The sequence below is a fragment of the Triticum aestivum genome, chromosome 1B (genome assembly GCF_018294505.1).
Source record: "Triticum aestivum cultivar Chinese Spring chromosome 1B, IWGSC CS RefSeq v2.1, whole genome shotgun sequence".
In the NCBI taxonomy this organism is placed as follows: domain Eukaryota; kingdom Viridiplantae; phylum Streptophyta; class Magnoliopsida; order Poales; family Poaceae; genus Triticum; species Triticum aestivum.
Genome location: NC_057795.1, coordinates 189696485 through 189768573, shown reverse-complemented (window position 1 = coordinate 189768573; position 72089 = coordinate 189696485). Strand labels below are relative to the sequence as shown.

General features: G+C 46.3%; 1 protein-coding gene across 1 annotated transcript; it reads right to left on the bottom strand.

Moving 5' to 3' along the window:
• Positions 1–48224: 48224 nt before the first annotated feature.
• Positions 48225–59134, bottom strand: LOC123089307 (ent-copalyl diphosphate synthase 1, chloroplastic). Its single transcript, XM_044511021.1, has 14 exons — positions 58729–59134; positions 57880–57960; positions 52167–52565; positions 51911–52094; positions 51604–51818; positions 51377–51497; positions 51165–51277; positions 50805–51031; positions 50435–50550; positions 50236–50334; positions 49907–50149; positions 49436–49562; positions 49096–49341; positions 48225–48738 (listed from the first exon to the last, which is right to left on the bottom strand). The coding sequence occupies exons 1-14, from the start codon at positions 58799–58801 to the stop codon at positions 48514–48516; spliced, it is 2469 nt and encodes an 822-aa protein (XP_044366956.1). The 5' UTR covers positions 58802–59134; the 3' UTR covers positions 48225–48513.
• Between the last annotated feature and the right edge of the window lie 12955 nt (positions 59135–72089).

Sequence of the window (72089 nt, the reverse complement as noted above, 5' to 3'; positions counted from 1 at the left end):
TCTACAATTGTATTAACCGGAAACTTGATACATGTGTAAATACATAGACAAAACAACGTGTCCCTAGTATGCCTCTACTAGACTAGCTCGTTGATCAAAGATGGTTAAGTTTCCTAGCCATAGACATGAGTTGTCATTTGATAACGGGATCACATCGTTAGTGGAATGATGTGATGGACAAGACCCATCCGTTAGCTTAGCATAATGATCGTTCAGTTTTATTGCTACTGCTTTCTTCGTGTCAAATATATATTCCTCCGACTATGAGATTATGCAACTCCCGGACACCTAAGGAATGCCTTGTGTACTATCAAACATCACAACGTAACTGGGTGATTATAAAGTTGCTCTACAAATATCTCCGAAGGTGTTTATTGGGTTGGCATAGATCGAGATTAGGATTTGTCACTCTGAGTATCGGAGAGGTATCTCTGGGCCCTCTCGGTCATGCACATCATATGAAGCCTTGCAAGCAATGTGACTAATGAGTTAGTTGCGGGATGATGCACTACAAAATGAGTAAAGAGACTTGCCGGTAACGAGATTGAACTAGGTATGAAGATACCGATGATCAAATCTCGGGCAAGTAATATACCGATGACAAAGGGAATAACTATGTTGACATTGCGGTTCGACCAATAAAGATCTTCGTAGAATATGTGGGAACCAATATGAGCATCCAGGTTCTGCTATTGGTTATTGACCGGAGAGGTGTCTCGGTCATGTCTACATAGTTCTTGAACCCGTAGGGTCGGCACGCTTAACGTTCGACGATGATTGATATTATATGGGTTATGTGTTTTGGTGACCATGGGTTGTTCAGAGTCCCGGATGAGATCATGGACATGACAAGGAGTCTCGAAATGGTCGATAGGTAATGATTGATATATTGAAAGGTTACATCCGGACACCGGAATGGTTTCGGGAAGTTTCAGATGTTTTTTGGAGTACCGGGAGGTTACCGGAACCCCCCGGGGAAGTAATTGAAGGAAATATGCCCTAGGGGAAATAATAAAGTTATTATTTATTTCCTTAATTCATGATAAATGTTTATTATTCATGCTAGAATTGTATTAACCAGAAACTTAGTACATGTGTGAATACATAGACAAAACATATAGTCCCTAGTATGCCTCTACTTGACTAGCTCGTTAATCAAATATGGTTATGTTTCCTAACCATAGACATGTGTTGTCATTTGATGAATGGGATCACATCATTAGGAGAATGATGTGACGGACATGACCCATCTGTTAGCTTAGCATTATGATCGTGACAGTTTCATTGCTACTGCTTTCTTCATGACTTATACAAGTTCCTCAGACTATGATATTATGGAACTCCCGAATACTGAAGGAACGTACACTTTGTGTGCTACCAAACGTCACAACGTAAATGGGTGATTATAAAGATGCTCTACAGGTGTCTCCGAAGGTGTTTGTTGGGTTGGCATAGATCGAGATTAAGATTTGTCTCTCCGTGTTTCGGAGAGGTATCTCTGGGCCCTCTCGGTAATACTCATCACTATAAGCCTTGCAAGCATGGTAACTAATGAGTTAGTTGCGGGATGAAGTATTACAGAACGAGTAAAGTGAATTGTCAGTAACGATATGGAACTAGGTATGATGATGTCGACCATCGAATCTCGGGCAAGTAACATACCGATGACAAAGGGAACAACGTATGTTGTTATGCGGTTTGACCAATAAAGATCTTCATAGAATATGTAGGAACCAATATGAGCATCTAGGTTCTGCTATTGGTTGTTAACCAAAGACATGTCTCGGTCATGTCTACATAGTTGTCGAACCCGTAGGGTCCGCACGCTTAACGTTCGATGACGATTGGTATTATGAGTTTATGTGATATGATGTACCGAAGGTTGTTCGAAGTCCTGGATGTGATCAAGGACATGACAAGGAGTCTCGAAATGGTCGAGACATGAAGATTGATATATTGTAAGGTTATGTTTGGACACCGGAATGGTTTCGGATGAGTTCCGGCATTTACTGGAGTACCGGGAGGTTACCGGAACCCCCTGGGGGCTTAATGGGCTGATACGTCTCCGTCGTATCTATAACTTTTGATTGTTCCATGCCAATATTATTCAACTTTCATATACTTTTGGCAACTTTTTATACTAATTTTTGGGACTAACATGTTGATCCAGTGCCCAGTGCCAGTTCCTGTCTGTTGCATATTTTATGTTTCGCGGAAACCCCATATCAAACGGAGTCCAAACGGGATAAAAACGGACGGAGAATTATTTTGGAATATTCGAGATTTTTGGGAGGAAGAATCAACGCGAGACGATGCCCGAGGTGGCCACGAGATAGGGGCCCACGCCCACTTAAAGTGGGCGCGCCCCCCTCCCTCGTGGGCCACCCATAAGGCGATTGATGCCCTTCTTTGGCTGCAAGAAAGCTAATTTTTGGAAAATGATCTGGGCGAAGGTTTCTATCCAATCGGAGTTACCGATCTCCAGATATAAAGGAAACGGTGCCAGGGCAGAATTCCAGAACGCAGAAACTGAGAGATAGATCCAATCTCGGAGGGGCTCTCGCCCCTCCCACGCCATGGGAACCAAGGACCAGAGGGGAAACCCTTCTCCCATCTAGGGAGAAGGTCAGGGAAGAAGAAGAAGAAGGGGGGCTCTCCCCCCCTTGCTTCCGGTGGCGCCAGAACACCGCCGGGGGCCATCATCATCACCGCGATCTTCACCAACACCTCCATCATCTTCACCAACATCTCCATCACCTTCCCGCATCTATATTCAGCGGTCCACTCTCCCGCAACCCGCTGTACCCTCTACTTGAACATGGTGCTTTATGCTTCATATTATTTTCCGATGATGTGTTGCCATCCTATGATGTCTGAGTAGATCTTCGTTGTCCTATCGGTGATTGATGAATTGCTATGATTGGTTTGAGTTGCATGTTTTATTATTGGTGCTGTCCTATGGTGCTCTCTGTGTCACGCAAGTGTGAGGGATCCCCGCTGTAGGGTTTGCAATATGTTCATGATTTGCTTATGGTGGGTGGCGTGAGTGACAGAAGCACAGACCCGAGTAAGTAGGTTGTTTGCGTATGGGATAAAGGGGACTTGATACTTTAATGCTATGGTTGGGTTTTACCTTAATGATCTTTAGTAGTTGCGGATGCTTGCTAGAGTTCCAATCATAAGTGCATATGATCCAAGAAGAGAAAGTATGTTAGCTTATGCCTCTCCCTCAAATAGAATTGCAATAGTGATTACCGGTCTAGTAACGTAGTCAATTGCTTAGGGACAATTCCACAACTCCTACCACCACTTTTGCACACTCGCTATATTTACTTTATCGCATCTTTACCTAAACAGCCCCTAGTTTATATTTACGTGTTCTTTATTATCTTCCAAACCTATCCTATCACACCTACAAAGTACTTCTAGTTTCATACTTGTTATAGGTAAAGCGAACACAAAGCGTGCGAAGAGTCATATCAGTGGCAGATAGGACTTGAGAGGGTATTTGTTCTACCTTTAGCTCCTCGTTGGGTTCGACACTCTTACTTATCGAAAGAGGCTAAAATTATCCCCTACACTTGTGGGTTATCATGGGCCTACATGGGCTTTAGTGGAAGAGAGAGGAGGCAGCCAAGAGGAGGGGCGCCCCCCAAGCCCAATCCAAATTGGGAAGGGGGCCGACCCCTCTTTCATTCTTCTCCTCTTCCTCTTCCTTCCCCCTCCTAGTTGGACTAGGAAAGGGGGGAAACCTACTCCTAGTAGGAGTAGGAATCTCCCCTTGGGGCGTGCCATAGGAGGCCAGCCGGCCCCCTCCTCCACTCCTTTATAGACGGAGGAGGGGAGCACCCCATAGACACACAAGTTGATAAAGTTGATCTTTTAGCGGTGTGCGGTGCCCCCCTCCATAGATTTCCACCTCGGTCATATCGTCGTAGTGCTTAGGCGAAGCCCTGCGCCAGTAACTTCATCATCACCATCACCACGCCGTCATGCTGATGAAACTCTCCCTCGACCTCAGCTGGATCTAGAGTTCGTGGGACGTCACCGAGCTAAACGTGTGTAGACCGCGGAGGTGCCGTACCTTCGGTGCTAGGATCGGTCGGATCGTGAAGACGTACGATTACACCAACCGCGTTGTCATAACACTTCCGCTTTTGGTCTACGAGGGTATGTAGACAACACTCTCCCCTCTCGTTGCTATGCATCACCTAGATAGATCTTGCATGATCGTAGGATTTTTTTTGAAATTACTGCGTTCCCCAACAGTAATGGGCCAACATGGGCCATAGGGGAGAGAGAGGGGAGCCCACAAGGGGTGGTGCACGCCCCCCATGGGTTGTCCGTATTAGACAAGGGGAAGGGGGCGCGGCCCCCCTTTCCATTCCCCCTCTCCCTCTCCTTCCCTCTTTCCACCTCCATGAGAAGGAAAGGGGGGAGGGAGGAATCCTACTAGGAGTGGAGTCCTAGTAGGACTCCCCCCGTTGGCGCGCACCCTTGGTGGCCGGACTCCTCCTCTCCTCCTTTACATATGGGGGTGAGGGGCACCCCAAAGGCACACCAATTGTTTAGTCATGTGCGGTGCCCCCCTCCACCGTTTACTCCTCTGGTCATATCGTTGTAGTGCTTAGGCGAAGCCCTGCTCAGATCAGTTCACCAACACCGTCATCATGTCGTCATGCTGACGGAACTCATCGACTCCATCGACACTCTGCTGGATGAAGAGTTCGAGGTACGTCATCGAGCTGAACGTGTGGAGAACTCAGAGGTGCATACGTTCGGTACTTGATCAGTTGATTCGATAAGACGTTCGATTACATCAATCGCGTTAAGTTAACGCTTCCTCTTTCGGTCTACGAGCCTACGTGGACACACTCTCCCCTCTCATTGCTATGCATCTCCTAGATAGATCTTGCGTGAGCGTAGGATTTTTTTTTAAATTGCATGCTACATTTCCCAACACCAACAAGTTCTATAGCTGCAAGATGGAGGAGAACAGTTCTGTTAGTGAGCACATGCTTAGAATGTCTGGGTACCATAATCACTTGACTCAGCTGGGAGTTAATCTTCCAGATGATTGTGTCATTGTCAGAGTTCTTCAATCACTGCCACCAAGCTACAAAGGCTTCGTGATGAACTACAATATGCAAGGGATGGAAAAGACTATTCCCGAGCTCTTCGCAATGCTAAAGGCTGCGAAGGCAGAAATCAAGAAGGAGCATCAAGTGTTGATGGTTAACAAGACCACTAGTTGATGCCAAATATTGAATCTTGATCGTGGTGATACACATATTCATAATATTGATGCCAAAAGATGCAAAGTTGATAATGATAGTGCAACTTATTTGTGGCACTGCCGTTTGGGTCATATCGGTGTAAAGCGCATGAAGAAACTCCATAAATATGGACTTTTGGAATCACTTGATTATGAATCATTTGATACTTGCGAACCGTGCCTTATGGGCAAGATGACTAAAACTCTGTTCTCCGGAACAATGGAACGAGCTAATGAATTATTGGAAATAATACATATCGATATATGCGGTCCGATGAGTGTTGATGCTCATTGCGGGTATCATGTAACGCCCCGGATTCGATGCGCCAGATGTCTGTCAGTTATTCGCCGTAGTTGCCATGCCATTTTCTTGCGTGTTGCATTTTCTCATGTCATCATGTGTATCTCATTTTGCATACATGTTCGTCTCATGCATCCGAGCATTTTCCTCGTTGTCCGTTTTGCAATCCGGCACTCCTATGTCCTCCGGCATCCCCTTTTGTCTCCTATTGTGAGCGGGTGTTAAACTTTCTCGAAATGGCCCGAGGTTTTCCAAGCGTCCTTGGTATAGCACCGGTAGACCGTCTGTCAAGTTTCGTGCCATTTGGAGGTCGTTTGATACTCCAACGGTTAACCGGGTAACCGTAAAAGGCCTCTTTTGCGTGCATCCCAACACCCCTTCAAAGTGGCCCAATAACCCATCCAAATCCCCTCCATGCTCTCCGCCGTTTGATCACGATCGCGTGGCCGAAAACCGTGCCTCATTTGGACTCTCCTAGCTCCCAGAATCTATAAATAGGCATTCCCCTCCGAAATTTCGGGTCCAAACCCTAGCTCCTTCCTCCCTCCGTGCCGCCGGACATGTCCGCCCGGCGGCCGGACACGTCCACCGCTGCTCCACGCCGCCCCGGCCAATCGTGGAGCTCCACATCGCCTCCGCCGCCATCTCCTCCAACCCACGGCCGCCACATCATCGCCCCGGCCACCCGCGCCGCGCCAGGCCCTGCGGGCCCAGATCCGGCCCGCCAGGCCCGGCCGCCGCCGCCGTGCGCCCACAGGCGCCCCGCCGCCGCGCCTCTGCCCCGGCCCCGCCACTGGCGAGCGCCGCCGCTGCCTCGCCCTCGCCGCCGACCCTCCGCGCCTCCGCCCGCCGCTCTCCGCCGCCCCGGCCATCATCGTCCCGGCCGCCTCCCCGTTGCCGCCCGGCCGCCGCCATCGCCCTCACCCCCGCGAGAGGAGCCGCGCCGCCCCATGCCTCCTCCTTCGGCTGCCGCCGCCCCTCGCCGTCCGGAGCCGAGCCCCGCTGCCCGCGGTCCGGCCCCGCCCCGGCGCCCCTCCGTCGCCTCACCCGTCGCTGGCGTCGTCTCCGGCGCCCCCTCGCCGCCTCCGTCGCGCCCCGCCCCCTACACCTCCGGTCGCCTTCCACGTCAACTTCGGCGAGCCCGCCTCGCCTCGAAGTCCGTGCAGATCTGGCAGGTTGACCCCCGAAATTTCCCTAAGTCCCTGTTTCAGCAACATTTTCATGCCCTGTTCAACGCATCATAACGTGCTGCATACTGCTTCGTTTTGTGCATGCTATATATCAAACTGTTTGTTGTGAGATGCTCTTCATTTTGTTCCATTGTGACATGTTTGTTTGAGGTCATCTTGATGCCCTAATCATCATTGCAAGAGTGCTATACGATGTTAACTGCTGTCTGTTAACAGAACTTGATGATTTGTCATTTTTGTTGCATTTGATGTGTGCATCCTATGAGTATGAGCTCTACATGTGTTTTGAACTACATCATTCCATATTTACAGTGGTGCTATCCATGTATTTTTGTGAGTCTTGTACTGAGTGCATCGAGCTCGTGAAGTAGGGTACTTGTTGTTGCTGTTTTGCTGGACTGTATCTGCTATATCATGTTGCTATGTAAACCTGCTGCTACAAGTCATTCTATGCATAATATGGAGATGTTCACTAAGCATGTTTTGTTATACATGTCATGCTCTATCTATTGATGCCCATGGTTGCATTTGTAGCCCTCTTTAACTTGTTGTATCCTGCTCTCAAATTGCTAAATAATGTTGATGTCAGCCTGTTAACATTAAGTTCAGTTTTGCCATGAGGTTTGCTAGTGATCCATGCACGCTATGAACTTGCTCTTGCCATGTTTAGCTTCATAAACATGTATTCTTACTTTTGGTTGCCTTGTCATGCCATATTTTGCTCTGTGGTGAGTGGTTCAAGCTCACCAACATGCCTACTTATTGTTGTTCCTGCCATGTATGAATCTGTCATATCAATTGCTATGTTTACATGGGTGCCATTATATTTTATGTGCCCTTTTGGCTCATGGTCAGTAAGGGACTTTTGTTATATGCAATTAGTAGATTCAAGCCAGGCCTTTGTTTGCCATGTTAAGTTCCTGTAGCATGTTGTTTGATAGCTCTAAACATTGCAACCTGATGTTATTTCTGCCAAGTCTGTAAACTGTTATTATTTGCAATCTTGCCATGTCCTTTTGAGCATGATCTAGTGATTTCTGGAGATAGCTCAGTGTTCATGATTTGTCATGCTTTACCTGTACTTCATGTTCATGCCTTTTGTTCTTATGTTGAGGTGCTGTAGCATGCTGTTTTGATGCTTGCTAGATGTCTAGTTGCTGTTTTGGACAGCTTGTCCTTTAAACTTGTATGGTGTGTATGTGTTGAACCGTTGCTCCGTTTTGAGTGTGCTTTATATGAAACTTGCTTGATTTTGCATGTAGTTTAATATTATCATGTTGCATCCTTGTTTTGAGGTGTTTGCTTGATGTTTGTATGCATTTTGCATCAATGCCATGTTTAACTTGTTTTGCTCATATCTTCTAGGTCGTAGCTCCGAATTAAATGAACTTTATATGTAACTTGACTAGAATCTCGTGTAGATCATCTTGGTGCATCTTAAATTGCTGTTTAACAACTCCAACTTAATGTTTGTTCAGATCTGGACCAATTTCTAAATTTGCATACGAGGACTTACCGGAATTGTTATATGTTGTTTCTGGCCTCATTTAAACTTGCTTTGATGTGTTGCTCTTGTATGCATCATCTCTTGCCATGAGTAGCTTCATGTAGCCTTGTCGTGCATCATACTTGGTTGAGCATCATGCCTTGCTCATGTGTGATGTTTTACTATGTTGTGTGCTTCTTCTCGATAGTTTCCGTTTTGTTGCGTTCGTGAGGATTCGTTCGTCTACGCTTGGTTCGGCTTCATCCGTTCGTCTTCTTCATGGACTCGTTCTTCTTACTAGCGGGATTTCAGGCAAGATGACCGCTACCCTGGATCTCACTACTATCATTGCTATGCTAGTTGCTTCGTTCTATCGCTTTGCTGCGCTACCTATCTTTTGCTCTTCAAGCCTCCCAATTTGCCATGTCAGCCTCTAACCTTTTTCACCCTTCCTAGCAAACCGTTGCTTGGCTATGTTACCGCTTTTGCTCAGCCCCTCTTATAGCATTGTTAGTTGCAGGAAGTTGACGATTGCTCCATGGTGGACAGGATTATGGTTGGGATATCACAATATCTCTTATTTTAATTAATGCATCTATATACTTGGTAAAGGGTGGAAGGCTCGGCCTTATGCCTGGTGTTTTGTTCCACTCTTGTCGCCCTAGTTTCCGTCATACTGGTGTTATGTTCCCAGATTTTGCATTCCTTACGCGGTTGGGTGATTTATGGGACCCCCTTGACAGTTCACTTTGAATAAAACTCCTCCAGCAAGGCCCAACCTTGGTTTTACCATTTGCCTCACCTAGCCCTTTTTCCCTTGGGTTTCCGGAGCCCGAGGGTCATCTTTATTTACCCCCCCCCCCGGGCCAGTTCTCGTCGTGAGTGTTGGTCCAACCTGTCAGCCGCCGGTGGCCACCAGGGGCAACTCTGGGATGGCCTATCGGAAGTTTGGACAATCCGGTGTGCCCTGAGAACGAGATATGTGCAGCTCCTATCGGGATTTGTCGGCACATCGGGCGGCTTTGCTGGTCTTGTTTTACCATTGTCGAAATGTCTTGTAAACCGGGATTCCAAGACTGATCGAGTCTTCCTGGGAGAAGGAATATCCTTCGTTGATCGCAAGAGCTTATCATCGGCTAAGTTGGGACACCCCTGCAGGGTATAAACTTTCGAGAGCCGTGCCCGCGGTTATGTGGTAGATGGGAATTTGTTAATGTCCGGTTGTAGATAACTTGACACCAGATCCGAATTAAAACGCATGAACCGCGTGTGTAGCCGTGATGGTCTCTTTTCGGCGGAGTCCGGGAAGTGAACACGGTTTTGGGTTATGTTTGACGTAAGTAGGAGTTCAGGATCACTTCTTGATCATTGCTAGCTTCACGACCGTTCCTTTGCTTCTCTTCTCGCTCTCATTTGCGTTATGTTAGCCACCATATTATGCTTAGCTGCTGCTGCAACCTCACCACTTTACCCCTTCCTTACCCATTAAGCTTTGCTAGTCTTGATACCCATGGTAATGGGATTGCTGAGTCCTCGTGGCTCACAGATTACTACAACAATAGTTGCAGGTACAGGTTTTGCGCTGATCATGACATGAGAGCGATGATTTGCTTGTTTTGGAGTTCTTCTTCTGCTTCTTCTTCGATCAGGGGATAGGTTCCAGGTCGGCAGCCTGGGCTAGCAGGGTGGATGTCGTTTGAGCTCCTGTTTGTGTTTCATCCGTAGTCGGATGTTGAGCTTATGTATGATGTGATGTTGTATTCGTGTGGCATTGTATGCTCTTGTATGTATCCCCATCTATTATGTAATGTTGATGTAATGATATCCACCTTGCAAAAGCGTCTTCAAGATGCGCTTCTATCCTTGGTGGGACCTTCGAGTTCCTTTAGGATAGGGTCGCATCTTGGGCGTGACATATCATTATTTTCTAACCTTCACAGATGATTTGAGCAGATATGGGTATATTACTTAATGAAACACAAGTCTGAAACATTTGAAAAGTTCAAAAAAATTCAGAGTGAAGTGGAGAATCATCATAACAAGAAAATAAAGTTTCTACAATCTGATCGTGGAGGAGAATATTTGAGTTACGAGTTTGGCCTTCATTTAAAACAATGTGGAATAGTTTCACAGCTCACGCCACCTGGAACACCACAACGTAATGGTGTGTTCGAACGTCGTAACCACACTTTATTAGATATGGTGCAATCTATGATGGCTCTTACCGATTTACCACTATCGTTTTGGGGTTATGCATTAGAGACAACTGCATTCACTTTAAACAGGGCACCATCAAAATCCGTTGAGACGACACTGTATGAACTGTGGTTTGGCAACAAACCTGAGGTGTCATTTCTTAAAGTTTGGGGATGCGATGCTTGTATCAGAAGGCTTCAGCCTGATAAGCTTGAACCCAAATCGGGGAAGTGCGTCTTCATAGGATACCCTAAGGAAACAATTGGGTACACCTTCTACCACAAGTCCGAAGGCAAAATATTTGTTGCTAAGAACGGAACCTTTCTAGGGAAGGAGTTTCTCTCGAAAGAAGTGAGTGGGAGGAAAGTAGAACTTGATGATGTAATTGTACCTACTCTCAATTTGGAAAGTAACTCATCCGAGAAATCAGTTCCCGTGATACCTACACCAACTGGAGAGGAAGCTAATGATAAAGATCATGAAACTTTAGATTAAGTTGCTACAGAACCTCGTAGGTTAAACAAAGCATGATCCGCACTAGAGTGGCATGGTAATCCTGTTCTGGAGGTTATGTTACTTGACCATGACGAACCTACGAACTATGAGGAAGCTATGATGAGCCAAGATTCTGATAAATGGCTTGAGGCCATGAAATCTGAGATAGGATCCATGTATGAGAACAAAGTGTGGACTTTGGTGGATCTGCCCGATGATCGGCGACCCATAGAGAATAAATGGATCTTCAAGAAGAAGACTGACACTAATGGTAATGCTACTGTCTATAAAGCTCGACTTGTTGCAAAAGGTTTTCAACAAGTTCAAGGAGTTGACTACGACGAGACTTCTCACCTGTAGCGATGCTTAAGTCTGTCTGAATCATGTTAGCAATTGTCGCATTTTATGACTATGAAATCTGGCAAATGGATGTCAAAACTACATTCCTTAATGGATTTCTTAAAGAAGAGTTGTATATGATGCAACCAGAAGGTTTTGTTGATCCTAAAGGTGCTAACAAAGTGGGCAAGCTCCAGCGATCCATTTATGGACTGGTGCAAGCATCTCGGAGTTGGAATATACGCTTTGATGAGGTGATCAAAGCATATGGTTTTATACAGACTTTTGGAGAAGCTTGTATTTACAAGAAAGTGAGTGGGAGCTCTATAGCATTTCTAATATTATATGTGGATGGCATATTATTGATTGGAAATGATGTAGAATTTCTGAATAGCATAAAAGGATACTTGAATAAGAGTTTTTCAATGAAAGACCTCGGTGAAGCTGCTTATATATCGGGCATCAAGATCTATAGAGATAGATCAAGACGCTTGATAGGACTTTCACAAAGCACATACCTTGATAAAGTTTTGAAGAAGTTTAAAATGGATCAGTCAAAGAAAGGGTTCTTGCCTATGTTACAAGGTGTGAAGTTGAGTCAGACACAATGCCTGACCACTTTAGAAGATAGAGAGAAAGTGAAAGTCATTCCCTATGCCTCAGCCATAGGTTCTATCATGTATGCTATGTTGTGTACCAGACCTGATGTGTGCCTTGCTATAAGTTTAGCAGGAAGGTACCAAAGTAATCCAGGAGTTGATCACCGGACAGCGGTCAAGAACATCCTGAAGTACATGAAAAGGACTAGGGATATGTTTCTCATTTATGGACATGATAAAGAGCTTGTCGTAAGTGGTTACGTTGATACTAGCTTTGCACTGATCCGGATGACTCTAAGTCGCAAACCAAATAGGTATTTTATTGAATGGTGGAGCTGTCAGTTGGTGAAGTTCCAAGTAGAGCATCATGGCGGGATCTACGTGTGAAGCAGAGTACATAGCTGCTTCAGAAGCAGCAAATGAAGGAGTCTGGATGAAGGAATTCATATCCGATATAGGTGTAATACCTAGTGCATCGGGTCCAATCAAAATCTTTTGTGACAATACTAGAGCAATTGCCTTGGCGAAGGAATCCAGATTTCACAAAAAGACCAAACACATCAAGAGACGCTTCAACTCCATCCAAGATTTGGTCAAGGAGGGAGACATAGAGATTTGCAAAATACATACGGATCTGAATGTGGCAGACCCATTGACTAAGCCTCTTCCACGAGCAAAACATGATCAACACCATGACTCCATGGGTGTGTGATGCCCCCGATTCAATCGTACACCAATCATGCACGCAAACGTGTATGATCAAGATCAGGGACTCACGGGAAGATATCACAAAACAACTCTAAAAGGAAAACAAGTCATACAAGCATCATATTACAAGCCAAGGACCTCGAGGGCTCAAAAACAAGTGCTTGATCATAAACGAGTCAGCGGAAGCAGCAATATTTGAGTACAAACATAAGTTAAACAAGTTGCCATAAGATGGCTAGCACAAACTGGGATACAGATCGAAAGAGGTGCATGCCTCCTGCCTGGGATCCTCCTAAACTACTCCTGGTCGTTGGCGGCCTGAACGTAGTAGTAGGCACCATCGGTGTAGTAGGGGTCATCGTCGATAGTGGCGTCTGGCTCCTGGGCTCCATCATCTGGTTTCGACGTCCAGGAAGAAGAGGAAAAGGGGGAAAAGAGGGAGCAAAGCAACTATGAGTACTCATCAAAAGTACTCGCAAGCAATGAGCTACACTACATATGCATGGGTATATGTGTAAAGAGGCAATATCGATGGACTAAACTATAGAAGGCCAGAATAAGAGAGGGATAGCTAGTCCTATCAAAGACTACGCTTTTGGCAGCCTCCATCTTGCAGCATGTAGAAGAGAGTAGATGGTAAGTTCACCAAGTATCAACACATAGCATAATCCTACCCGGCGATCCTCCTCTCATCGCCCTGTGGGAGAGCGATCACCAGGTTGTCTCTGGAACTTGTCTGGGTGTGTTTTAGTAAGTATCCGGGTCTAGTTGTCATAAGGTCAAGGTACAACTCCGGGTCGGCTGTTACGGAGGACACGGCTATTCGAATAGATCAACTTCCATGCAGGGGTGCACCACATTCCCCGACACGCTCGATCCCTCTGGCCGGGCACACTTTCCTGGGTCATGTCCGGCCTCGGAAGATCAACATGTCGCAGCCCTACCTAGGCCTAACAGAGAGGTCAGCACGCCGGTCTATATCCTATGCACGCAGGGGTATGGTCCAATCGCCCATTGCACACCTGCACATTGCGTGGGCGGCCGGAAACAGACCTAGCCTCCCTAATACAAGAGCAGGCGTTCCAGTCCAATCCGGCGCGCGCCGCTTAGTCGCTGACGTCTAGAAGGCTTCGGCTGATACCATGACGCCGGTTGCCCATATCTTGTCCCACGTGGCGGTTAGTGCGTATAAGGTCAACGACCCAACTCAGATCAAATACCAAGATCTCGTTAAGCGTGTTATTTTTAAGTAACCGCAAACGCCGACCAGGGCCAGGCCCACCTGTCTCCTAGGTGGTCACAACCTACCCTGTCGCTCCGCCACAAAGATCCACATAGAGGGCCGTCGGGAAAGTATGTCCGTTCAGCCCCCAATCCGTGAATCAACCGCGGGTACTCTACGAGTTGATCTGACTTTAGTCACCACCTAAATAGTATGTATATATGTATAGTATATACCCGTGATCACCTCCCGAGTGATCACGACCCGATAGTATAGCATGGCAGACGGACAAGAATGTAGGGTCACTGATGATAAACTAGCATCCTATACTAAGCATTTAGTATTGCAGGTAAGGTATCAACAGATGTAGCAACAATGACATGCTATGCAACAGAATAGGATTAATCGAAAATAGTAACAGGCTATACTACTCTAATGCAAGCAGTAGAGGGAAGAATAGGCGATGTCTGGTGATCAGGGGGGCTTGCCTGGTTGCTCTGGCAAGAAGGAGGGCTCGTCAACTCCGTAGTCGACCAGGGCAGCAGTGACGTCGGTCTCGTAGTCTACCGGATAGAAAAGGGAGAAGAAACAATAAATATAATGCTAACATAAGCATGACGATGCATGACATGACAAAGTGCGGTGCTAGGTGTGCCCTAACGCGGTAGTAGGTGATATCAGTGAAGGGGGAACACATCCCGGAAAGTATCCCTGGTGTTTCACGTTTTTGGACAGATGAACCGGAGATGAAATGTTGCACGTTCGATTCTAGGGACGGGTGGTGGGCAAACGGACTGCGTATTCGAATTCGTCTCGTCGTTCTGAGCAACTTTCATGTACAAAGTATTTACATCCGAATTACGGATTATTTTATATTAAAATTAAAGATTTAAAATGATTTCTAATTTTTGGATTTAATTTAATTCGAAATTAAAATTTGTATTTGAATGCTATGCGTACACAGGAAGTGTACCCAGAGTGTGTCTAAGGGGCCGACAGGTGGGGCCTTGGTTAAATGTCAAGTGAGCTTTTGACTAGAGCGTTGACTGGTCAACAAGGCCCATGGGACCCGCATGTCATTGACTGGGTTATCCCATTCAGCGGTTTGACTCGTCAATGGGACCTGTGGGACCCATGTGTTATTGATACATGTTGTACTAAACAATAATTGACTAACTAATCTGGTTGATTAGGTTACTAAGCAGGTTAATAAAGTTAACTAATTAAATTACTAATTAATTAATTAATTTAACAATTATTATTTAATTAATCTCTCTTTTTGTTTATTTCCAGGCGTGGGCCGCATTTGTCATAGGCATAGGGGGCAGGGCCCAGCGGTCATAGGCCCGAGGCCACAACAGGGACGGCGACGGGTGACAGCGGGGGTGGGTGAGGACAGAGCCGAGAGGGCGCGGCGCCGAGGGCGCGGCGCCGTGGGCGCTTGACCCACGTGAGGGCCGAGCAGGCGCTGCTGGGTGCTAGCGCGACATCAGAGGTGGTCGCGGGCATGGCAGAGCTAAGCAACAACGCGGTTGGGGCGACGTAGCCGCGACAGCACGGCGAGGAGGAGCGCCGCGGGTCGGATGGCCGCCGGGGAAGGGGTGCAACCAAGGGAGTGGGAGGCGGAGGCAGTACGATAGTAGCGGGCGACGGCCCGACCTCGCGCAGGCGGGCGCGTAGCGATTCGGGCAAGGCCAGCGGCGGCCGGAGCGTGTTGGCGGAGTCGGAGCAGGGTGACGCGGTCACTGCTGTGGGCGCACGGGAGCGGGACCGAGTGTGGGGTAAGCACGTGCGGCCCAGAGTGTGAGCTCCGGCACATAGGCGCGCGCACGAAGGCACGACCGTGGGTGTGGCGGGGTCGTGGTGAGCGTGGGGGGGCGATGGGGACAGAAGGATGGGGGGGCTCACCAGCGGCTGCAGGGGATCAGGTCAGCGAGGCTCGGTGGAGCCGTCGAGGGGGGAACGAGGTCAGGGCGATGTTCCGGCGCGGCAGTCCAGCAAGGTGGTGATGAGGAGGCGCGGTGCTTGGCAAGCCGACGATGGGCACGGGGAAGACGACGTTCAGTAGCGCCGGGCGGCAAGGCGTGGTCGTCGGGGCATAGTGGGGAGGTGGCCCGGCGAGTCGGAGCGACGGGCGCTAGCGGGGCGGCAACGGGCGGCATCAGAGGCGACGAGGCAAGCCCCGATCCAAATCAGATCGGGGGAAGGAGAGAGTAGTGGGTGGCGAGTGGGGGGTTACGGGTTAGGATTTCCCAAGAGTGGGGATATGGAGGAGGGGAGTGGGGCGTCGGTTGTGCCGGCCTGGCTAGCCCAGTGGCCAGCTGGCCCGAGGCCCAGCGAGGTTTTTTTTTCTTTTTTTCTTTCTTTTCCTTTTTAGTTTTTTTGTTTTATTTTAGTTACACTTTATTTTTAATTTATTAAACATGACAATAGCTCCAAGAATAGTGTTTCAAAATAATCCACTATTCTAAAAAGTTTTACCTCAAAATAAAAATAGTTTAGCATTTCATAAAATATCAAAGGCACTTATTTAATCATTTCAACTACTAATTTAATCATTTAGAGTATTAAAACATTTTATAAAAGTGGGGTTTCTTCACCACAATTACCTTTGCATTTTTTTGGCACAACTCAAACATTTTAGTTTTAAAGTTTGAAAACTTTTGTTGTTTGCCTTTAATTTAATTTTGAATTTGAATCGGTTTTGAACTAACCCGAGATTAACTCTAGTGACAGAGGTGATGTGGCATCATTTAGCAAGGAATTACTGTAGTATAATTATCCAGGCGTCACAATTCTCCTCCACTACAAGAAATCTCGTCCCGAGATTTAAGAGGGGGAGTAAGGGGGATAGTTCTGGTTATGAAATTCTAACGAGTCTTCTCGGTCCTGGTTGCTCTTCTCGAAGAGGTTGATCCATTACGTTGATGTCTTCATTCCTCTGCTTCAGGTCATCATGGTGAAGTCGGCATCCTTTCTTCGGGAACTCCATTGTACTTACGAAAGAAAAAAGGGTGGGTATTCCGGGAGAACGGACCTCTGCAAGGTCGACTATCCGGTCGATAACATCAGGGAAGGTGGTGGAAAGTAACTCTTGAATTGAAATTTAAGAAAATATTGAGAGCAAAGTAAGGAGGTATCATGGGAAATTTTGAAACGGGCAGACAACCGTTCGATGCCTGAAACAGAGTGTGAAAGGAGTCCAAAGCAATGTGAATAAGTATTGACTCAGATACCAGAATTGATGATCTCTCGGAATGTGGCTCGTGAATTACATACTAGGCCATGCGCGAGGAATAGCTTTGGGAACAAGGGGGTGTACAAGATAGTCAGGTTTCGATCCTATGGAACTGTGGGTTACGGGCCCACCATGTGGGTTAAAAGTAGGAAGGACGGTGACGTCTTGCAGGATCATGTAAGCAAGGCATGTCAGATGATAGCTTGTCGGTTATGTTGGCAACATCATCGATACCAAGGGCGAGGGACGAAGAGAACCATTTTCCTTCTCGTTGAACGAGGCAGATCAATAGGCAAGGTTCTCGTCCATCGGTGGTTACCGAAATGTTATTAACAATAGAAAGAGGGTTTTACTGTCAGAGTTATACAACGATGTGCTTACCAAAGCAGGGGAATATTACTGCTTAGATCATATATATCACAACAAAGCTAAACAAAACAATGGAAAAGAAAATGTGTTGAAACACAAATTCCAGGGGTATATCCTTCCCAAGGAGAAGTAGAGCATGATATCCATGACATGATAGGAAGTAGAAAACCATTTAGGTAAGGGGAGAGGAACTTCTTGACATTACCCAGACAATGATGTTTGGATAATTGATAAGGAAAATTTAGCATTGCTGCTTCAAATGTTCTTATTGATGATCGAAGTACCTTAGACAAGCTTTGAAATAGCATTGACATGGTCAGCAAGCAAAGGTCAAACTCTGGATACACGAAGGATCCATCAGGAACAACTTATAGAATAATGTTGGGGAACGTAGCAGAAATTCAAAATTTTCCTACGTGTCACCAAGATCTATTATGGAGAAACCATCAACGAGGGGAAGGAGAGTGCATCTACATACCCTTGTAGATCGCTAAGCGGAAGCGTTCAAGAGAACGGGGTTGAAGGAGTCGTACTCGCCGTGATCCAAATCACCGGAGATCCTAGTGCCGAACGGACGGCACCTCCGCGTTCAACACACGTACAGCCCGGTGACGTCTCCCATGCCTTGATCCAGCAAGGAGAGAGGGAGAGGTTGAGGAAGACTCCGTCCAGCAGCAGCCCAACGGCATGGTGGTGATGGAGGAGCGTGGTGATCCAGCAGGGCTTCGCCAAGCACCGCGGGAGAGGAGGAGTACTTGGGAGAGGGGGAGGGCTGCGCCAGAACATGTGGTGCGGCTGCCCTCCCACCCCTCCACTATTTATAGGTGGGGGGAAGAGGGGGCCGGCCCCCCTAGATCCCATCTAGGGTTGGGGGCGGCGGCCAAGGGGGGGAGGAGTGCCTCCCAAGTCAAGTGGAGGCCCTCCCCCTTAGGGTTTTCCCCTCCCATGCGCATGGGCCTTAGGGGGGCTGGTGCCCCTAGCCCATTAAGGCTAGGGCGCCCCCCTACAGCCCATGCTACTGTATTGGACGTGGTGGAACAATTTCCGGACCTCCGGACCCCTCCGGAATCCTCCGGAACCTTCTGGAAGCTTCCCGGTACAATACCGAAAAAACCCAAACTTTTTTCGGAACCCGAACAACAACTTTCCATATATAAATCTTTACCTCCAGACCATTCCGGAACTCCTCGTGACGTCCGGGATCTCATCCGGGACTCCAAAAAACATTTGGTAACCACATACAAACTTCCTTTATAACCCTAGCGTCATCGAACCTTAAGTGTGTAGACCCTATGGGTTCGGGGGACATGTAGACATGACCGAGATGTTCTCCGGTCAATAACCAGCAGCGGGATCTGGATACCCATGTTGGCTCCCACATGTTCCACGATGATCTCATCGGATGAACCACGATGTCAAGGACTCAATCGATCCCGTATACAATTCCCTTTGTCTAACGGTATTGTACTTGCCCGAGATTCGATCGTCGGTATACCGATACCTTGTTCACTCTCGTTACCGGCAAGTCTCTTTACTCGTTCCGTAACACATCATCCCGGGATCAACCCCTTGATCACATTGTGCACATTATGATGATGTCCTACCGAGTGGGCTCAGAGATACCTCTCCGTTTACATGGAGTGACAAATCCCAGTCTTGATTCGTGCCAACCCAACAGACACTTTCAGAGATACCTGTAGTGCACCTTTATAGCCACCCAGTTATGTTGTGACGTTTGGTACACCCAAAGCATTCCTACGGTATCCGGGAGTTGCACAATCTCATGGTCTAAGGAAATGATACTTGACATTAGAAAAGCTTTAGCATACGAACTACACGATCCTTGTGCTAGGCTTAGGATTGGGTCTTGTCCATCACATCATTCTCCTAATGATGTGATCCCGTTATCAATGACATCCAATGTCCATGGTCAGGAAACCGTAACCATCTATTGATCAACGAGCTAGTCAATCAGAGGCTTACTAGGGACATGGTGTTGTCTACGTATCCACACATGTATCTGAGTTTCCTATCAATACAATTATAGCATGGATAATAAACGATTATCATGAACAAGGAAATATAATAATAACTAATTTATTATTGCCTCTAGGGCATATTTCCAACAGTCTCCCACTTGCACTAGAGTAAATAATCTAGTTCACATCGCCATGTGATTAACACTGACAGGTCACATCGCCATGTTACCAACATCCAAAGAGTTTACTAGTGTCTAAACTAGTTCACATCACCATGTGATTAAGTCTCAATGTGTTCTGGGGTTTGATCATGTTTTGCTTGTGAGAGAGGTTTTAGTCAACGATTCTGCAACATTCAAATCCATATGTACTTTGCAATTCTCTATGTCATATTGTAAATGCTGCTTCCACGCTCCACTTGGAGCTATTGCTCCACTATACGTATCCGGTTTGCTACTTAGAGTCATTCGGATAGGTGTTAAAGCTTGCATCGTTGTAACCCTTTACGCCGAACTCTTTATCACCTCCATAATCGAGAAACATATCCTTATTCCTCTAAGGATAATTTTGACCGCTATCTGGTGATCCACTCCTTGATCACCTTTGTACCCTCTTGCCAGACATGTGGCAAGGCACACATCAGGTGCGGTACTTAGCATAGCATACTGTAGAGCCTACGTCTAAAGCATAGGGGACGACCTTCGTCCTTTCTCTCTTTTCTGCCGTGGTCAAGCTTTAAGTCTTAACTTCGTACCTTACAACTCAGGCAAGAACTCCTTCTTTCACTGATCCATCTTGAACACCTTCAAGATCATGTCAAGGTATGTGCTCATTTGAAAGTATTATTAAGCATTTTGATCTATCCTTATAGATCTTGATGCTCAATGTTCAAGTAGCTTAATCCAGGTTTTCTATTGAAAAACATCTTTCAAATAACCCTATATGCTTTCCAGAAATTCTACATCATTTCTGATCAACAATATGTCAACAACATATACTCATCAGAAATTCTATAGTGCTCCCACTCACTTCTTTGGAAATACAAGTTTCTCATAAACTTTGTACAAACCCAAAATCTTTGATCATCTCATCAAAGTGTACATTCCAACTCCGAGATGCTTACTCCAGTCCTTAGAAGGATCGCTGGTGCTAGCATACCTTTTAGCATCCTTAGGATCGACAAAACCTTTCTGATTGTATCACATACAATCTTTCCTTACAAAAAACTGGTAAGGAAACTTGTTTTGACATCCATCTGCCAGATTTCATAAATGCAGCTAATGCTAACATGATTCCGATGGACTTAAGCATCGCTACAGATGAGAAAATCTCATCGTAGTCAACTCCTTGAACTTGTGAAAAACTCTTGGCCACAAGTCGAGCTTCATAGACGGTGACATTACCGTCCACGTCCGTCTTCTTCTTAAAGATCCATTTATTTCAATGGCTTGCCGATCATCGGGCAAGTCCACCAAAGTCCATGCTTTGTTATGATACATGGATCCTATCTCGGATTTCATGGCTTCTAACCATTTGTCGGAATTTGGGCCCACCATCGCTTCTCCATAGCTCGTAGGTTCATTGTTGTCTAGCAACATGACCTTCAAGACAGGATTACTGTGCCACTCTAAAGTGGTACGCATCCTTGTCACCCTACGAGGTATGGTAGTGACTTGATCCAAAACTTCATGATCACTATCATAAGCTTCTACTTCAATTGGTGTAGGTGCCATAGGAACAACTTCCTATGCCCTGCTACACACTAGTTGAAGTGACGGTTCAATAACCTCATCAAGTCTCCACCATCCTCCCACTCAATTCTTTGAGACAAACTTTTCCTCGAGAAAGGACCCGATTCAAGAAACAATGGCTATTGCTTTCGGATCTGAATTAGGAGGTATACCCAACTGTTTTGGGTGTCCTATGAAGATGCATTTTATCCGCTTTGGATTCGAGCTTATCGACCTGAAACTTTTTCACATAAGCGTCGCAGCCCCAAACTTTTTAAGAAACGACAACTTAGGTTTCTCCAAACGGTGTCGTCTCAATGGAATTACGTGGTACCCTATTAAAGTGAGTGCGGTTGTCTCTAATGCCTAACCCATGAACGATTGTGGTAATTCGATAAGAGACATCAAGGTACGCACCATATCCAATAGGGTGCTACTATGATGTTCGGACACACCATCACACTATGGTGTTCTAGGCGGTATTAATTGTGAAACAATTTCCACAATGTCTTAATTGTGTGCCAAAACTCGTAACTCAGATATTCATCTCTATGATCATATCATAGACATTCTATCCTCTTGTCACGAAGATCTTAAACTTCACTCTGAAATTACTTGAACCATTCAATAATTCAGACTTGTGTTCATCAAGTAAATATACTCAACATCTACTCGAATCATCTGTGAAGTAAGAACATAACGATATTCACTGCATGCCTCAGCACTCATTGGACTGCACACATCAAAATGTGTTACTTCCAACAAGTTGCTATCTAGTTCCATCTTACTGAAACCGAGGCTTTTCAGTCATCTTGTCCATGTGGTATGATTTGCATATCTCAAGTGATTCAAAATCAAGTGAGTCTAAACGATCCATCTGCATGGAGTTTCTTCATGCGTATGCACCAATAGACATGGTCCGCATGTCTCAAACTTTTCAAAAATGAGTGAGTCCAAAGATCCATCAACATGGAGCTTCTTCATGCGTTTTATACCAATATGACTTACATGGCAGTGCCACAAGTAAGTGGTACTATCATTACTATCTTATAATTTTTGGCATGAAAATGTGTATCACTACGATCGAGATTCAATAAACCATTCCTTTACGTGCAAGACCATTGAAGGTATTATTCAAATAAATAGAGTAACCATTATTCTCCTTAAATGAATAACCGTATTGCGATAGACATAATCCAATCATGTCTATGCTCAACGCAAACACCAAATGACAATTATTCAGGTTTAATACTAATCTTGATGGTAGAGGGAGCGTGCGATGTTTGATCACATCAAACTTGGAAACACTTCCAACACATATCGTCAGCTCACCTTTAGCTAGTCTCCGTTTATTCCGTAGCTTTTTTTATTTCGAGTTACTAACACTTAGCAACCGAACCGATATCTAATACCCTGGTGCTACTAGGAGTACTAGTAAAGTACACATTAACATAATTTATATCCAATATACTTCTATCGACCTTGCCAGCCTTCTCATCTACCAAGTATCTAGGGTAATTCCGCTCTAGTGACTATTCCCCTTATCACAGAAGCACTTAGTCTCGGGTTTGGGTTCAACCTTGGGTTTCTTCACTGGAGCAGCAGCTGATTTGCCGTTTCATGAAGTATCCTTTCTTGCCCTTGCCCTTCTTGAAACTAGTGGTTTCACCAACCATCAACAATTGATGATCCTTCTTGATTTCTACTTTCGCAGTGTCAAACATCGCGAATACCTCAAGGATCATCATATGTATCCCTGATATGTTATAGTTCATCATGAAGCTCTAGCAGCTTGGTGGCAATGACTTTGGAGAAACATCACTATCTCATCTGGAAGATCAACTCCCACTCAATTCAAGTGATTGTTGCACTCAGGCAATCTGAGCACAAGCTCATCGATTGAGCTTTCTCCCTTAGTTTGCAGGCTAAGAAAATCGTCGGAGGTCTCATACCTCTTGACGTGGGCACGAGCCTGAAATCCCAATTTCAGACCTCGAAACATCTCATATGTTCCGCGACGTTTCGAAAACGTCTTTGGTGCCTCTACTCTAAACCATTTAACTGAACTATCACGTAGTTATCAAAACGTGTATGTCCGATGTTCGCAACATCCACAGACCATGTTTGGGGTTCAGCACACTAAGCGGCGCATTAAGGACATTAGCTTTCTACTGTCCGCATAATCGCTACTGTCAACTTTCAACTATATTTTCTCTAGGAACATATCTAAACAGTGGAACTAAAGCGCGAGCTTATGACATAATTTGCAAAGATCTTTTGACTATGTTCAGGATAATTAAGTTCATCTAATGAACTCCCACTCAGATAGACATCCCTCTAGTCATCTAAGTGATTACATGATCCAAGTCAACTAGGTCGTGTCCGATCATCACGTGAGACGGACTAGTCATCATCGGTGAACATCTTCATGTTGATCGTATCTACTATACGACTCATGCTCAACCTTTTGGTCTCTTGTGTTCCGAGGCCATGTCTGTACATGCTAGGCTCGTCAAGTTAACCTAAGTGTTTCGCGTGTGTAAATCTGGCTTACACCCGTTGTATGTGAACATAAGAATCTATCGCACCTGATCATCACGTGGTGCTTCGAAACGTCGAACTTTCGCAATGGTGCACAGTTAGGGGGAACACTTTCTTGAAATTTTAATGAGGGATCATCTTATTTACTACCGTCGTTCTAAGCAAATAACATGCATAAACATGGTAAACATCACATGCAATCAAATAGTGACATGATATGGCCAATATCATTTTGCTCCTTTTGATCTCCATCTTCGGGGCTCCATGATCATCATCGTCACCGGCATGACACCATGATCTCCATCATCATGATCTCCATCATAGTGTCTCCATGAAGTTGTCTCGCCAACTTATTACTTCTACTACTATGGCTACCGGTTAGCAATAAAGTAAAGTAATTACATGGCGTTGTTCAATGACACGCAGGTCATACAATAAATTAAGACAACTCCTATGGCTCCTGCCGGTTGTCATACTCATCGACATGCAAGTCGTGATTGCTATTACAAGAACATGATCAATCTCATACATCACATATCATTCATCACATTCTTCTTGGCCATATCACATCACATAGCATACCCTGCAAAAACAAGTTAGACGTCCTCTAATTGTTGTTTGCATGTTTTACGTGGCTGCTATGGGTTTCTAGCAAGAACGTTTCTTACCTACGCAAAACCACAACGTGATATGCCAATTGCTATTTACCCTTCATAAGGACCCTTTTCATCGAATCCGTTCCGACTAAAGTGGGAGAGACTGGCACCCGCTAGCCACCTTATGCACCAAGTGCATGTCAGTCGGTGGAACCTGTCTCACGTAAGAGTACGTGTAAGGTCGGTCCGGGCCGCTTCATCCCACAATACCGTCGAAACAAGATTGGACTAGTAACGTTAAGCATATTGAACAAAATCAACGCCCACAACTACTTTGTGTTCTACTCGTGCAAAGAATCTACGCAATAGACCTAGCTCTGATACCACTGTTGGGGAACGCAGCAGAAATTCAAAATTTTCCTACGTGTCACCAAGATCTATCTATGGAGAAACCAGCAATGAGGGGAAGGAGAGTGCATCTACATACCCTTATAGATCGCTAAGCGGAAGCGTTCAAGAGAATGGGGTTGAAGGAGTCGTACTCGTCGTGATCCAAATCACCGGAGATCCTAGTGCCGAACGGACGGCACCTCCGCATTCAACACACGTACAGCCCGGTGACGTCTCCCATGCCTTGATCCAGCAAGGAGAGAGGGAGAGGTTGAGGAAGACTCCGTCCAGCAGCAGCACAACAGCGTGGTGGTGATGGAGGAGCGTGGTGATCCAGCAGGGCTTCGCCAAGCACCGCGGGAGAGGAGGAGTACTTGGGAGAGGGGAAGGGCTGCGCCAGAACATGTGGTGCGGCTGCCCTCCCACCCCTCCACTATTTATAGGTGGGGGGAAGAGGGGCCGGCCCCCCTAGATCCCATCTAGGGTTGGGGGCAGCGGCCAAGGGGGGGAGGAGTGCCTCCCAAGTCAAGTGGAGGCCCTCCCCCTTAGGGTTTTCCCCTCCCATGCGCATGGGCCTTGGGGGGGCTGGTGCCCCTGGCCCATTAAGGCTAGGGCAGCCCCCTACAGCCCATGCTACTGTATTGGACGTGGTGGAACAATTTCCGGACCTCCGGACCCCTCCGGAATCCTCCGAAACCTTCTGGAAGCTTCCCGGTACAATACCGAAAAAACCCGAACTTTTTTCGGAACCCGAACAACAACTTTCCATATATAAATCTTTACCTCCGGACCATTCCGGAACTCCTCGTGACGTCCGGGATCTCATCCGGGACTCCGAACAACATTTGGTAACCACATACAAACTTCCTTTATAACCCTAGCGTCATCGAACCTTAAGTGTGTAGACCCTACGGGTTCGGGAGACATGTAGACATGACCGAGATGTTCTTCGGTCAATAACCAGCAGCGGGATCTGGATACCCATGTTGGCTCCCACATGTTCCACGATGATCTCATCGGATGAACCACGATGTCAAGGACTCAATCGATCCCGTATACAATTCCCTTTGTCTAACGGTATTGTACTTGCCCGAGATTCGATCGTTGGTATACCGATACCTTGTTCAATCTCATTACCGGCAAGTCTCTTTACTCGTTCCGTAACACATCATCCCGTGATCAACCCCTTGATCACATTGTGCACATTATGATGATGTCCTACCGAGTGGGCCCAGAGATACCTCTCCGTTTACACGGAGTGACAAATCCCAGTCTTGATTCGTGCCAACCCAACAGACACTTTCGGAGATACCTGTAGTGCACCTTTATAGCCACCCAGTTACGTTGTGACGTTTGGTACACCCAAAGCATTCCTACGGTATCCGGGAGTTGCACAATCTCATGGTCTAAGGAAATGATACTTGACATTAGAAAAGCTTTAGCATACGAACTACACGATCCTTGTGCTAGGCTTAGGATTGGGTCTTGTCCATCACATCATTCTCCTAATGATGTGATCCCATTATCAATGACATCCAATGTCCATGGTCAGGAAACCGTAACCATCTATTGATCAACGAGCTAGTCAATCAGAGGCTTACTAGGGACATGGTGTTGTCTATGTATGCTATCTGAGTTTCCTATCAATACAATTATAGCATGGATAATAAACGATTATCATGAACAAGGAAATATATTAATAACTAATTTATTATTGCCTTTAGGGCATATTTCCAACAAATAAGTCTTACATTTTCCCTATGGAAGAATGGATAACCTTGCTAAAATGAAACTATAACAATAGGTCCTCCGGGAGGTGTGCTAGGCATGACATCATCTTACCGGGTCATATAAATACCAATATTATAACTCTTGGAAATATGTACCAACCATCATATTGTTTGAGATATGCCCTAGAGGCAATCATGTATGATGATATTTCCTATGTGTTTATGAATAAAGATAGTCCTTGGACATTATCAATGATGTGTATCAGCAAGTATGTGACTTGTTTGTGGGACTATGCATTGTATGATGACTGTCCTAAATGGTCCCTAGTCGAAAACTGTGTGGACACGCAGCCGACTAGACTAGCATATGACACGGACGATGGCTTGGTCTCACTAGCCATGGAGCATTGGATGCTAACCGGATAATATGGACTTGGAAAGCTTTGGTCGGATCCGACGTAGTTGGATCCGAGTCGGGATAAGGTCTGAGTCGGACAGACCCAACTATGAGACGCAGGAATGTGTCATCTGTGAGTCTCTAGTACAACATACGTTCTATGTCCTAAGACCTGAGCTGACGCATGTACTCGGGATGGTGACAGACCTTCTTTGGGCTGACCAAATGCTACTTCATAACTGGGTAGTTACAAAGGTAAGTTTCAGGCTTGTCCAGACCCATGCTGCGAGACATGGTCAAGCAAGAAGGGATTTGCCTCTCCTTTTAGGAGAGATATACTCTGGGCCCCTCGTGTGATCCGACCGGGATAAGCATGGCCATGCGACAAGGATTATGAGATAATCCGGATAGTGGTCGGCATCACTTGAACGAGAAAGAGGTCGGGCTAGCACAAGGATGACAGTCTCGCCTTGAGCCCGACAACATATATCATGAGGCAAAGGGAACAGAAGTGTGACACGTTGTACAGGTTCGCCTAACCAGCTTCATAGTCTGCTTGGTGGTGGGCACACCTTGCTAGAGGTCGCTACCAACTGTGTAGGTCGGAGGTGATCCGAACTGCGACCAAGCTGACTTGAACCTAAGGGGTCGCGTGCTTAAGGGAAGGAACCTACGAGGTTGGATCTGAGGACACTGGTCGGATGTGATCCGAGCTGTATTTGGATTGTGGCCGAGTAGACATGTGGGCTTTAGGGTCCGTGCGAGGCCCAAGTGTTGAGCCCGCGACAGACTCCTATATAAAGTGGAGGTGCGGCTCACTCATGCGGTTGATCACTTCGGCTCTGCGACTAGGGTTTTCATGTGTTGCGAATAGCCACCTCCACTCGCCGCCGGTTGTGTGATCGGACCTAGCAGTCCGTCCGCACGACATTCCTCCTGCACACACGGATACCGTTAGAGGTGGTGCACTTGCGCCGCTCCGGTGAACTTGTACGTGGGATCAGAGGACCGGCTGTTCGAGGGAGATCGCACGAGGAGGAGACGAACCACGCGAACGTGCTGCCCCAACTCTTCTTCCACTGCACGACACTACGCGTCTAGTGGTAACAAACTGTGATCCATCTCCCGTAGCATGTTCTTGGTTGTTCTACGCGTAGGAAATTTTAATTTGCAGTCGATGCACCCTACCGTAGAGCCCAACACATATCTGACCCAGAATCAGATCTGATTGGTGTAAGGATACCTCAGACTCAACATGCCTATGAAGAAAAGGTGCGACACAATTGACGAGATGACATTGTTCGATTCTCGGAAATGAACTAAGGAAGCGAGATCTAAAACAAGAGTTCATCATTAAACCAATTAAAAGGCGAGGGGGGCTGCTGGACTCAGTGACAATTCCTTGAGATTTCCAAAAAGATGGATTTCCACAATTATGTGAACAATGTAATTGCATTACACACACCAACATATATAAAATGAAGCATGTTCGAGGGGAACGTCCACAATTAAACATTGAACGAAAGTGCACTCAGAAATATGGACCAAGTAGCACGATCAATGTTAGAATGGTGATTCGATAACCAAAAGACTTAGAATGAAACTGTCGACCATTCACTTCGAAGCAATAGGGTTGCTAGAAGCTTTGAAATCACACACCATAGTTCAATTTCCTGTGTTCCAGTTAGAAACAACATGGGGACCAAGGAATGAATGGAGATGGCGAGAAGTATCACTATACCAATAATTCTTAATAGGTGGAGTAATCCTCACAACATCCTTGACATAAAGATAGTAATACTTCAAGGTAGAACTTAATACAAGCTGGATAGCAAGGATCTCAAGGTACAACACAAAACATGAACAAGTTTGTGTTGAAGTGAAAGCAATAATGTTGTCGATGAGAACACAAAACATCAAGGGGAAAGGATGGTACTTGTCATCATGAATTTGATTGATATTTTGGAAGGAGTCAAAATGTTGATGATGGTCACAACAAATTTTGTCGAGAGGCTCAACGATGAAGCAATCTAACACCGACTGCATCAAACAAAAGGACTGATGCAGCGAAAGATTATTGGATCCACGGATACGACACCAACTCGAAATCAAGCTTGAGGTGAACGATAAGACGAGGAAGATCGATGTAAGCTTAGCTCAGCATCGAGAGTTGCGCTCCGGGAATAAGGACCAGGTAGCACAATTACAATCAGTATGATAATGACATAGCCAATTAGGCTAGGAATGATGTGATCGAGTAAGAAATTTGTAAGCAATGAAGAGTTCTAATACTTGTTGAATCGCAATGCGAACTCGATTCAGTTACCGGTGTCTTTGAGTGTTTAATAACTCAGAGCCCGTGAAAAATTTGAATTAGTGAGAATGTAGTACTTGATGAAGAACTCATAAGAAGTTATGAAGCTCCATGATAATCTCGAGATACTAGGGGGTAATACTCGATGACGGACCAACGTAGAGGTTGGAACGGGGTATTGATCCATAGAAGACAAGTGCTTAAACTTGCCCGAGAAATGGGATCAAAGAAGAAGATATGGTCGGAAGCGCGATTGCAAATGATCAATTCACCGATACCAAAGGATATTATATCAAGGAAATAGTTATTATTACAAGAAGCTTTCATGATAGGATCTACATCGTGTCCATTGGTAGGAACACAAAGGTTCAAGGATGACTCCCACTTCTCCAATGCATAACCATTCATTCACTTCACATTTTCGAAGAAGTTATAATGTTGAAATTTTATCTAGCAAAACACCAGAAGAGTATGACTCGTGATAGCCCTTGGGTTTACCCGGATCTGGGAAGGCATAGGTTCAACCCTTAGGGGCATCTTAGGAACATATACCACAAGCTTCAATAGTAAATAACACAAGCTCGATAGTAGAGCATGGTTGACAAAAGTAGGGAATAGAAGCTACCAAAGGCATTATTTATCAGGGAAAGAACTCACAAGGTGATTAAATATGAAGGACACTGTCAGATAATAATCCAATAGTGGATATGGCGATCCACAACAGAGGTGATGTGAGTATCGGTACTCAATCAGAGGAAGAAGGAATGCAAATGCATCAATTTATAGAACATCTGAATAATTCCACGTTTAAATAACAAAGGAATTGTGATTTTGAAATCAAGGGATCAGGAGCAAACGCTCTGATCAAGGATAGATAAGTTGAGTAGGCTTAGGGGTATAATCGATGGCAATTTGATTGGTCGAGATCCAACTCATGTTTAAATGTTTGAGCCAGAAGGATGAATTCTAGGATCTGGTTCAGGATTGCGAGCATTTGCAACTTATTGAATCAATGGACTCAAAATGATGGTGATAAAGGATGACAATACGATTACTATACTTATGGGATTAACCATAATTTAAGCAAGCAAGAATTTCAAGAGCAATAAGCTGCGGAGGATTTTCGGAAGATCGAATAGTATTTCGAAGAGCTTTGTGAAACACATGAAGAACTGGTGATGAGCGGATACTTGGTATGTGCAAGGAATTATCCGTAGGAGTATTAATGCGGAAAAGAGCTGCAGAGCGGTGGGCACAAAGGATTCTTGGAATACCGAAGAATTTTTCAGGGTATCAAGTAATAACAAGGGCAACTGGGAACGAAGGTACAAACAACAAGTGTAAGTAGTTATCCATAAGGGTTTATCGGTGGTCGGGAATAGCAAAAGCGGTGGGCTCAAAGTCTCGAGAGAATATTAGAGGGTATCTTTAGAATCTTCTGGTGCACCATGTAATCATCTGGAGTAGGGGGCTCTCCGGGAGGAAGTAATTACTAGAACCTAGAGCCGGCGTTAGTAAAATCATTTAACCCGAATAGAAGAAAGATCAGAGTCCCAGAGTATAGGTCGAGGAATAAAAGATCCGAATACCACCCATTGCCGACATGGGCCCGTAAGCCGCACAACCATGTTAGTAAAAAGTTTTGCAATGTCTAGACTCAACTTCGGCCAAAGAGTTTGGAAGGGGGATTCCTACAAGCAGTCGGCTCTGATACCAACTTGTGACGCCCCCAATTCAATCATACACTAATCATGCACGCAAACATGTACGATCAAGATCAGGGACTCACGGGAAGATATCACAACACAACTCAAAAAGTAAGATAAGTCATACAAGCATCATATTACAAGACAAGGGCCTCGAGGGCTTGAAAACAAGTGTTTGATCATAAACGAGTTAGCAGAAGCAACAATATCTGAGTACAAACATAAGTTAAAAAGGTTGCCATAAGATGGCTAGCACAAACTGGGATACAAATCAAAAGAGGCGCATGCCTCCTGCCTGAGATCCTCCTAAACTACTCATGGTCGTCGGCAGCCTGAACGTAGTAGTAGGCACCGTCGGTGTAGTAGGGGTCGTCGTCGACAGTGGCATCTGGCTCCTGGGCACCATCATCTGGTTGCGACGTCCGGGAAGAAGAGGAAAAGGGGGAAAAGAGGGAGCAAAGCAACCGTGAGTACTCATCCAAAGTACTCGCAAGCAAGGAGCTACACTACATATGCATGGGTATATGTGTAAAGAGGCAATATCGGTGGACTGAACTGTAGAAGGCCAGAATATGAGGGGGATAGCTAGTCCTATCGAAGACTACACTTCTGGCAGCCTTCATCTTGCAGCATGTAGAAGAGAGTAGATGGTAAGTTCACCAAGTAACAACGCATAGCATAATACTACCCGGCGATCCTCCCCTCGTCGCCCTATGGGAAAGCGATCACCGGGTTATCTCTGGAACTTGTCTGGGTGTGTTTTTAGTAAGTATCCGGTTCTAATTGTCATAAGGTAAAGGTACAACACCGGGTCGCCTGTTACCGTGGACACGGCTATTCTAATAGATCAACTTCCCTGCAGGGGTGCGCCACATTCCCCGGCATGCTCGATCCCTCTGACCGGGCACACTTTCCTAGGTCATGTCCGGCCTCAGAAGATCAACACGTTGCAGCCCTACCTAGGCCTAACAGAGAGGTCAGCACGCCGATCTAAATCCTATGCGCGTAGGGGTCTGGGCCCATCGCCCATTGCACACTTGCATGTTGTGTGGGCGGCCGAAAACAGGCCTAGCCTCCCTAATTCAAGAGCAGGCGTTCCAGTCCAATCCGGCGCGCGTCGCTCAGTCGCTGACATCTAGAAGGCTTCGGCTGATACCACGACGCTGGTTGCCCATATCTTGTCCCACGTGGCGGTTAGTGCATATAAGGTCAACAACCCAACTCAGATCAAATAGCAAGATCTCGTTAAGTGTGTTATTTTGAAGTAACCGCGGACGCCGACCAGGGCCAGGCCCACCTGTCCCCTAGGTGGTCACAACCTGCCCTGTCGCTCCTCCACAAAGATCCACACAGAGGGCCGTCGGGAAAGTATGTCTGTTCAGCCCCCAATCCGTGAATCAACCGTGGGTACTGTACGAGCCGACCCGACTTTAGTCACCACCTGAATAGTATGTATATATGCATAGTATATACCCGTGATCACCTCCCGAGTGATCACGGCCCGATAGTATAGCATGGCAGATGGACAAGAATGTAGGGCCACTGATGATAAACTAGCATCCTATACTAAGCATTTATGATTGCAGGTTAGGTATCAACAGATGTAGCAACAATGACAGGCTATGCAACAGAATAGGATTAATCGAATACAGTAACAGGCTATACTACTCTAATGCAAGCAGTAGAGGGAAGAATAAGCGATATCTGGTGATCAAGGGGGGGGGCTTGCCTGGTTGCTCTGGCAAGAAGGAGGGCTCGTCAACTCCGTAGTCGACCGGGGCAGCAGTGGCGTCGGTCTCGTAGTCTACCAGAGAGAAGAGGGGGAAGAAACAATAAATATAATTAATCATAAGCATGACGATGCATGACATGACAAAGAGCGGTGCTAGGTGTGCCCTAACGCGGTAGCAGGTTATACCGGTGAAGGAGGAAACCATCCGGGAAAGTATCCCCAGTGTTTCGCGTTCTCGGACAGATGAACCGGAGATGAAATGTTGCACATTCGATGCTAGGGACGTGTGGCGGGCGAATGGACTGCGTATTCGAATTCGTCTCGTTGTTCTAAGCAAATTTCATGTACAAAGTATTTACATCCGAGTTACGGATTATTTTATATTAAAATTTAAAGATTGAAAATGATTTCTAATTTCTGGATTCAATTTAATTCGAAATTAAAATTTGTATTTAAATGCTATGGGTAGACAGGAAGTGTACCTAGAGTGTGTCTAAGGGGCCGATAGGTGGGGCCTGGTCAAATGGCCAGTCAGCTTTTGACTGGACCATTGACTGGTCAAAACGGCCCATGGGACCCGCATGTCATTGACTAGGTTATCCGAGTCAGCAGTTTGACTGGTCAATGGGACCAGTGGGACCCATGTGTTACTAATACATGTTTTACTAAACAATAATTGACTAACTAATCAGGTTGATTAGGTTATTAAGTAGGTTAATAAAGTTAACTAATTAACTTACTAATTAATTAATTAATTTAACAATTGTTATTTAATTAATCTCTTTTTTTGTTTTATTTCTGGGTGTGGGTCCCATCTGTCATAGGCATAGGGGGCAGGGCCCAGCGGTCATAGGCCCGAGGCCACAGCGGGCACGATGACGGGCGACAGCTGGCGCGGGCGAGCACAGGGCCGAGTGGGCGCGGCGCTGCGCGCGCTGGCCTGTGCGAGGGCCGAGCAGGCGCTGCTGGGCGCTAGCGCGGCATCGGAGGAGGCCGCGGGCACGGCGGAGCGAAGCAGCAGCGCGGTTGGGGCGACGGAGCCGCGGCAGCACGGCGAGGAGGAGAGCCGGGGGTCGGATGGCCGCCGGGGAAGGGATGCAGCCAAGGGAGTGGGAGGCGGAGGCGGTACGGCAGTAGCAGGGTGTGGCGACGGCCCGGCCTCACGCAGGCGGGCGCGTAGCGACACGAGCGAGGCCAGCGATGGCCAGAGCGTGTTGGCGGAGTCAGAGTGGGGCGACTCGGTCGCGGCTGTGGGCGCACGGGAGCGGGACCGGGCGTGGGGTGAGCGCGTGCGGCCCAGAGCGTGAGCTCCGGCACGTGGGTGCGCGCGCGAAGGCACGGCTGTGGGTGCGGCGGGGTCATGGTGAGCGCGGGGGCGATGGGGACAGGAGGCTGGGGGGGCCTCACCAGCGGCTGTAGGGGATCGGGTCGGCGAGGCTCGGTAGAGCCATCGAGGGGGGGACGAGGTCGGGGCGACATTCCTGCACGGCAGTCCAGCGAGGTGGTGATGAGGAGGCGTGGCGCTTGGCGATCCAGTGACGGGCGCGGGGAAGACGACGTCGAGCAGCGCCGGGTGGCGAGGCGTGGTCGACGGGGCGCGGCGGGGAGGTGGCCCGGCGAGTCAGAGCGACGGGCGCTGGCAGGGCGGCAACGGGCGGCGTCAGATGTGACAAGGCAAGCCCCGATCTAGATTGGATCGGGGGAAGGGGAGAGTAGTGGGGGCGGGTGGGGGGTTACGGGTTAGTGTTACCCCAGAGTGGGGATATGGAGGAGGGGAGTGGGGCACCGGCTGGGACGGCCTGGCTAGCCTAGTGGCCAGCTGGTCCGAGGCCCAGCGAGAGGGGGCCTTTTTTTGTTCTTTTTTTCCGTTCTTTTCCTTTTTATTTTTTTCTGTTTTATTTTAATTACACTTCATTTTTTGTTTATTAAAACATGACAATAGCTCCAAGAATAGTGTTTCAAAATAATCCACTATTCTAAAAAGTTTTACCTCAAAATAAAAATAGTTTAGCATTTCATAAAATATCAAAGGCACTTATTTAATCGTTTCAACTACTGTTTTAATCATTTTAGAGTATTAAAACATTTTATAAAAGTGGGGTTTCTTCACCACAATTACCTTTGCATTTTTTGGGCACAACTCAAACATTTTAGTTTTAAAGTTTGAAAACTTTTCTTGTTTGCCTTTAATTTAATTTTGAATTTGAATCGATTTTGAACTAACCCGAGATTAACTCCAGTGACAGAGGTGACGTAGCATCATTAGCAAGGAGTTATTGTAGTATAATTATCCGGGCGTCACAGGGTGTTAGATTCATTACAATGTAATCTAGATTATTGACTCTAGTGCAAGTGGAAGACTAAATGAAATATGTCCTAGAGGCAATAATAAAGTTGTTATTTTATATTTCCTTATTCCTGATAAATGTTTATTATTCATGCTAGAATTGTACTAACCGGAAACTTGATACATGTGCGAATACATAGACAAAACAATGTGTCCCTAGTATGCCTCTACTTGACTAGCTCATTGATCAAAGATGGTTAAGTTTTCTAGCCATGGACATGAGTTGTCATTTGATGAACGGGATCACATTATTACTGGAATGATTCGATGGACAAGACCCATTCGTTATCTTAGCATAATGATCATTCAGTTTTATTGCTACTGCTTTCTTCATGTCAAATACATATTCCTCCGACTATGAGATTATGCAACTCCCGGACACCGGAAGAATGTCGTGTGTGCTATCAAACGCCACAACGTAACTGGGTGATTATAAAGATGCTCTACAGGTATCTCCGAAGGTGTTTGTTGGGTTGGCATAGATCGAGATTAGGATTTGTCACTTCGAGTATCGGAGAGGTATCTTTGGGCCCTCTCGGTATTGCACATCATATGAATCCTTGGAAGCAATGTGACTAATGAGTTAGTTACAGGATGATGCATTATGGAACGAGTAAAGAGACTTGCCGGTAACGAGAATGAACTAGGTATAAAGATACCGACGATTGAATCTCGGGCAAGTAACATACCGATGACAAAGGGAATAACGTATGTTGACATTGCGGTTCGACCGATAAAGATCTTCGTGGAATATATGGGAACCAATATGAGCATCCAGGTTCCGCTATTGGTTATTAACCGGAGAGGTGTCTCAGTCATGTCTACATAGTTCTCGAACCCGTAGGGTCCGCACACTTAACTTTCGATGACGATATGTATTATATGAGTTATGTGTTTTGGTGACCGAAGGTTATTTGGAGTCCCGGATGAGATCACGGACATGATGAGGAGTCTCGAAATGGTTGAGAGGTAATGATTGATATACTGGAAGGTGGTATTTGTACACCGGAATGGTTCCGAGTGTTTCGGGAATTTATCAGAGTACCGAGGGGTTACCGGAACCCCCAGTGGGAAGTAATGTGCCTCATGGACCATAGGGGAGAGGCAAGGCAGGACACAAGGAGGTGGCGCGCCCCCCCATGGTGAGTCCGAATTGGACTAGGGGAGGGGGCGCGACCCCTCTTTCCTTCTCCCTCTCCCTCTCCTCCCCCCCCTGTTAGAAGGAGGGGGGCAACTAGAACTAGGAGTCCTAGTAGGACCCCCCATGGCGCGCGCCCTAGGGCCGGCCTCCTCCCCTCTCCCCCCTTTATATATGGGGGCGGGGGGCACCTCTAGACACATCAATTGATTCTTAGCCGTGTGCGGTGCCCCCCTCCACCATTTACTCCTCCGGTCATATTGTCGTAGTGCTTAGGCGAAGCCCTGCACAGATCACATCACCATCACCGTCACCACGTCGTCGTGCTGACGGAACTCATCTACTCCTTCGACCCTCTACTGGATAAAGAGTTCGAGGGACGTCATCGAGCTGAACGTGTGCAGAACTCAGAGGTACTGTACTTCGATGCTTGATCGGTTGAATCGAGAAGACGTTAGACTACATCAACCGTGTTAAGCTAACGCTTCCGCTTTCGGTCTACGAGGGTACGTGGACACATTATCCCCCTCTCGTTGCTATGCATCTCCTAGATAGATCTTGCGTGAGCGTACGAAATTTTTGAAATTGCATGCTACGTTTCCCAACAATAGTTTCTGACAGCCGGGCCATGATCTGAGACGTCAGATCATGGGCTGTCATGGACTCGGACGTGGGTCGAGCCCACGTTTCTTCATGCGGTTGCGCCTATATAAGTGTGTGGTGTCTCCTAACCCTAGCAGCCACGAACAGATCACATCTGCTACCATGCGAACCACCCACGTCGTTCCTTTGCTGCTGCTGCCGCCGGTGACTCCATCCCGTCTGCCGCGTACACGGTCGACGGGAGAGCAGGTCTCTGAAACCCCGTCTCTCCGATTCCTGTACAGGAGAGAGGTGAATAGGTTTTTGGGAAGCGACTACGCGACTGCTCGCCTCTGATCCACTACTTCCTCTATGTCTGTGTCGTCTTCGTCATCACCATTTCCACCGCCGCCGAACGTGCCACCACCGAGTAGATCGAGGCCAACAATAAGGCCGCCGAGGATGCCGCTGCTGATATCACCGCCGCCGGGGCTTCTGCGTGGCCTACTGGAGGGTATAACACGTTTATCCCGCTCCTATTTATTTTTGTATTAGCAGTACTAGCAGTATGTGTAGATTTGTCTACTGTTTGCTTAGTACGTGCATGTTTAGATCAGAGTCAGTATGTCATCAAGGCAGTCAATGCCATGCTAGTGATTTCTCTATGGATTAAATTAGTCAAAGAATTGCCTATTTACTCAACAGGGGACACAAATACCTCTTTCTTCCATCAACAGGGAAGCTACCCATGTATTAAGATATACCTTTTTAGGCTAGCTTGGGATGGTTCGGAAGCAACGTAACAAGCAGATAAGGGAGAGCTAAGATGCTATTCTCCCCCAATATATTATTGGAACCCCGACTGAACATGTTCTAGACCTCAACCTTGAGAGGTTGCAATGACCAGAGTGTAACCTTTGAGACCTCATAGACACTTCAAGACTCAAGAAATTTTGGAGGTTGTTCAATCTTTGCCAGTGGACAAGGCATTGGGGCCCTATGGTTTCATGCATGGTTTCACCAAGTCTGCTGGCCAGTGATCAAGGACTTGGTGGTCAAGGCCTTTGATCAACTCACTTTGGCTGATGGGAGACGTTTCCATCTCTTAAATAGGGCTCTGATTACTTTGTTACCAAAAAATATGGGGCAATATACATAAAAGATTTTAGACCCATCATCTTCGACCATAGTTTTGCCAAAATCTTTAGGAAAGGTCTTGCAAATTACCTTGCACCAAATTTGAATGAGCCGATTGGCAAGAATCAGAATGCTTTTATTGTCCGACGTTGCATAAAAGACAATTTCTTAATGGTACAACAGTCCATGTGTTCTCTGCATCGTGAGAAGACTCCAACCCTTCTTCTGAAATTAGACATTGCACGTGCTTTTTGACACGGTTGCATGACCTTTCTTGACCGTGATTCTACATTTTCGGATTTGTTCCAAGATGGTTGCTTTGTATTGCCACTCTTTTGTCAACCGTCGACACAAAAGTTGTTGTAAATGGTGGCATTGACAATTCTATTTTTGCATGCTAGAGGTTTGAGGCAGGGAGATCCGATATCTCCGATGTTGTTCCTAGTTATGGACATTTTGAGTCATATTATCTGAAGCAAAGTGAAAGAAGTTCAAGTTTTGGGGTCAATGCACAATCTTGACATTTGGTATCACAATTCCCTATTCACCAACGATGTGGTCATTTTTCTTAGAGATGTGTAGCATGAATGTGTCGCCACTAGAGAGCTTCTTTTCAATTTTGCAGCATCTTTCTGGAATGCTTGTTAATATGGATAAGAGCCAAACATCAGGTGCGAGGAGGATAAAGTACACCTCGCTGGCCTTTTGCGAAGCCCCATTGGAACATTCCTGTGCAAATATCTTGGTCTTCCCCTTAGTCCGTGGAGGCTGCGGAAAGCTGATCCTCAACCGCTGGTCGACAGTGTTGCTCGTGCAATTTCCACCTGGAAAACTTTGATGCTTAAGCGTGCCGATTGACTCATCTTAACTAGTTTTGTCCTCTTGTCCACTCTATTTTTTCGTATGCTATCACTTGATCTTCTAACATGGATGATTAAATGCCTCAATAACCTTTGTCGGGATTTCTATGGAGAGGTGTGATGATGCCAAGGGGGGCCATTGTCTAGTGGCTTGGGAGGCGGTTTGCAGACCAAAATCACTAGGCGAGCTCGGCTTGCCTAATTTCAAATTGATGAATGCGGCCTTGCGTGCTAAATGGTTCTGGCTCACGCGATCTAAGGATGATCGGCCATGGAAGTACCTCAAAATCAACGCGCCAAGACTACCTAAGGAGCTCTTCTACTATACCAGGACCAAATTCAGTTTGCGGAACGATATGCAAATTGCAATCTGGCAAGATGCATGGATTAATGGGGTTGTAGGTTAATATTGCCCCTAATCTTCTTCCCTTCATGTGCCCCAAAGCACTATGTGACACTGTGGTGCTCGCCCTTGAGGAGGGAAAATGGGTCCGAAATTCGTGGTCAATTTCCATTACCGGCAATTGCACAATTCTGTATCTTATGGAAAGAACTCAACCATGTTCAATTGAATAAAATGGTTGAGGATCAGTTCACCTAGAAGGTTGAAACTAATGGTAATTTCTCATCTCAGTTTGCCTACAAAGCCTTGAAGGAAATATGCCCTAGAGGCAATAATAAAGTTATTATTTATTTCCTTATATCATGATAAATGTTTATTATTCATGCTAGAATTGTATTAACCGGAAACATAATACATGTGTGAATACATAGACAAACATAGTGTCACTAGTATGCCTCTACTTGACTAGCTAGTTTATCAAAGATGGTTATGTTTCCTAGCCATGGACAAAAGAGTTGTCATTTGATTAACGGGATCACATCATTAGGAGAATGATGTGATTGACATGACCCATTCCGTTAGCCTAGCACTTGATCGTTTAGTATATTACTATTGCTTTCTTCATGACTTATACATGTTCCTGTAACTATGAGATTATGCAACTCCCGTTTACCGAGGAACACTTTGGGTGCTACCAAACGTCACAATGTAACTGGGTGATTATAAAGGAGTACTACAGGTGTCTCCAAAGGTATATGTTGGGTTGGCGTATTTCGAGATTAGGTTTTGTCACTCCGATTGTCGGAGAGGTATCTCTGGGCCATCTCGGTAATGCACATCACTATAAGCCTTGCAAGCAATGTAGCTAATGAGTTAGTTACGGAATGATGCATTACATAACGAGTAAAGAGACTTGCCGGTAAGGAGATTGAACTAGGTATTGGATACCGACGATCGAATCTCGGGCAAGTAACATACCGATGACAAAGGGAAAAACGTATGTTGTTATGCGGTTTGACCGATAAAGATCTTCGTAGAATATGTAGGAGCTAATATGAGCATCCAGGTTCCGCTATTGGTTATTGACCGAGAATAGTTCTAGGTCATGTCTACATATTTCTCGAACCCGTAGGGTCCGCACGCTTAACGTTACGATGACAGTTATATTATGAGTTTATGAGTTTTGATGTACCGAAGGAGTTCGGAGCCCCGGATGAGATCGGGGACATGACGAGGAGTCTCGAAATGGTCGAGACGTAAAGATCGATATATTGGACGACTATATTCGGAGTTCGGAAAGGTTCCGAGTGATTCGGGTATTTTTCGGAGTACCGAAGAGTTACAGGAATTCGCCGGGGAGTATATGGGCCTTATTGGGCTTTAGGGGAAAGAGAGAGGAGAGGTTGGGCGCCCCCCAAGGCCTAGTCCGAATTGGACTAGGGGGAGGGGTTGCGCCCCCTCCTTCCTTCTCTTCTCTTCCCCCTTCCTTGACTCCTACTCCTACTACTTGGAAGGGGGGGGGAATCCTACTCCCGGTGGGAGTAGGACTCCTCCTTGGTGCGCCTCCTTCTATGCTGGCCACCCCCTCCCTTGCTCCTTTATATACGGGGGCAGGGGGCACCCCATGACACACAAGTTGATCTACGGATCGTTCCTTAGCCGTGTGCGGTGCCCCCTCCACCATATTCCACCTCGGTCATATCGTCGCGGAGTTTAGGCGAAGCCCAGCGCCGGTAGAACATCATCATCGTCACCACGCCGTCGTGCTGACGGAACTCATCCCCGACGCTTTGCTGGATCGGAGCCCGGGGATCGTCATCGAGCTGAACGTGTGCTGAACTCGGAGGTGTCGTACGTTTGGTACTTGGATCAGTCGGATCGTGAAGACGTACGACTACATCAACCGCGTTGTCATAACGGTTCCGCTTACGGTCTACGAGGGTACGTGGACAATACTCTCCCCTCTCGTTGCTATGCCATCACCATGATCTTGCGTGTGCGTAGGAATTTTTTTGAAATTACTACGTTCCCCAACAGTGGCATCCGAGCCTAGGTTTTATGCGTAGATGTCATATGCACGAGTAGAACACAAGTGTGTTGTGGGCGATATAAGTCATACTGCTTACCAGCATGTCATATTTTGGTTCAGCGGCATTGTGAGATGAAGCGGCCCGGACCGACATTACGCGTACGCTTATGCGAGACTGGTTTCACCGCTACGAGCACTCGTTGCTTAAAGGTGGCTGGCGGGTGTCTGTCTCTCTCACTTTAGCTGAATCGAGTGTGGCTACGCCCGGTCCTTGCGAAGGTTAAAACAACACTAACTTGACGAACTATCGTCATGGTTTTGATGCGTAGGTAAGAACGGTTCTTGCTAAGCCCGTAGCAGCCACATAAAATTTGCAACAACAAAGTAGAGGACGTCTAACTTGTTTTTGCAGGGCATGTTGTGATGTGATATGGTCAAGACGTGATGCTATATTTTATTGTATGAAATGATCATGTTTTGTAACCGAAGTTATCGGCAACTGGCAGGAGCCATATGGTTGTCGCTTTATTGTATGAAATGCAAACGCCCTGTAATTGCTTTACTTTATCACTAAGCGGTAGCGATAGTCGTAGAAGCAATAGATGGCGTAACGACAACGATGCTACGATAGAGATCAAGGTGTCGCGCCGGTGACGATGGTGATCACGACGGTGCTTCGGAGATGGAGATCACAAGCACAAGATGATGATGGCCATATCATATCACTTATATTGATTGCATGTGATGTTTATCCTTTATGCATCTTATCTTGCTTTGATTGACGGTAGCATTTTAAGATGATCTCTCACTAAATTATCAAGAAGTGTTCTCCCTGAGTATGCACCATTGCGAAAGTTCTTCGTGCTGAGACACCACGTGATGATCGGGTGTGATAGGCTCTACGTTCAAATACAACGGGTGCAAAACAGTTGCACACGCGGAATACTCAGGTTAAACTTGACGAGCCTAGCATATACAGATATGGCCTCGGAACACGGAGACCGAAAGGTCGAGCGTGAATCATATAGTAGATATGATCAACATAGTGATGTTCACCATTGAAACTACTCCATCTCACGTGATGATCGGACATGGTTTAGTTGATTTGGATCACGTGATCACTTAGATGACTAGAGAGATGTCTGTCTAAGTGGGAGTTCTTAAGTAATATGATTAATTGAACTTAAATTTATCATGAACTTAGTCCTGGTAGTATTTTGCAAATTATGTTGTAGATCAATAGCTCGCGTTGTTGCTTTCATATGTTTATTTTGATATGTTCCTAGAGAAAATTGTGTTGAAAGATGTTAGTAGCAATGATGCGGATTGGATCCGTGATCTGAGGTTTATCCTCATTGCTGCACAGAAGAATTATGTCCTTGAGCACCGCTAGGTGACAAACCTATTGCAGGAGCAGATGCAGACGTTATGAACGTTTGGCTAGCTCAATATGATGACTACTTGATAGTTTAGTGCACCATGCTTAACGGCTTAGAATCGGGACTTCAAAGACGTTTTGAACGTCATGGACCATATGAGATGTTCCAGGAATTGAAGTTAATATTTCAAGCAAATACCCGAGTTGAGAGATATGAAGTCTCCAACAAGTTCTATAGCTAAAAGATGGAGGAGAATCGCTCAACTAGTGAGCATGCGCTCAGATTGTCTGGGTACTTCAATCGCTTGAATCAAGTGGGAGTTAATCTTCCAGATAAGATAGTGATTGACAGAATTCTCTAGTCACCATCACTAAGTTACTAGAACTTCGTGATGAACTATAGTATGCAAGGGATGACGAAAACGATTCCCGAGCTCTTCGTGATGTTGAAATCGACGAAGGTAGAAATCAAGAAAGAGCATCAAGTGTTGATGATTGACAAGACCACTAGTTTCAAGAGAAGGGCAAAGGGAAAGAAAGGGAACTTCAAGTAGAATGACAAGCAAGTTGTCACTCCCGCGAAGAAGCCCAAAGCTGGACCAAAGCCTGAAACTGAGTGATTACACTGCAAAGGAAATGGTCACTGGAAGCGGAAATGCCCTGAATATTTGGTGGATAAGAAGGATGGCAAAGTGAACAAGGGTATATTTGATATACAGGTTATTGATGTGTGCCTTACTAGTGTTTATAGTAGCCCCTGAGTATTTGATACTTGTTCGGTTGCTAAGATTAGTAACTCGAAACAGGAGTTACAGAATAAACAGAGACTAGTTGAAGGGGAAGTGACGATGAGTGTTGGAAGTAGTTCCAAGATTGATATGATCATCATCGCACACTCCCTATACTTTCGGGATTAGTGTTAAACCTAAATAAATGTTATTTGGCGTTTGCGTTGAGCATGAATATGATTTGATCATGTTTATTGCAATACGGTTATTCATTTAAAGTCAGAGAATAATTGTTGTTCTGTTTACATGAATAAAACCTTCAATGGTCATACACCCAATGAAAATAGTTTGTTGGATCTCGATCGTAGTGATACACATATTCATAATATTGATGCCAAAAGATGCAAAGTTAATAATGATAGTGCAACTTATTTGTGGCACTGCCGTTTGGGTCATATCGGTGTAAAGCGCATGAAGAAACTCCATAAAGATGGATTTTGGAATCACTTGGTTATGAATCATTTGATGCTTGCGAACCGTGCCTTTTGGGCAAGATGACTAAAACTCCGTTCTCCGGAACAATGGAACAAGCTACTGACTTATTGGAAATAATACATACCGATGTATGCGATCCAATGAGTGTTGATGCTCGTGGCAAGTATCGTTATTTTCTGACCTTCACAAGATGATTTGAGTAGATATGGGTATATCTACTTGATGAAACATAAGTCTGAAATAGTTGAAATGTTCAAAGAATTTTAGAGTGAAGTGGAAAAATCATCGTAACAAGAAAATAAAGTTTCTGCGATCTGATCACGGAGACGAATATTTGAGTTACGAGTTTGGTCTTCAATTAAAACAATGTGGAATAGTTTCACAGCTCACGCCACCTGGAACACCACAACGTTATGGTGTGTCCGAACATCTTAACCGCACTTTATTGATATGGTGCGATCTATGATGTCTCTTACTGATTTACCACTATTATTTTGGGGTTATGCATTAGAGATAGCTGCATTCACGTTAAAAAGGGCACCATCTAAATCTGTTGAGACGACACCATATGAACCGTGGTTTGGCAAGAAACCCAAGTTGTCGTTTCTTAAAGTTTGGGGTTGTGATGCTTATGTGAAAAAGTTTCATCCTGATAAGCTCAAACCCAAATCGGAGAAGTGCGTCTTCATAGAATACCCAAAGGAAACTATTGGGTACACCTTCTATCACAGATTCGAAGGCAAGATATTCGTTGCTAAAATAGATCCTTTCTAGAGAAGGAGTTTCTCTCAAAAGAACTGAGTGGGAGGAAAGTAGAGCTTGATAAGGTAATTTGTACCTTCTCCCGAATTGGAAAGTAGTTCATCATAGAAATCAGTTCCAGTGATTCCTACAACAATTAGTGAAGAAACTAATGATGATGATCATAAAGCTTCAGATCAAGTTACTACCGAACTTTGTAGATCTTCCAGATTAAGATCCACACCAGAGTGGTACGGTAATCCTATTCTAGAAGTCATGTTACTAGACCATGATGAACCTACGAACTATGAGGAAGCGATGATGAGCCCAGATTCCGCGAAATGGCTTGAGGCCATGAAATCTGAGATGGGATCCATGTATGAGAACAAAGTGTGGACTTTGGTGGAGTTGCTCGATGATCGGCAAGCCATATTGTATAAATGGATCTTCAAGAGGAAGACAGATGCTGATAGTAGTGTTACTATCTACAAAGCTCGACTTGTCGCAAAAGGGTTTTCGACAAGTTCAAGGTGTTGACTACAATGAGATTTTCTCAACTGTAGCGATGCTTAAGTCTGTCCGAATCATGTTAGCAATTGCCACATTTTATGAAAACTGGCAAATGGATGTCAAAACTGCATTCCTTAATGGTTTTCTTAAAGAAGAGTTGTATATGATGCAACCAGAAGGTTTTGTCAATCCTAAAGGTGCTAACAAAATATGCAAGCTCCAGCGATCCATCTATGGACTGGTGCAAGCATCTCAGAGTTGGAATATACGATTTGATAAGTTGATCAAAGCATATATTTTTATACAGACTTGCGGTGAAGCCTGTATTTACAATAAAGTGAGTGGAAGCACTACCGCCTTTTTGATAAATATATGTGAGTAACATATTGATTGATCAGAAATGATGTAGAATTTTTCTGGAAAGCATAAAGGAGTATATGAAAAGAGTTCTTTAAAAGAAAGACCTCGGTAAAGCTACTTACATATTGAGCATCAAGATCTATTGAGATAGATCAAGACGCTTGATAAGATTTTTCAATGAGTACATACCTTGATAAATTTTTGAAATAGTTCAGAATAGAACAGTCAAAGAAGGAGTTCTTGCCTGTGATGCAAAGGTGTGAAGTTGAGTAAGACTCAAGACCCGACCATGGCAGAAAATAGAAAGAGAATGAAAAGTCATTCCCTATGCCTCAGTCATAGGTTCTATAAAGTATGCTATGCTATGTACCAGACCTATTGTATACCTTGCTCTTTATTTGGCAAGGGAGTACAATAGTGATCTAGGAGTAGATCACTGGACATTGGTCAAGAATATCCTTAGTGAGAACTAAGGAAATATTTCTCGATTATGGAGGTAATAAAAGAGTCCGTCGTAAAGAGTTACATCGATGCAAGCTTTTACACCGATCCAGATGACTCTAAGTCTCAATCTGGATACATATTGAAAGTGGGAGCAATTAGCTAGAGTAGCTCCGTGCAGAGCATTGTGGACATAGAATATTTGCAAAATACATACGGCTCTGAATATGACAGACCCGTTGACTACACTTCTCTCACAAGCAAAACATGATCACAGCTTAGTACTCTTTGGGTGTTAATCACATAGTGATGTGAACAAACCCTTTGGGTGTTGATCACATGATGATGTGAACTATGGGTATTAATCACATACAAATGTGAATATTGCTGTTAAATCACATGGTGATGTGAACTAGATTATTGACTCTAGCGCAAGTGGGAGACTGAAGGAAATATGCCCTAGAGGCAATAATAAAGTTATTATTTATTTCCTTATATCATGATAAATGTTTATTATTCATGCTAGAATTGTATTAACCGGAAACATAATACATGTGTGAATACATAGACAAACATAGTGTCACTATTATGCCTCTACTTGACTAGCTCGTTTATCAAAGATGGTTATGTTTCCTAGCCATGGACAAAAGAGTTGTCATTTGATTAACGGAATCACATCATTAGGGAAATGATGTGATTGACATGACCCATTCCGTTAGCCTAGCACTTGATCGTTTAGTATATTGCTATTGCTTTATTCATGACTTATACATGTTCCTGTAACTATGAGATTATGCAACTCCCGTTTACCGGAGGAACACTTTGGGTGCTACCAAACGTCACAACGTAACTGGGTGATTATAAAGGAGTACTACAGGTGTCTCCAAAGGTATATGTTGGGTTGGCGTATTTCGAGATTAGGTTTTGTCACTCCGATTGTCGGAGAGGTATCTCTGGGCCCTCTCGGTAATGCACATCACTATAAGCCTTGCAAGCAATGTAGCTAATGAGTTAGTTACGGAATGATGCATTACATAACGAGTAAAGAGACTTGCCGGTAACGAGATTGAACTAGGTATTGGATACCGACGATCGAATCTCGGGCAAGTAACATACCGATGACAAAGGGAACAACGTATGTTGTTATGCGGTTTGACCGATAAAGATCTTCGTAGAATATGTAGGAGCCAATATGAGCATCCAGGTTCCGCTATTGGTTATTGACCGAGAATAGTTCTAGATCATGTCTACATAGTTCTCAAACCCGTAGGGTCCGCACGCTTAACGTTACGATGACAGTTATGTTATGAGTTTATGAGTTTTGATGTACCGAAGGAGTTCGGAGTCCCGGATGAGATCGGGGACATGACGAGGAGTCTCGAAATGGTCGATACGTAAAGATCGATATATTGGACGACTATATTCGGAGTTCGGAAAGGTTCCGAGTGATTCGGGTATTTTTCGGAGTACCGAAGAGTTACAGGAATTCGCCGGGGAGTATATGGGCCTTATTGGGCTTTAGGGGAAAGAGAGAGGAGAGGTTGGGCGCCCCCCAAGGCCTAGTCCGAATTGGACTAGGGGGAGGGGTTGCGCCCCCTCCTTCCTTCTCTTCTCTTCCCCCTTCCTTGACTCCTACTCCTACTACTTGGAAGGGGGGGGGGGAATCCTACTCCCGGTGGGAGTAGGACTCCTCCTTGGTGCGCCTCCTTCTATGCCGGCCACCCCCTCCCTTGCTCCTTTATATACGGGGGCAGGGGGACACCCCATGACACACAAGTTGATCTACGGATCGTTCCTTAGCCGTGTGCGGTGCCCCCTCCACCATATTCCACCTCGGTCATATTGTCGCGGAGTTTAGGCGAAGCCCAGCGCCGATAGAACATCATCATTGTCACCACGCCGTTGTGCTGACGGAACTCATCCCCGACGCTTTGCTGGATCGGAGCCCGGGGATCGTCATCGAGCTGAACGTGTGCTGAACTCGGAGGTGTCGTACGTTTGGTACTTGGATCAGTCGGATCGTGAAGACGTACGACTACATCAACCACGTTGTCATAACGCTTCCGCTTACGGTCTACGAGGGTACATGGACAATACTCTCCCCTCTCGTTGCTATGCCATCACCATGATCTTGCGTGTGCGTAGGAATTTTTTTGAAATTACTACGTTCCCCAACAGGCCTTGTTTACATGGCTTGAGGAATTCCCTAATCTAGAACAGGTGTGGTTCTCACATGCGTATCTTTAGGCTAAAGTGTTCGTTTGGCCATGAACTACAAATAGGCTAGCCCAAAGGGTATTCCCGCATCAATCATTAGTCCACTTTGCTGCCAAGAACCAGAGAGCATGCATCACCTATTGGTGTAATGCCCCTTCTCACAATGAGTCTGGTATGATGTTATGCATAATTTAATCTACAACCTTTGACTCCATCAGGGGATTCGGCTATCTGTGAATGGCTATTTCATATGGGCATGGTCACCCTTGCCAAAAGACGTGCTATTGTTTTCTCTAAGGCCATCTTAGGCATGCATAAACTATGGCTTGAGCGCAGTGGTAGGACCTTTGACAGAATTGCATCAAGCCAGCAAGTGGTGGTGGACAAAATCTTATAAGAAATCAACCTAGGGGAATTCATGTAGAGTACTAGTAGATGTTTGCGATATCTTGTGGGGCCTTTCAGCCATGTATATCCTCCTACAAATGTAAAACTCTTCTTCACTCTTAATATAAAACACGCGCAAAGCTTTTGCGGGTTCTAGAAAAAATATCAACCTAACAACCAACTTCCAATAGGAGAACTATCACTTACGCGCCATTCCACTAGCATTCTTACAACATTTCTTTGTATGTACAAATTTCACTTCCATCCCCACCATTGTAAGATTTTTTTCAAAAGACATGTTCAAAAATAACTTTCGAAACATGTCTATCAAGTATGTAGGAAGGGCAATTAGCAACATAGTAACAACTTTTCACAACACTCCAGAAGGTTTGCTTCATGTTGTTACTTGATATATCATCATATGTCTGAAGAATATTTTGGGCAAGTTCTTGCATGTCCACCTCAATTTTCTTGTCCATGTGACTTGTTACTGCCTTGTTCTCCTCGGTGTCCTATAAATTGCATCATTAGTACAATGGTTTAAAATGTAGAAGTTGAAAAATTATATTTTAGTTATAAAAAGCAACTTGTAGCTATGAGGTATGAAATATGTGGACCAGTTCACAATAGTTATCATAAATATATTACATGCCCATGTAATACGGAATTGTAGCTTATATCAAAAATATGTGGCTCTTTTTCCAATAGGAAGTACCTCTTGTAGTTTGTGTGTACATGCAAATATTGTATGGAGCAGATAGCAACAAAAGAAAACACCCGTTGCACCGACAAATGAAAAGAAAATACAATTACCAATGTATCACGTGGTTAACCACAAAAATGTCAAGAAAATTAAGCATAAAAGTTACCTGTGAAAGTAACATCCTGTGGTGAAGGCTGTCACAGATAGAGGATGCAAGTTGAATAAACCAAGTATTGTCCTTGCTATTTACCATAGATGATGCTTCACCAATTCGTCCAGCACAAATCTCGATAATTTTAACTAGAAGCAAAGATGTTTGTTTGTCATGAACCATGCATGACCCTGCTTCAATAACACTCATACCGTTTGTGCCATCATCTCTATTTATCTCTTGCATCATCCATTCGATCCACTAGAAGTTCAAAAATATATATTAGAATTTTTGTCTAAGAGAGACCATTGCATTTAATAACTCCCAGACATGCGCAATTGCTCATTTAACTTACAACGCAACGTAACAAATTATTGATGTGCATGGGTTCTTCACCAACATGTAGCGCCTTTTGTGCCAATAAATCAATAAGCTTCTCAAGTGCGCCCACAAGAATTTCCACTTTTGCATCTCCTTTAAGCCTAGATGCACAATTTGTGTCATACAAAGCATATTTAAAATGAAAAGAGTCTATAGCCAAAGACTATGATTTTCTAGTAGTACAGTGACGAATTACTACATGGTTGTGCTTAAAGATATTATGTGACATTTTATCAAGTAAAAAGGAATTATTATTCAAGTATGGGGATCTTAATTTCTACAAAATAAAAATGTATTGCACATATGCATCTTAATTGTTCACTGGTGGAAATTATATACCAAATTACTAGGATTAGTCAAAAGTGGTCCAATTAAGCATGCAAATATTTACCATTTGACGTGATGATTTAGACTGTATATAGGGATGCTCGGTTAATGTACTTACCATGATACATCATTATTTCCTTCATAGAGGCCACCATGCATAAACCGTTCCACCATTTTATTACCCGACAAATCGCTACGAAGATATTTAGAGATAATGTTGGCCATCACTGATGCTCTGGACCATGCAAGTCGCTCTGTGGCACGACTTGGTTCAAAAATGCAAGCAGCGGCTAGAAAATAAGCTCTCAATACATCTCTTGGAGCCACCCCAAAAGCCTCGAGGCCATTCTCTGTAAACCACCTACGTACATGGAGATATAAGTTCTCATGCAGGAAAACGAGATATAATTAACAAAATACAGAGTATTACGTAAGATTGATGCATACTTTTGTAGGCCATGCCACTCAAGCTGATGTTGGACTTGGCAGCGATTGAAATCACGCTTTGCCAGCTCGAGATAGGTGTTGTTGTTCACAAGTGGCATCCTGCCAAAGCCATTCAGCTTATCACAGAGCGACTTGCAACGAACAGACTAAAATTGTTTAAAATTGATTGATGCACCGTCGAAAACCATTATTGTTTTACCTGTAGAGCGTCTTCCCAATCCAGACATCATCATCACCGCCATATTGATCTAGGTAGATTCTTGCTTCTACACGCGGCAAGCTTGCATACCAAGGAAAGTCCAGTGTATATTGTACCTATGATAGGGTTCAAATTTTTATTTATCTTATTTCAACTTTTTTTTATTGTACCTATGATCACATACGGAGTTATTTATGTTCTTGTACGTATCCATATAAGGTTAGTTTGTTTCGGTGTTTAAAATAGTTATATTAATATGAACTGCAAGCCCTTTCTAGGTGTTGAGAGCTACGTTCTCCACTTCCCATTTTCTATCTAAAGCGATTGTTTAGTAGGATGATGTACCGTAAAAAGTCTCGTGTTTAATTACCTCGCCTGGGAGATCCTTTGAAATGATCCATTTGTCTCGGATCGTGTCCTGGGCCTCCCTTTCTCTAAGGAACTCATAGGAGAATCTCCCTGCACGCTGCAGCACGTCCTCTCCGGGAAATCTAACCTGAGAAGCCCTGTTCAGGTTGTACATCCCAGTGACCGCCTGTGTTGATTGCCCCACGAAACAGAAGAAGTCCCCATCCTTCTCAAAGTTCTCGAACACACCTGCGGATCGGCATCGGTTATGTTTTGTTTGTCACGCGACGTAAAAGACTTGCACTCGGGAGATAATATAATGCACAACATTACAACACCAGTATTTTGATTCAGAAGAGGGAAAACTATGGGTCGTACGTACGTGGGGAGACGTTGTATCGGTGCAGCCGCAGCAGCCGGAACGCCATGGCTGTGTCGTCCACGTCTACTACAGCAGAGTTCCTCGCCCAGCATATCCCGCCCTCAGTCCAGTGCCTACAGCATATATGAGCAAAGAGGTTAGAACAAACTTTGGTCATGGAGCGAGAAGAAGTTTAAGGTCAGCAAAACACGGTTATGAAGGAGGAACCAAACCTGTGGACATAGTCCAAGCACTGTTTGATTTCTTGCTTGAAGTAGCGCGAGATCCCAAGACGCTCCAGCCGATCGACGGCCCAGATGTGCTCGAAGAGATCGACCGGGTAAACATTGGGAACTGAAAAATGCATGGTCGGTCAAAGAGGAACAATGCACTCCAATCCAATATCAGTGCTGCATGCATCGATCGAACGGGGAACGGGTTTCATTAATTGATCTCTTACCCCCTCCGTCGAACTTCTTCACGATCCTGTCTATATACTCGAAGCATTTTGTGTCACCGGTCTGCATGAGGGCAGAGGCTGTAGCCGCCGGAGAAAACAGGAAGGACCCGTCGCTGGACTGGAGCCTGAGGATCTTGCGCCAGTCCACCCCGGGCATCCCTTCAAGGGAATGCAGGATCGTCGTCGGAATGCTGTGCATCATCTCCATCGGAATCCTACGGGTCAAATTAATCAGAAATGTTAGCCTCCATCGACATGGAAAGAAACTGAAGGCAAAGGTGCTGCACTTGTCTAGGAGGATATATACTTTTTGAGCTTCACTTCTCTGTTGGCATATATGCGCTGCAGAGCATGGTGGTCATACGGGAAGACAACGTCCAGCCTCCTGGCCGCCTCCAGGAGAGAAGGGAAGGCGATCTCGAAGCCGATGGGCATCGACTCCGAGTCCTCCTCGGCCAGCCTCCACATGTTGTCCTCCAGAAAACTCAGCCCTGATCGAGTGAACAAAACACACGTTCAGTTTCACCAAACACATTCCTGGTTCAGTGTGCGTGCATGCGTACCTCTCCTGCAGTTTTCGGGGCCGAGCGACCACTTGGTGAGAGCCACGACGCAGGCGAGGGTGTTGGTGATCCGGTCGTAGGCGGAGAAGAGGGCCGCGTCGCCCCAGGACCCGTCGGGCAGCTGGTTCCCGAGGATCCACCGGAGGGCTGCGGCGAACTGGGCCCCGTCGCCGCCGTCGAGCCTCGGCACCAGGGCCACCCAGGCCGTGTCGTACGCTGACACGCTGATCTCGCCGTCGCCCATCGACCCGAGCATCGCCTTCACCTGGTCGATCAGCGGCTGCTCGAGCTCTGTCCCAGGAATCACATGGTACTCGTCGACGTAGCGTGCTTCCTCTTCGGGCCGTTCTAGAATCTGGACGTCGTTCCCGGTAGGGTTCGCTTGCAGCCGTGCAGGTACTACATCGCAACAAACGAACGCACGATTACAAATTTACAAGGTTGACATATCAAAAATAATCAAATATGCGTACAGAGCGTCAGAGCCACACGTGCACACTGAGAGCTGTCTAACCTAGAATAATGGTTAAAATGTACTCCCTCTGTTTTTATTTAATCTCCATATTGGTTTTAACTGAAGTCAAACTTGTAGAGAACAATATGAACATTTGAAATAACAAATTTATATGATGTGAAAATATATTCGGTGATGAATCTAATGGTGTTGATTGGGTGATGTATATGTTAATATATTTTTCTACAATTTGATGAAATTTTATCAACTTTGACTTTAGACAAAAAGTAAATAAAAACGGAGTATCAAACTACATGACTTTGAGATGACCGCAAGTCAAACGTGTGTACCACTATCTTTTCACTAGCCCCCCCCCCCCCTGTCGTTCCCGCTAGGGCGACTCGCCCAAACCCTAGCCGCCAGGGGCGCGAACTCCCTTTTCCCCTTCCTTCTCCGCCGCCGGGGGACGCCGCTGGGCTAAGCCCCGGGGCCGACGGCGGTGGCGGGGGACTCCCTCTCTCCCGCGTCTTAGGGGTGATGCGGAGCCCCTAAACGTGTGGTGGCACGGCTGATCTAGTCTTTGCGGCGCAACGGCGATGGCTGCGGCGGGCGACGACCTGGTGGCCAGCCCTGCCTCGGCCGGCGGCGGCTGCATGCATGGCGGACGGCCCAGTCACGGGCTGCGACGTGGGTTATGGGCGCGGAGGCCGGCCCTGATCAGACGGGGGCGACGGTCAGTTATGCTCCGGCGGCGCGCCATCGGGCTTCGGATCGGCGGTGGCGGCTAGGGCCTGGAGGACTGGTTGGCGGCGCCTTCGGTCATATCTGATCTTGCCGGTGCAGTCGGCAGTTGTGGTCATCTCCTTCGACGGAGGTGGTCGGCCTGAGGCTGGGTGGTCGGATCACGAGATCCGCCGTCTAGTCCTGGCTGCGAGTCAGGGAGACATAATTGCCGGTGAAAACCGAGCCGATGAGCGGCAATGGCGGTGTTCTGCGCCGTTACCTTGATGAAGGCATCGTTGTGTAACTATTATCGACCCACTCATACTGCTTCAGGGGAAACCCTAGGATCTGGTCTTCCAAGTTGGATGATGACGGCACTGCGGTGTTGTTTCTCTCTTGGGAGCATCGTTTGTGGAGCAGCACCGAAAAACAGAGGCAGGAGGTGGAGCGGCTTCGCCTTGCACGGAGCTTCGGTGGAGATGTCAAGTCATGCCTGCCCGACATGTGCTAAGCTATGTCATGCCTGTTCGGCAGGTGCTACGCATGACAGATCTTCCAGAGACTTCAAGCTGTGTCGGCTGGTGATACTTGGCGGCATGGTGCTGCGGTGTACCGGCGGCGATCGCGACGTGCTCAGCAGTTTGGACGTAGGGAGGTGGTGCCGTTAGGCGTCGTGGTGGCGTTGACGGATGGTCGGACTGGTAAGGATGATGCAGATTTCTTTCCTGAAGATGGACCAACGGTTCGATAATGATGTTGGCTTCTAAAACGTGTGCATCTGGTGTATGCTTTAGGTTTGCTGTACCACCGGTAGGTTTTGATACGTTATGTGGATGGATCGGCGACGACACCAATTTTAAATATGGGGAGTGAGAGCACTCCATATTATCGAGTTTGTAGGTGTTAGTTATACCTGGCCATGGCCACCTCGGCCCGAAAAAGTCTGACCCGGCCCTACCCGACCTTGTCGCTGGGCCGGGCCTAGGCCTAGATTTTGAGCCCGATGGCCGGGCCTGGGCCCGTTGTATTTGCAGTTTAACGAAGAGGCCCGGCCCGAGGCCCGACGGAGTTTTTGCGTGATGGGCCAGGCTTGGGCCTGATTTTTAGGCCCGACGGCCGGGCCGGGCTCGGGCCTAGGTTTTTCGTGTCGGACTTTGGTAGGCCCGGCCCGGGCCAAGGGATGGCCAAGTATAGTGTGAGTGGTGGCTTCAGATGGCTTGAGGTATATTCTTATCAGACATTTATTGAATAATTAATAAAGATGACTGTATGCATCGATTGATGCAGAGGCCCGAGGTTCTAACCTCCTTTTCCAAGAAAAAAACTACATAACTTTGACTTTGACTTGACTTATAACTACATGACGTTGACTTATAATAACTATAGAATAATGATAGGAGTATCAAAGCTTCAGCTCCAGGCCCAGTTTGACGTGACCAACAAGGAATTGCACGCAAAGTTGGCAGAAGTAACATGGACGGCCGCAATCTCGTACCGACTTTCAACCGATAAGAAAGGCAGGGAATTTCATCGTTTTTGCCACAGAGCCTCACTGATTTCTATCAGTGGGAGCATGAAGTTGTGTGCTAGCTAAAGGCACCTTATCCAAAGAAATCAAACGAAACCTTTTCTGATCACGTCTCTTTTTGTGGGCATATGAACTTTGCATAAGCACACCCTCTACTATCCGATCTAATCCTTCCTAACTTTCACGTGGCAGTCTTAGTCGAATCTCTGATCATATTATTCGGTAACCAAATTGGTAGACCGGCCGGATATTCGACTCAAAAGAACGCCGGGCCCGTACTTACTTAGAGACCAAGTTCGGCGCCAGGAAAGCATGCATCGATCCTACGTAGTACTAAGATAGCGTGAGCTTAATTGAATGGGTGAGCTTCACCTAGCTAGGATTTTGTTACAGGGATCAACGATGGTGATGACAGTATCATATCATAGTACTGACGGTAACAAGAATAATAGTACGTCAAGGATCTTTCTATCACCGGATTGACTTTAAACTGCAGAAGCATTTTTCTCCCTGTAGTTGCATGCTTTTGGATCTGATGAGAAAGCTGCATCCTTTGTTTTTCTGTTTTTGCAGGGGAAAAGCTAAATTCTTTGTTCAACTGTGGATTTTTCATACAGGTTTCGATTCCGTTTCTTCATGAGGCCGAAAACTATGTAGCTAGCCGCTGACGCTGTCTCATCTACTCCCTCCGTCCGAAAATATTTGTGGGAGTAATGGATGTATCTAGACCCAATTTTGTTCTAGATACACCCAGTTTCATCCATTTCTCCGACAAGTATTTCCGGACGGAGGGAGTACTAATTAGCGTGTTGTGCGCTAAAAATTCTCAACCCTACTCCCTCCCGGCTAAATATCTGGTGCTCCCGTGCGAGCTCCACAATCGGATCTTGATCCGGTGGTTATCTGCGGGAGCACTCGAACCTGCGCGTAATTAAGGGACTCTTAGAGGGGCTTTTCGCAAATTTCTAGATCAGCTCAAGTGACCGTTGGGTTGAGATCAAATGGCCGAGCTCGCACAAGAGCACCTAAGTTCTTCCTTTTCACTTGTATACATTCTCTTGTGTTTCTGACTACTTTGTTGGCATCTTTCCGTCTCCTCGGTGAAATCCGAACCCTACCCTCTTGGTACTTTGTCGCTATCTTTCAAACTCCTCTTGCCGATAATTGACACAATATGTCATTTTGCCAAAAATAGAAATACTTAGATTTGCTTGACGGATAATTTATTCTTGTCTCACCCCGGACTCTAGTACATATTCTTCTCGTGTTTTCTTTGTACTTTGTCATTATTTCTCGAACTCCCGTTGGGGATAATTGACATAATATGTTGTTTCGTTAAAAAAAAGAAATTCTTAGATTCACTTGACGGATAATTTGTTTTTGTCTCACTGATCCCCCCCCCCTTCTACTATGTATTTTCTCATCTTTTCTTTTTTTACTTTATCGGTATCTTTTGAATTTTGGCAATAAATGAGTAGATGCCACTATATGTTGTTTTGGAAAAAAAAATCCTTAGATTCACTTACCGGATAATTTGTTCTTGTCTCGCCGACCCCCTCCCTCTAGTAGGTATATTTCTCGTGTTTTCTCTGTATACTTTGTCTATACCTTTCGAATCTTGCTGATAGCTGACACTATATGTTGTTTTGTAAAGAGAAATCCTTCGATTCAATTTAAGGGATAATTTGTTATGGTCTCACGGACAACCCCCCACCTACTACTAGGTATTTTTCTCGTGTTTTCTTTGTACTTTTGTCGGTATCTTTCAAATCTTGGTGATAAATGTCACTATAAGTCGTTTTGTAAAAAAGGAAACCCTTAGATTCACTTAACGAATAATTTGTTCTCGTCTCACCCCCCTATAGTAGGTATTTTTCTCATGTTTTCTTGTACTTTGTCAGTATCTTTCAAATCTTGGCGATAAGAATTCTTCGGATTCACTTAACGGACAATTTGTTGTCTCACCGACCCCCCCTCCCCCCACCCTCTAGCTGGTATTTTTCTCGTGTCATCTTTGTACTTTGTCGGTATCTTTTCGAATCTTGGCGATAAATGACACTATATTTCATTTTGTAAAAAACGAAACCCTTAGATTCACTTAACGGATAATTTGTTCTTGTCTTGCTGACCTCCATCCCTCTATAGTATGTTTCGAACTCCTCTTGGCGACAATTGAGAGAATGTGTTATTTTGTAAAAGAAAAAACTTAGATTCACCGATGGATCATTTTTTTCTTATCACGCCAACCAATTAACATGTTGTGTGCTCCAAAAGTCCAAACTACCCCCCGTCTCTTGTACTATATATTTTCTTAGCTTTTTTGTGTACCCTGTTGTTTTACCAACCCCCCCCCCCCCCCCCCCCCCCCCCCCCAAAATCATATTTACTTGTTGTTTTTAGAGACCTTAGATTAAAAAAATTGGTCCACAGGTGGTACAACTAAGACGCAAGTATGAAGTCACCGGAGGCCCTTTTTGTTGACAGACGCCGGAGGCCCTTGGATGAACTAATACGAGCACGTGTTGTAATGTGTGAGTATGGCAATAAAAAGGGACATAATGAGATGAGAAAGAAAAAGGAAAAAAACATCATTAACTGCCTATTTCGTGGAGTGCGTAGGGTGGCATATTTATATGACAGACAGGGAAACAAGACACCAACACGGGAGCCGGCTAAGATTAGTAATTGGCATATGCTGTCCGCAAAAAAAAAAAAGTAATTGGCATATGCTACGACGCTTGTGCTGGCCAAGTATAGTAACGTATAAGACGCTTGCGCTTGCGGTGCTAGTAGCTCCTAGCTGTAGATAGATACTCCTAGATTGTAACGCTAAAGCTTTTTATTTATTTTTTGAGGGAAAGATGGTAACGCTAAGCAAAAAAGGACAGTAGTAGTAAGGGTAAAAGCGATCGATGGAGCGATGGAGAAGAGCGGCGGGCATAAAGCAAAGTGAGAGACAAGACACAAGATTACCGGGCCCCAGCCCAAGTCAAGGCAATGATACGTACCTTTGCTACTGGATACGCTGCTGGTCCGTCGAGCGACGCGCGTGCCGCCGGCATCTCCTTTGCCGCGCAAACGGCATGGACCTGATTGTTTAAAGCCAAAGTGATCAGACCCAATCCAATCTTTTCTCAACACAAGTATATATCATCCCCCCAAAGAAAAAGGAAAGAAAAGGCACAAGCTACAAAGATGTGTAGATATACACACATACGTAACCCAGCAAAAAAGAAAAAAATTGAAAAAAATAATCACGAAGAACTATCGTTTGCCAGCTTCGTTTCAAGCTCAATACGGCACGGCCGGCATTCGTACGCAGCACGTACGTGAACAGGGCGGAACGGCTGTCAGCTGCAGGCAGGGAATTGCAACTGCTGCAGCCATCGCAATCTGCCGGCGAGTGACAGACAAGAACTCGTGCCATGCCACATAAGGTGAGAGGTGGAGCTGCATGCTGCGCGCACGAAAATATTGCGAGGTCGATCTTACAGGAGAAGAAAAGATTGGCGAATCCGTAGAAAAGAGTAGTAGCAGAATTGGGCGAAAATTAATCCGTACGTTGAGCATGCAGTGGTTCTGACCCGTTTGTACATGCGTATATACGCTGCACCCGCAGAATTAATGGCGGGGACGAAGCTAGAAAAAAAATCTTGGTGGATCATGTATATGACACTGAGGAGTGATCAATACTATGCCAGTGAAGGATTTTCCAATTTCCAAATTTTTAATGGCCGTGCACACAAGAAAAATTGTATATAGCAGAAGAAATTAAACCAGCGTTCCGTTTGAAGAAACTAAGAAGAAACCAGCGCCGGCGGCAAGCGAAAAGCATGGCAGGAACGGACATCCATCACCTTTGACGAGAGCACGCGGCAGCAGCCCGGGTTGGAAGGGCGCCCCCGCCGGCGGAGAGAGGCGGAGCTGCATGCTGGCCGGGCTGCAATATGCATGCACGTGCCTCAATCCCACCGCCTGCGGGTCGCTCTATTTATAACCGTGGATCCAGCCCCGACGAGGAGTTAAGGACGATGATGAGCTGATGGTGATGGCGATCGAGCGAGAGGGGATAAGGATCGGAGCGCGCTGGTTTGGGCAAGTGATTAACAGGGGCAGTTAATGAGCAAAAAGCACGAAAAACACGAGGTTCATTTGGAGGGATACCTATGTGTTGGTGGGTGCATATATATGCAAGGGGTAGCGAGAGAATGGGCTGGGCAGGGTTGGAGATGGTTAGCGAGGAAGGAGGAGAAAGACAGAGGGGTAGCGCCTGTGGGAGTGGGAGAAGGGAATGATTCCGGTGCGGGGAAAGCTCCTGGTAGTGGACAAAAACCTTAAAACGTCTGCCTTGTGAACGGGTGGTGCGAGGGCGACATTCTCTTCCCACACACGATGATGCCCCTCTATAATCAGTCCAGAGACTTCTTTTTTCTTCAAGTGTTGTTGACGCACCACAGTCACACCAAAAAAAAAAAAAAGAGAAACAACAAGAGAACAAAATACCGACAACGGCGGATCGACGGAAACGAAGAAACTTCACGACCACTGCGCCCGCCGAAGATCTTCCACCACGTTCCAAGGCTCCGAAGGACCGGTACCAATCAACACCTCCAAGAAGGACCGAGACGATGACACTGCTGCTGCCAAGGGTTTCCCCCGGTACGCGACGAGGCGAGAGGAAGGGTCGCCCCCGACACCCTCCAGGAAGGTCCGGCAGCACCCACCAGCGTCGCCGCGTCGGTGTCGGACAGGCTGACAGGGGTTTCCCCTGATCCCAACCTTCACCTCGGATGCTCCAGAGCCTGCCACCAAACCGACCACCATCTTGCGCCACCATGGTCATGAAGCCTCCACGCCGTCTCACCACGGCACCACGAAGTGAGGCCTGCACAACGGGGAATAGGAGCCGGGACTAGGTGCCGCAGCACCGTCGGCACGCGGGAGGGCACAACCTCCACCGCCAACGACGGTAGCCGACCGGACACAATAGAAGGAGCATACCAAGGCCGTGGGCCCATAGGCCTAGCCAGGATCTCCCTGCCCGTAAAGCTCCCGCCATCGCCCTGCAGCAGGCACGCCGTTGGCGTCGCCGCGCCCCGTCCGAGCTGCTCCTCCTCCCCACCACACAGACGACAACGATGCCACACTGGGGACCGGCCCGCTAGGACCCAGATGGGGCCCGCAGGGCCCAGATCTGGGCCGGGGGCGCGCCGCCGGCCAACCCGCGCCACCACGCCGTCTCACCGCCAAGGAGTCGCACCACCACCTCGCATGCCGCTGGCCACTGCCACTGGGTCGCAGGGCCGGTCCATAGGCCGGGGCAGCGGGGCCCCCGCCCTGGGCCCCCAAGAGGTAGGGGCCCCGAACCAGGTAGTACAACGCAGTGTGTTTTTTTATCTCAGGCGGAAGAAATCTAGAGAAAAAAATAATATAAAAGGGCCCAAGGTGCAACCGTGCAAGTGTAAAGCCCATTAAACTGGTGGACGTACGAGCAATACTCACGAAGAAGTCAAATCGGTTTCCACTGGATCCACGAGTCCCTCGTTTTCCTCCGTATTCGGTGACTCCTCTCCTCCCAAATTCACAATCCATGAACAACGCCGCCGCTTCGGTGTCTTACAGATTCCAAGGGCGCGGCAAGCGATTAATGGATGATCATCGATCCTTCCAATCACAGAGATCTGCATCCTCCATGTATTTCTCTTCCTTAGTTTAATGATTCTAATTCAAATAGCTTTGCTCTCCATCTCTGGCTCTTACTCCTTCAGATCTGCTGACTTGCATTTGTCTTCTTATAATCTTCTACTCTTCATTGGTTCTGAGAAAGCATTAAGGAGATTAGGAGAAGGGGAGATGTTAATTCAATTCATGGTGTTGGCTTCTCATTTGCGCTGACTATTGCGGCATTCGTACAAATTCACATTATGCCATATGATATCCAGGTGCTTTTCTAATCTGTATTGAACATATTTTACGCGCCTTACATGGTGGCATGTCTTGTCAAAAGCATTTTTCTAGTAGTAGTGATGAAAATCTGAGGAAAAACATATATAGATGAACAAGTAGAATTCCCAAAAAAATTGGTTGACATTTTTTTACCGGACGAGTAGTTCTTTCAGGAATCACTACAACTAGCAATATATAGTAAATGTTTGAACTTCTTTTGGTCGATAAATACATTGTATAGTTAGTTTTAGAATTCAAAGATAATGGATCTATCTATTCCATCTACTGAATATTTCCTTTGGTTTTGACATACAAAATATTTTCAGTTCATGTGTGTCAAGAAAAAAACAAGGGCCCCTTGTTGTCTTCCTGCCCCGGGCCCCGTATATATGTGGACCGGCCCTACTGGGTCGCCGGGCTGTCGTCGAGCCGAGGAGCACCGCCACCGCCCCATGCCCCGGGCAGGGAGCCGCGCGCGCGGGGATAGGCAGGCCCCGCCGCCGCCAACACCACTCGGCCAAGCACCGGGGGCGGCCGTCTGCGGCGGCAGGTCCACGCGTGGTATCTCCCGATCAATCATCGTCCTTGCCGAAACACTCATTTCACATCTTGGTAAAGCCGAATCCATGTAAACAAGGAATTAGTAGAAGCTAGGCGTCCGCAATAGCGCGGACGAGGTCGTTTGCTCCCGGTACGTGGACCAATGGTACAGTGTGCACATGGCCGGACATTAATACTTGGTGGGTTTAAAAGTGTAGATAATAGTTTTTTAAAAGTGTAGATAATACTCCGTCCTTTCTGGTTTATAAGGCTCAATTAAAAAATCTCACCAACCAAGGTAAGTGGTGAGTGGTGGAATACCTTTTGGAGTTTGCAAAAGCATTCAAATTAATGCTCTTGTTTTCCTCAAAAAAATATGTTTACCAATGCATTAATTGCAATGCATGCATAAATTACATGCATTGGTCAATTTTCTCTTAATACTTGCATGCAATGATTTAATGCACCTTAAAATCTGAACATGTGATGGGAAACAACCAAATTGAGCCTTATAAAATGAAAAAACTAAAATTTTGAGATAAGCCCTATAAACCGAAAAGGAGGGAGTAGTTGATATACGGCCCTTGGCCCGTATAGCGGGATCACGGCGCCAGGCCTTGCCGTGACGGGAACTGACGAGCCGTTTCATTGGGACCACACACATCAGGGAGACGCACGCGCGGGCTGCCTCGACCATGCAGAAGCAGAAGCAGGCAGAGCAGGAGTACACGGCGACCGACGTGCTGGACCTCGGCCAACCAAGCGGTTGGTTTTTTTTGAAACGAGGGAGCGGCTGGTGTTGGGGTTCGAGCGCCGCCTTCAGGACAACCTCGGCGCGCGGATGAAGCACCTAGACGAGGACGACCCGCCCTGTTCGCCGACTCAGAGCTCGCCCTCCTCACCGAGGCATATAGACTTCGTCTCATCGCGACATGCCCGAGATCTTCCCCGATCTCATCCTGCTCCGTGTCGCATCGTCCCTCTCCAGCGACCAGCGGCGTCATCCCGCCGCCTCCCAGTAGGCATCTGAGTGGTAACAGATGTGGAACTCCACGGGATGAGGTACCTCCTCTCCTCATCTTTCTCTCATCATGTTCTTAGTGCTGACTGCAATGTGAAGCGTAGTAGTACTGTCAAAATGTGAGCATACTCTCGTTTTTCTCTATTTAGGTTCAGTCCAGTTCAGTTAGGTTCAGGTTCACCTTACTGGCATGACAACATGGGGCTTTGAAGATTGCATCTGAAGCATAGTAGTAATGTGTACGCTACCAATCTGTATCTACCTTGGCCATTTTTTTGAAAACGTCTTGTAGTGGTCCATGGCATTCGTGAGCGAATGTTTTTTCCAAAGAAATTTCTATTGGTCACACAGCAAATTCAGAAAACTATGTTCCCCAACACATGGCAAATTTTATGAAAAATTGTAATTGTCACACGACAATTTATGAATTCTTTTTTCTAAATCATGACAATTCCTGAAACAAATTTGTAGTTGTCTCATGGCAATTCTCGAAACAAATTGTGTTTCCTAATGAATGGCCATTGTTGAAACAAATTGTGTTTTCTATAAAATGGCCATTGTTGAAACAAATTTATTATATCTGACCATGGAAAAATTATTGTATTGGCCATGTCATTTTTATTTGTGGCTAACATCACAAACGATTTTTTTGGAACCTGGCATGTAAAATTTCTTGTACAAAATATACGAATTTTGCTATATCATTAGATGCCATCATTTTAGAAAAAATAGGGAAGTGAATTTTTCATCACATGAAAAGATAACAGAAAATTTTGAAGTTGCCTTGGTCCACTATCTAGTTTTGCCAGCAAAGTCATAGAAAAAAATAGTTGCCATTGTGTAAAAATAGTAGGGGTGTTTCGAGAATTTTTGTTCATGAATGCCATGCGAGCATTACAAAAATTGCCATGTGAACAACAAAGAAAATATGAATGTGTGCGCTTGTAGAGAAATAGCAAAAACATTTTTGAAATTTTCCATTTGAGCATTGGAAAAGTTTTTGTTATTATTTTTTCCATGCTTTTTCATAAACGAAAATCTTCTTAACTTGCCATTATAAGTACAATGGGCTCGTAGGTCATCTGCGTCGCGCTAACATTAACGATTTTTATATAATGTTTATGGCACCTTCCTATGTATGTAGCATGACAATTTTGTTTTTAAAAGCATGGCTATCTATATTATCTAGATCATATGTCATTGCGGCGTCGGCGGAAAGCAACTACTATTTGGTTAAAACCGGTTTCAGTTTGACGTAAAGTGATTTCTATTTAGTGTAAAGCAGAGTGACAATTTTTCAATAAAGACGGATACTGAAGGTATGAGGTTGGATGGCCGGCTTCAGCATTCGTGTCTACGAACGAGTCCGCGGATGAATACTAGTTCTATTTTGCGACACCCCGTTGGAGATGCTCTTATTGCCCGCTCATGCACAAGTTGATGTATCAAGTCTCCTGATCTGTACCCTTGAAAAGAATTCTCGTCATCTGTAGACTGTAGTTGGTGTGCCAAATTATAGGCGTGGACGTGGAGCAACCTTGGTATTTCCAGTCGCATGTGCCGGCTCGCACATGTTGGTCCACGACGTCCTCGCTCCTACGCCGTGATACACCCGTTAGTGTTTTCTTTTTGAGGGGTGATACATCCGTTAGTTAATCACGTGGGTCCTGTCCTACATGCAAAGCCTAATATTCCCTCCGTTTCAAAATATAAGTCTTTTTTAGAGATTTCAATAACTAGCTATATACGAAGCAAAATAAATGAATGTACACTCTAGAATATGTCTATATACATCCGTATGTAGTTCATAATGGAATCTCTAAAAAGACTTATATTTTGGAACGAAAGAAGTACATAACTATACATCCGACAATACCTGACACGGCCCAATCCCCGCGAGAACGAGCGCCTAGCGATTCCAGGAGCAGGCGAGCTCGTCCGCTCCTATGGATTTTCGGGCGTGGAACTTCATTTTCAGTGCTATCATGCATGCATGGAAGCAGCGAAATCACTAGTTAAAGAATACTCTTAGCGGAGATCACTCCAACTTCCCCAGGTTGCGACAAGTGGCGCGCTGTATGTACGCCACTTGTCGCAACATGGGAGTTTTCCCTTTTTTCGTAGATCCGTTTATTCAAACCGTTTTATTTCTTAAACCGTGCGTCCAAATCTCGAACCGCTTTCGCCGTTGGATTCCTCGCGTTGAGATCTTTAAAACTAGATCCCATGTTGATAGGTTTTGACGAACTTTTTTTTCACGAAAAAACCGGACGAAAAAAACCAACGAAAAAACCGAACCGGGAACACGGTTTTTTTTCCTTTCCGAAAGAGGCACGCCCGTGCCTCTGACCTCTCGTGGAAGCAAAACCGTGCCTCTCGTGAAATAAAAAAACAGAAAACACATTTTTTCCCTTTCCGAAAGAGGCACGTCCGTGCCTCTCGCGAAAGCACAACCGTGCCTCTCGCGGAAGCAAAAACGTGCCTCTCGCGAAAGGAAAAAAAACAGAAAACCTGTTTTTTTCCTTTTCGAAAGAGGCACGCCCGTGCCTCTCGCGAAAGCACAACCGTGCCTCTCGCGGAAGCGAAACCGTGCCTCTCGCGAAAAAAAAACAGAAAATGCGTTTTTTTCCCTTTACGAAAGAGGCACGCCCGTGCCTCTCGTGAAAGCAGAACTGTGCCTCTCGCGGAAGCAAAACCGTGCCTCTCACGAAAGAAAAAAAAACAGAAAATACATTTTTTTTCGTTTTCAAGAGGCACGGCCGTGCCTCTCGCGAAAACAAAACCGTGACTCTCGCGAAAAAAAATGTTTTTTTCCAAAAAAAATTATTTTTTTCGAAAAAAATTTTTTGGTCGAAAAGCTAGTGAAGAACGGTAGAAAACCAAAACGTAAAAAAAAAACCGTTTAAAAAGCCGAAAACGTGTGCGAAAAAAAAAACAAAATCCGGAGGGAGCGCCCAGAGCGCGACACGTGGCAAATGGCTGAGAGCGCTCCAAGTGGCGCTGATCGTTGCGAGGCTTCCGAAGGAGTGCTCGTTAATTAGTTGCTCCCTGGAAGCAGCGGCGGAGCTACAAACAAAAGACTGGGCGGGCTGGGCTGAATTTGATGCTAAATCTTGGCTGCTGCCTTGTAGCGTTGTGTATTCATGGGCTGGGCCTAGATGAATTTCTATATTTTTTTTCTCAAAATTTGGGCGGGCCATGGCCCATTCCGTCACAACGTAGGTGCACCGTGGGCGACACCCATCGGTCCCAACACCACCCCCTAGCGCTACAAGGCCGCCTCCCACACTCATCTCCTCTACTACACGCCGGTTGCCTATACGGGGAGGCCGAGGTGCTCTTCACTGACCGCGTCTCCCACCACGACCGCAAGGTGTTCGACACTTTTCTCGCGAGGTACCATGGACAGTGGGGACGAGTATTTTTCCAACAACTTCATTTGTTCATCGGATGACTCGTCGTTGGACGACGAGTAGCTTGTGGTTCCTAAATTGGTGGTCAATTGTTGGATTCCGGGCTCCGCTGACCTAAGAAAGGTTCGAACTCAGGGGCGTGTGCGAAGAACTAAACCTCTCAAGCTGATCGTTCCGCTGCTCTCACGACCTAGCTCGATGAACACGACAGAGAAAGACACAACAGTTTACCCAGATTCGGGTCACCTTGCGGTGTAATACCCTACTCCTGCTTTGTGGTGGATTAGCCTCGCGAGGGGCTGAGGATGAACTAGTACAAGTGGAAGAACAGCCTCAGGAGGCTTGTTCTTGTGATGAGCTCTTGGTGGTTCGATGAGTTGATCACCTGATGAGTCGATCCCTCTCAATGGCTAGGCTATATTTATAGTGGTATTGGTCCTCTTTCTCTAAAACTTAGGCGGGAAGGGATCCCACAACGGCCAAATTTGAAAGGGGACAAGAAGTACATCTAATCCTAACGAAAGGTGGTCTTCACTTGCAAAGCCTCTGAGTGTGACATCGTGGTGGGCTCGGTGATGACATCCTTCCTGCTGTTCTGGCGGTCTTGGTCTTGTTGCACGCAAATGGCAACCTTTGGCTGATTCGTTGGGACTCCACATCTGCGCTTGCCTCCTTTGCACCAAAGAGGAAACCTACCGCTCTGCATCCACTGGCGCGCCTAGCCTTGGTTGTCATGGCTGATGTCATTTTAGCCTCGTGAGGCTGGGTCTTGCATAGAAATCTTCGCTCCGCTCAGGAGGCCGCCTGAGGAGGCCGCTCCCTCAGGAGGTCTTGATGTCGCCCGCCTCGCGAGGCTTGGCCCCTTGCGAGGGTCTTGTCTTGCCGTAGTCTAAATTGGGCCATACCAGGCCGTCGATCAAGCCACGTCGTGGGCCGCAGGCAGGCAGGTCTGGGTACCCTGGTTCCCAGAACACCGACAGAAGCCCCCGGGCCCAAGGCGCGCTCGCACTTGTCTTCGAGACTTTTCCTGGCTCATGAGTGTTGTGAGGGCTGCCATGGACTTTGACTTTTCCTGACCGAGATGTCTGGCAAGCCACTCGTCACGGATGTTATGCTTAAAGGCCGCTAGGGCTTCGGCATCCGGACAGTCGACAATTTGGTTCTTTTTGGTTAGGAACCGTGTCCAAAATTTCCTGGCTGACTCTCTGGGCTGCTGGGTTATATGACTTAGATCATCAGCATCCGGTGGTCGCACATAAGTGCCCTGGAAGTTGTCAAGGAATGTGTCTGCCATGTTCTCCCAACTCCTGATGGAGTTTGCCGGCAAGCTATTCAGCCAATGCCGAGCCGGTCCCTTTAGTTTTAGTGGGAGGTACTTGATGGCGTGTAGATCATCTCCGCGGGACATGTGAATGTGGAGGAAAAAATCTTCTATCCATACCGCGGAGTCTGTGGTACTATCGTATGATTCAATGTTCATGGGTTTAAACCCTTCCGGGAATTCATGGTCCATTACTTCATCAGTGAAGCATAGGGGATGTGCAGCGCCTCTGTGCCGGGCTTCATTGTTTTCGGCCCGGCCGGATTTGTTAGTGTATCCGGCGTGACAATCCTTGTCACGCGTTGGGGCGCGCCCCCGTGATCCATAGATCGATCTTGACTGTCTTGCTTTGGTTTGCAATAATTCTCGCAGGTCCTTCGTGTAGCCCGGGGCCTTGGTATTATCGTTTGATTGGCGATGGGGTGCGGTCTGGACTTCGGGCTAGAATGCCGCTTTGTCTCGGCCACGGGGTGGCCGGTCAGCTGCATCATGCGCTGGTAGTGTGGGCTTTAACGCCTCCTCCTCGAGTTAAGGTAGCAACCTGCGCTTTGGGTAGATTTTGCTAAGGCACTCGAGTCCGTATTCCTCGGCAGCCAGGACCTCGGTCCATCTGCCCGTTAGCAGATCTTGATCAGCTTGAAGTTGTTGTTGCTTTTTCTTAAGGCTTTTTGCAGTGGCTATAAGCCGGCGTTTGAAGCGCTCCTGCTCGATGGGATCCTTAGGCACAATGAATTCTTCGTCGCCAAGGCTCACTTCATCTTTGGAGAGAGGCATGTAATTATCCTCCTCTGATTCTCCATCTGTTGCCTCTTCTTTAGGGCCAACTTGCCCATCCTCTTGCTCGGCCTGCTCGAAGCCCGGCCGGGCAAGATTGTTTTCATCTCCGGCACCGTCCGGATTGTTATCTCTTGTGCCGGTATCGCTATTTTTGCTATGGCGGGGCTTGGAGCGGCGCCTATGACGCCGGTGCCTAGATTGCTTCTCCACGGGGTTATCCTCCTTTGCCTCATTGCCATCGCTTTCTTTGGGGTGTCCACCATATATATATCGTAGATGAGGTGGATGTCCAGCGCCCTATAGGCGGCGGTTCCTATTCTTCTCCTGCGTCGTCGTTCATACCGTCGATGTCTTCGGAGTTGAAGTCAAGCACACCGGTTAAGTCATTGACAGTGGCTATTAAGTGGGTGGTAGGTGGGGAACGAATTTCTTCGTCGTCCGCTTCCCACTCGAGCCGGACATAGTTCGGCCAAGAATCTCCTGACAAGAAGAGAGACCTTAATGAGTTTAGCACGTCACCCAAGGGAGAGTGCTGAAAAATGTCTGCGGCGGTGAACTCCATGACAGGCGCCCAATCAGATTCTATAGGCACGGACGCACGCGGTTCGGATCCTGTAGCCGGAGACGAGTCCGAGGGTCCGATGACACCACCCTCACAGGAGGTGGGATTAGTGTTCGGCTCCAGCGCCGATGAGTGCGAGGCCTCCGTGGCGGGGTCCATCCACCCGTCCTCGGAGGGCACGATCTGCTCCGGTTTGATTCCCGGCGCCGCAGCAGGCGCGATCTCCCGAATAGTGCCCGATGGCAGATCAAAGTCATGCCCGTCGTGACCGTACGGCGCGCCTGACATGGGCTCGAATCCGTCGAAGATCAAGTCTCCGTGGATGTCGGCAGCATAATTCAAGCTTCCAAACCTAACCTGATGGCCAGGGGCGTAGCTATCGATCTGCTCCAGATGGCCAAGCGAGTTGGCCCACAGTACGATGCCGCCGAATACGAAGATCTGTCCGGGAAGGAAAACCTACCCCTGGACCGCATCGTTGAAGATGATTGAGGGAACCATCAAGCCTTACCGTGACAACAAAGTGGAACTCTCAATGAAAGCACCAATGTCGGTGTCAAAACCGGTGGATCTCGGGTAGGGGGTCCCGAACTGTGCGTCTAAGGCTAATGGTAATAGGAGGCAGGAGACACGATGTTTTACCCAGGTTCGGGCCCTCTCGATGGAGGTAATACCCTACTTCCCGCTTGATTGATCTTGATGATATGAGTATTACAAGAATTGATCTACCATGAGATCGTAGAAGCTAAACCCTAGAAGCTAGCCTATGATTATGATTGTTGTTGTCCTACGGACTAAACCCTCTGGTTTATATAGACACCGGAGAGGGCTAGGGTTACACAGAGTCAGTTACAGAGAAGGAGATCTACATATCCGAATTGCCAAGTTTGCCTTCCACGCAAAGGAGAGTCCCATCCGGACACGGGACGAAATCTTCAATCGTGTATCTTCGTAGTCCAACAGTCCGGCCGAAGTATATAGTCCGGGTGTCCGAGGACCCCTTAATCCAGGACTCCCTCAACGAGCGCGGAACGCCGCGGGCCTGAATCGCCTGTGGGCCGGGTTGACGCGTGGCGCTTGACAAGACGTGGGCGCCTCCGCTTCCCCATGCTGCCTGATATGTCTCCAACATATCTATAATTTTTGATTGTTCCATGCTATTATATTACCCTTTTTGGATGTTTCTGGGCTTTATTATACACATTTATATCATTTTTGGGACTAACCTACTAACCGGAGGCCCAACCCATATTGTTGTTTTATTGCCTGTTTCAGTATTTCGAGGAAAAGGAATATCAAACGGAGTCCAAACGGAATGAAACCTTCGGCAACGTGATTTTTTTGGAAGAATATCATCCTGGAGACTTGGAGTTCACGTCAGAAGATACTCGAGGAGCCCAGGAGATAGGGGGCGTGCCCCCTACAGGGGGCGCCCCCTGTCTCGTGGACCCCTTGAGCACCCCCCGACCGACTTCTTTCACCTATATAACCCTACGTACCCTAAAACCATTGAATATCAAGATAGATCGGGAGTTCCGCCGCTGCAAGCCTCTGTAGCCACCAAAATCCTCTTGGGAGCCTGTTCCGGCACCCTGCCGGAGGGGGAATCCATCACCGGTGGCCATCTTCATCATCCCGGCGCTATCCATGACGAGGAGGGAGTAGTTCACCCTCGGGGCTAAGGGTATGTACCAGTAGCTATGTGTTTGATCTCTCTCTCTCTTGTGTTCTTGACATCACACAATCTTGATGTATCGCGAGCTTTGTTATTATAGTTGGATCTTATGATGTTTCTCCCCCTCTACTCTCTTGTGATGAATTGAGCTTCCCTCTTGAAGTTATCTTATCAGATTGAGTCTTTGATTTGAAAACACTTGATGTATGTCTTGCCGTGTTTATCTGTGGTGACAATCGGATATCACGTGCCACTCGATGTATGTTTTGGTGACCAACTTGTGGGTTCCGCCCATGAACCTATGCATAGGGGTTGGCACACGTTTTCTTGACTCTTCGGTAGAAACTTTGGGGCACTCTTTGAAGTACTTTGTGTTGGTTGGATGGATTTGAGATTGTGTGATGCATATCGTATAATCATGCCCACAGATACTTGAGGTGACAATGGAGTATCTAGGTGACATTAGGGTTTTGGTTGATTTGTATCTTAAGGTGTTATTCTAGTACAAACTCTTTTATAGGTTGATCCGAAAGAATAACTTTGAGGTGGTTTCGTAACCTACTATAATCTCTACGTTTGTTCTCCGCTATTAGTGGCTTTGGAGTGACTCTTTGTTGCATGTTGAGGGATTGTTATATGATCTCTATGTTATTATTGTTGAGAGAACTTGCACTAGTGAAAGTATGAACCCTATGCCTTGTTTCCTATCATTGCAATACTGTTTACGCTCACTTTTATCATTAGTTACCTTGCTGTTTTTATATTTTCAGATTACAAATACCTTTATCTACCATCCATATTGCACTTGTATCACCATCTCTTCGCCGAACTAGTGCACCTATACAATTTACCATTGTATTGGGTGTGTTGGGGACACAAGAGACTCTTTGCTACTTGGTTGCAGGGTTGTTTGAGAGAGACCATCTTCATCCTACGCCTCCCACGGATTGATAAACCTTAGGTCATCCACTTGAGGGAAATTTGCTACTGTCCTACAAACCTGTGCACTTGCAGGCCCAACACTACCTCAGCAACCGTCTGATTTGACAACTGCCTGCTGTGAGTGCAGCCTTGCCATCATTGTTCGCCGCGCTCGCCCTCTGCTTCTTGATCATCTTCCTCCACTGCCCTGGCTCCAAAGTCGAAGAAGAAGAGCAGAGCTCACGTGCCCGAGGATCCGTTACTGGAGCTGGAGCCTGCGCTGGATCGATCAATAGTGGTCATCCAGGAAGGGCTGGGCAAGTTCTGCTTGTCCCTTGCAGTTGATTCCAAGGAGTGGAAGGCGACGAAGGCCTGGCCTGCTTCCCACGGTTCGATCGAGATGGGGGCCACTAAAATTCCTCTTCATCTTCATGCCCTCTCCGCGGGTCGGATCCCTCCCTTCTCTGATTTCTTCAATGTTGTGCTCTCTCATTACCAGATCCATGCACTGCATCTGGATCCCGCCTCCTTCGTCCTCCTTTCCGTCTTCGCCTTCTTGTGTGAGGCCCTCGTGGGCATAGCCTCCTTCGTGGCCTTGCTCCGCCACTTCTTCTTGCTTCATCTTATCGACGGTCGGTAGCACTCCGGGTGTGTGTCGTTCCAGGCAATGGTGGTGACAGAAGGCTCCGGTATCGACTTCACGCTCTGCACGGATACCACAGGGTTTCAGAAGCGGTGGGCGTATGTGGACGACACTGTGCTCAGCCCCCTGCTCCTTCTTCCGCACGGGCCGGCGATCCCGAGCTCCGGTTGGGAGCACGCGAGGTTGGTCGACCGTCGGCTTGGGCACGTCTGGTCTAGGCTGGCCAAGCTGCGGGAGGTGAGTGTAACAACCTGGTTTTTGTCCCTTTTCTTTTTCTTTTGATTTATTTGATTTTTGCTCTGTTTTTCTTTTTGGAGTGGTTCTGTGGCCTTGCCACCTGGGAAATCATCCTCATTCCCCTCCCAAGTGGCTAATCATTCTCAAAACCTTGCCAAGATC

Bases quoted from the DNA above. Each gene is read 5' to 3' on its own strand.
- LOC123089307 (XM_044511021.1), bottom strand. From the start codon at position 58,801: ATGCAGCTCCGCCTCTCTCCGCCGGCGGGGGCGCCCTTCCAACCCGGG. The intron at 52,566-57,879 runs GTACGTATCATT...GTTGCGATGTAG, and splicing joins CAGCGTATCCAGTAGCAAAG to TACCTGCACGGCTGCAAGCG. The intron at 48,739-49,095 runs GTAACTTTTATG...TGCAATTTATAG, and splicing joins ACAGGATGTTACTTTCACAG to GACACCGAGGAGAACAAGGC.